The sequence below is a fragment of the Leucoraja erinacea genome, chromosome 6 (genome assembly GCF_028641065.1).
Source record: "Leucoraja erinacea ecotype New England chromosome 6, Leri_hhj_1, whole genome shotgun sequence".
In the NCBI taxonomy this organism is placed as follows: Eukaryota; Metazoa; Chordata; class Chondrichthyes; order Rajiformes; family Rajidae; genus Leucoraja; species Leucoraja erinaceus.
In genome coordinates this window covers 80,730,171-80,802,259 of record NC_073382.1, presented here as the reverse complement: position 1 = coordinate 80,802,259, position 72,089 = coordinate 80,730,171, and the positions used below count along the sequence as shown (strand labels likewise).

At 44.2% G+C, this 72,089-nt stretch overlaps 1 protein-coding gene across 1 annotated transcript; it reads left to right on the top strand.

Moving 5' to 3' along the window:
- Window positions 1-14,727: 14,727 nt before the first annotated feature.
- Window positions 14,728-58,324, top strand: irs2b (insulin receptor substrate 2b). The gene is made up of 2 exons (XM_055637410.1): window positions 14,728-18,180; window positions 56,587-58,324. Exons 1-2 carry the CDS (start codon window positions 14,772-14,774, stop codon window positions 56,589-56,591), a joined length of 3,414 nt encoding a protein of 1,137 aa, XP_055493385.1. The 5' UTR covers window positions 14,728-14,771; the 3' UTR covers window positions 56,592-58,324.
- The last annotated feature ends 13,765 nt before the right edge of the window (window positions 58,325-72,089 follow it).

The following is a 72,089-nucleotide window of genomic DNA, read 5'->3' as shown; positions in this document are numbered from 1 at the left end:
ATACTGATATTTGTTTTTTATTATTTCCCGAAACCAAATGCTTATTCACAATTGGTGACATATCACCTTACGCTATGAGAATTTGTATGACAAATCCATTGTTGACCAGCAAGGAAGTGAAAATATCAACAGTGTAGATAATAATTGTAATTTATCACCATGGAGAAGAGAATGAAACTATTTTCACAATGATTAGAATTGATAATTAATAAGCAATATAGGGCAGTTATGTTTATTTGGGTTGGACTATGCACCATGATGTAAGAGTTGGCAGGCTCTAACCTCAATAACATATATAGAACACTCAGAGTTTCAAAACAAGAGTGTATACTTTATTCTTGCGTAATAGCAAGAAATACCAATGCTTGATGCTTACATCATATACACAGATGGACAGTTAATGGGCAGCACAGTGGAGCAGCAGTAGAGTTGCTGCCTTAAGCCCCTGTCCCTCTCAGGAGACCTAAACAGCAACCTCTGGTGTCCTTTCCCACCACCCAAAAAAAAATCAAGGTTGAGGTGACCTGCAACCTCCTACCACCTCCCACGCATATGTTGAAAACCTTCCTCGACTATGAAGAAAACTGGCTTCGACTAGACCTGCGACTAAAAAATTATCGATTTTTAAAATGGCTACCTATTTTTAGTCGAGGCCGGTTTTAATCATGATGAAAAAATAGCAGCAACTTAGATGACGCCTCAACTACGCGGAAACCACTTTCGACCATTAGGGAGAGTGACCAAAACCTCCGGTAACCTCATGGAAACCTTGGGTGATGGGCAAGGTCACCAGAGGTTGCTGTTTAGGTCTCCTAAGTGGGACAGGAGCTTTACAGCGCTTGCAGTGCCGGAGACCCAGGTTCGATCCTGACTACGGGTGCTATCTGTATGGAGTTTGTATGTTCTCCCCGTGACCATGTGGGTTTTCTCCAAGATCTTCGGTTTTCTCCCACACTACAAAGACGTGCAGGTTTGTAGGTTAATTGGCTTTGTATAAGTGTAAATTGTCCCTAGTGTGTGTAGGACAGTGTTAATGTGCGGGGATCGCTGGTCGACATGGACTCAGTGGGCCATAGGGCCTGTTTCCACCCTGTATCTCTAAACTAAACTAAACTAAACTAAACTAAACTACATTTTGTATCAATCTATTGGACGCTGCATGTAAATACTGCAGAAATACCTCTCTTCCCTGGGTGACCCTGGAAAAGGAGCACACGGTGCCTACTGTTGTTCTGAGACTAATAGACACACAGGGGCTGGAATGTATAGGTCTATAGGGTGTGCCAGGGCTATAGGGTATGAGCTATAGGGAGAGGTTGAGTAGGCTGGGTCTCTATTCCTTGGAGCACAGGAGGATGAGGGGTGGTCTCATTGAGGTGTATAAAATCATGAGAGGAATAGATTGGGTAGATGCACAGAGTCTCTTGCCCAGAGTAGGTGAATCGAGGACCAGAGGACATCGGTTTAAGGTGAAGTGTAACTTTTTCACACAAAGGTGGGTGTGTGGAATAAGCTGCCTGAAGATGTGGTTGAGACTGGGACTATACCAACATTTAAGAAGCAGTAAGACCGGTATATGGATAGGCCAGGTTTGGAGGGATATGGACCAAACACGGGCAGGTAGGTCTAGTGTAGCTGGGCATGTTGGCCGGTGTGGGCAAGTTGGGCCGGAGGGCCTGTTTTCACGCTGTATCACTCCCTGACTATGACTCTAACATGGGTAAGAAGGTATCCCCTTTGATTTCCCTTGGTAGGCTACAACCTTTATTGAATTGCCAAACCTGCCTGTAGATTTTGTCACACCACCCACAGGCATAAAGTAACCTACAGTCAAAAGAGTCCCAAAGTTTGATCTAGTAACATACCGCATGTAGCGATACCGCACGTGGTATAAACCAGATTTGACAATTGTACTAGCAGTCATTCTCCTAATAATTGATATTTTAAAGAAACTAAACACTAATGCAGCTGGATGGATATGCAAGAGCTGCTTGTAATAAGGGAAGAGATGGTGTATTGTAATCAGGGAACATGGATGGTCAATTGGACAACTAATAGTGGTCCTACCAAAAGCACATAAGAGCAGGTTAGATAGCACAGCAACCACAAAGTGAACTTAAAATATACAGTGTTTAAGAAGGAACTGCAGAAAATTGAAGGTAGACAAAAGTCTACCTTCAAATATACAGTCGTCAATTAACAAAATACATTATCATCTTTCTTGCATTAATGTGCACAGTTGAAAGGATCCATGTTAATGTAACCCAGCAGAGAGAGAATCGTTTTCCCGTAAAAAGTTGTGAGGAGGGAATGTGTGCATTTTTACTACTGCTTCAGGGGACACAGGATTTAATTTGCACAGCATCTTTGCTACAAGCAACCACACTGAATAAGTACAGGACACTGAGACCACATTCCTGATGAGTGGCAAGCCATTCTTGAAACAGATTAGCACGGCTGTGCAAAATTTGAAAACTGACCTCCAAAATTGAAACCCAGTTGGAAGAAAATATTCTGATGCACCAAAGTTAAGTTAAAAGACATTGTTATCTAATTATGATGACATCTTTAAAGATGCCTGCACAGGAATCATCCGGGCCAAGACACAAATACTGATTAAACCAGGTGTTAAACCAGTCCATGAAGGGTCCTCACCCAAAATGTTGTCTGTCCATTCCCTCCGCAGATGCTAAAGATAGCCACAAAATGCTGGAGTAACTCAGGGGATCAGGCAGCATCTCCAGAGAAAAGGAATAGGTGAGGTTTTGGTCCGGGACCCTTCCTCAGACTGAAAGATGGGTGGGGTTGGTTGGGGTAGAAATTGGGGGTGACAAAAGGCCAGAGCAAAGCAGGGCTGGCAACAGATGACCTCGGGAAGGGTGGAGACCATAATGGCCCATTGGTGTACCTGAGGTCTTTGTTAGCCTCAACAATTTGTTTCCCAAGTTTCCACCCCCTGCCCCCCAATTCTATTTTCCAGTCTGAGGAAGCGTTCAAATGTCAAGAGTGTTTTATTGTCATGTCCCAGATAGAACAATTAAATTCTTACTTGCTGCAGCAAAACAGAATATGTAAACACAGTACATAAACGAGAGAAAAAAAAGTTCAGTGTGTGTATATACACACACACATACTCAAAAAAACAAACAATTATAGTACAATAATATTAATAGTCTGGTGTAGTTCAGACCTTATTTGGTGTCTGAAGGGGTGACTGAAGGGAAGAAGCTCTTCCTGAACCTGAACGTTACAGTTTTCAAGCTCCTGTACCTTCTTCCCAATGACAGTGGTTCCAGCCAGCATCTGCAGTTCCTTCCTCCACAGATGTTGGCTAACCCACTGAGTTCCCCCAGCACCTTTATTTTTGCCCATTGTTAATAAAGGCCAGTTTCTTCTCACTTCAAAAGCGATACGGAAGAAAAGTTTGGAAAAGGGTCAAGAAATTGAATTTTGGTCAAAGTAACTCATAGCAAATGAGCAACTTTATTGGTCCTACCAAAAGCATATCAAGTCAAGTCAAGTCAAGTCAAGTTCATTCATCACATACACATAGGAGATGTGCAGTGAAATGAAAAGTGGCAATGCTCGCGGACTTTGTGCAAAAAGACAAACAAACAAACAACCAAACAAACTACAAACAGAATGGAACAGAATCACATATTATTTTACATATTAAATATTGTGGGGGGAAGGAAAAAGGGAAAAAAAACAGCAATTTAAAAAAAAAGCAGTAGAGGTGTACAGTAAAAGTTAGTCCCTGGTGAGATAAGAGTTTACAGTTCTAATGGCCTCTGGGAAGAAACTCTTTCTCAACCTCTCCGTTCTCACAGCATGGCAACGGAGGCGTTTGCCTGACCGTAGCAGCTGGAACAGTCCGTTGCACGGGTGGAAGGGGTCTCCCATGATTTTATTGGCTCTGGAGTTGCACCTCCTGATGTAAAGTTCCTGCAGGGGGGCGAGTGAAGTTCCCATAGTGCGTTCGGCTGAACGCACTACTCTCTGCAGAGCCTTCTTGTCCTGGGCAGAGCAATTCCCAAACCAGATTTTAATATTTCCGGACATATAAAAGCATATATAAGTGAACTTAAAATATACAGTCGTCATTGAACAAAATACTTCATCATCTTTCTTGCATCAGTGTGCACAGTTGATAAGATTCATGTTTTGTTTACTGTCTATTGTCCATTGTTCCATTGTCTATTGTCTAAACCCGATTTGTCACATATTTACACGGATCATGGACAAGATGCCAAATCAGGGTCAAATGTACCTCTCTGTGGACAATACAAAAGATCACACTAAGATAGACACAAAATGCTGAATGAGAATCAAGGGAAATGCAGAATAGATCATTGTTAGCCAGGGGAAGTAGCCAACAAAGTATAGAGATAAAATGTAATCAATGGAACAGTCAGACTAGTCGGAGAACTAGGATGGGGGAGGGATGGAGAGATAGGGAAAGCATGGGTGTTCTACATTTTCCTTGATCCGCATCCCCCTTAATGTCTCGTTTTCACACTTTACCATTCCTTACCTCTGTCTCCATCTCCCCTGACTCTCAGTCTGAAGAAGGGTCTCAATCGTAAACATCATCAATTCCTTCTATCCAGAGATGCATCCTGTCCCGCTGAGTAACTCCAGCATTTTGTGTCTATTTTTTGTGTAAACCAGCAGCTGCAGTCCCTTGCAACACAAAAGATTGTCCCATATTGGCAGGCAGATTGGAAAGATGGAAAAATAACAAGGTTATTGTCGTGGGTGATTGAAAATTCCCTAAAATCGACTCGAGTGCTCGGGGCTAAGATGGGACAGAATTTAATATGTGCATCCAGGAGAATTTCTTGAAATAACATATACATAGTCCAACCAGGGTCCATACTTGACTATACGTTGGAGAATGAGCCTGGCTAGGTGATCAAAGTTTCAGTAGGAGAGTATTTTAGGAACAGTGACCATAATTCCATAAGTTTCAAGATAGTTATAGTTCAGGATAAGAACGTGCTTAACCCAGGGAAAGCTAATTACAACAGTATTAGTCAGGAAGTAGGGAAGTAGATTGAGGGCACCTGTTTGAGTTTAAATCTACATTTGACATGTGGGAGTCTTTTAAAACCGGTTGATTAGAATTCAGAACCAGCATATTCCTGTGAAAATAAAAGATAAGGAAACCTCTGGTGTCAAGAAATGTTGCAAGTTTGAGGTGTTGCACTTTGGGAGGTTGAAGGTAAGGAGAAAGTATACAGTTAATGGTAAGACCCTGAACAGCACTGATGTATGGAGAGATCTTTCAGTCCAACTCCACAGCTACTCGGGGCAACACAAGTAGATAGAGTGGTAAATATGGCATATGGTATGCTTGCCTTCATTGCTTGTGGCGTTGAGTATAAGTCAGGAAGTCATGTTTCAGATTTATTGGACCCTGGTTAGCCTGAATCTAGAGTATAGCATGCAGTCCTGGTCGCCCCATTACTGGAAGGGTGTGGAGGCTTTGGACAAGGTGTAGTTTGGACAAACTTGGATTGTTACCGCTGGAGTGTCGGAGACTGAGGGTAGACCTGATAGAAGTATGTAAAATGATGAGTGGCATAGGGAGGGTTAGACATTCCGAAGCCTTTTCCCAGGATGGAAATGCAAGACTAGATGGGATAGCTTTAATCTGAGAAAAAAATTAAAGGAAGGTGGAGTCCCTTCTTCAGACCAAAACAGCGCCCATTCCTTCTCTCCAGAGATGCTGCCTCACCCGCTGAGTTACTCCAGCATTTTGTGTCTACCTTCGATTTAAAGTCGCATCTGCAGTTCTTTCTTACATAAAAAATTAGAGGAGATGTGGGATTTAAAGGATATGTTCTTTTACAGAAGGCGTGGAACGTAGCTGGAATGTTCTACCACGGGTGTTGATGAGGTAGATGTGATAGTGGCATTTGGTACTATCATATCTTTGATGGCATTCAATGGCATTTTGGAGGATAGGTACATAGATATGCAGACAATAGAGGTATGTGGATCTTGTGAAGGCTGGGGAGATTAGTTTAACCTGGCATCATCTACAACGTGAAAATTTGGGCCAAACGGCCTGTTCCTCTGCTCTTCTATTTCCTATGTCCGAGAAAGGAAGAAGAAGGGGAAGTGTATTGTTTAAGAAGCTGAAATCAGATGAGGTCCGTGACCAAAATAAAACAAGCAGAAAATAACAAAAAAATTAAGAGTGTAGGAAGGAACTGCAGCTGCTGGTTTACGAAGATGGACACAAAAAACTGGAGTAACTCACCGGGACAGGCAGCATCTCTGGAGGAAAGGAATAGGTGATGTTTTGGGTCGAGACTCTTCTTCAGAATCTTCAAAAATTAAGAGGTCTAAAAAAATGCCTGGAAGTGACCTTGAGAAGTAGGATTAAGGATAGCCCCAAGGCAATTTAGCACAGCTGATAGAGCTGCTGCTTCACAACGCCAGAGACCCAGATTTGATCCTGACCTCGGGTGCTTTCTGTGCAGAGTTTGCACGTTGACTCTGACCGTGTGGGTTTGCTCCAGTGCTCTGTTTTGCTCCCAGATTCTAAAGACATGCGGGTTGGCCTCATTAAATTGCCCTAAGTGCATCTAGAGTGGATACTGAAATGGGATAAAATAAAAACAATTGTGAATGAGTGATCGATCGATGGTCATCGTGGACTCTGTGGGCCGAAGGGCCTGTTTCCATGCTTCATTGTTTCAATCAAACAATCCACATTAGGAAACAAGAGAGTGGTGAGGGAAAGTGTAGATCCACTCATAGGCAAATGAGTGAATTTGTCAATTCATCCAGATGAAGTGGGTGGGTTCCTCAATGACTACTTGGATATTGAGATTGATGAATCACAAAAGACCATCTGCATTTTGAAGGCCATTTTGTTCAGGAACTAGAAAAACACCTTGGAAATTGATAAGGAGGAAAAAAAAGCTGCCTTAGGAAAATCTTTCATATATGACATAGATTCATAAAGTGATACAGCATGGAAACTTGCCCATACTGACCACCATGCCCCATCTACGCCAGTCCTACCTGCCTGCGTTTGGCCCATATCCCTACATTTGACCCATAGTCCCAGCCTCAACTACCTCCTCCAGCATCCCATTCCATACACCCAAAAGTTTATGTGAAAACGTTTCCCCTGAGTTTCCTATTAAATCTTTCCACTCTCACCTTAAACCTATGTCCTCTGGTTCTCGATTCCCCTACTGTAGGCAAGAGTCTTTACCAAAGATTGTGTTTACCCAATCTATTCCTCTCAAGATTTTGTTTACCCAATCTATTCCTCTCAAGATTTTGTACACCTCCATAAAGATCACCCCTCACCCCTCATCCTCCTGCGCTCTAGAAAGTCTGGAAAAAAAATATTTGTTACCTTGCAGTAATTGATGCCATTGTCTCTTAGGAATAAGGGTGGCCATTGGAAATGACAAGTAATCACCTCTATTGTTACTTGTGTAATGAATCTCTATTAAACAATGTAACATACAGGTTTTTTATTTGTTTTTGTATGTCCTGTGGGAAGAAATATGTGGGTCAAAGGCCCTGTTCCTGTGCAATGCTGTTTTTTGTTCTATGATAAAACAGAAGATAGATCCGTTCAAAACTTGGGCAGAAAATGGCAATTGGAATGTAATCTGGGCGTGAGATATGTTATATTTGCCAAATGCAAGAGGAAAGTAAACAGTAAATGCTAGGATCTTTAGGAACACTGCTAAACAGAGGGATCTTAGGTTGCTCTGAAAGTAGCAATGGAAGTGGCCGCGGTGGTAAAGAAGGTAATGAATACAAAGATAGGGACCATCAGCGGGAAGATGGGATTAGATTATTGTCACATCATGATCAATGCAGATATGTACTTTTATTTGTCCAATTGCATTGATCTGCAGAGCTAAATTCTCTCCTAAGACCTTAAAGTCCAGTTGCATGTTCTCCCTGTGACCTGCCTGGGTTTTCCCTGGGTGCTCCCACTGTTCAAAGACGTACAGGTTTGTAGGTTAATTGGCTACAGTAAAATGGTAAAGTGTTCCTGGCATGTTGGATAGTGTTAGTGTGCGGGGATCGCTGATCAGTGTGGACTCGGTGGGCCGAAGGGCCTGTTTCCACGTTGTATCTCTAAACTAAACTACCTGCAAATGGTAAAAGACTATTAGTTGCAACTGGATGTGTTTTTATAGATCACAACCCATTATTGGCAACTCTGGAGCATAATGCAACCATTTTCAACAACATCATCTTCTTGAATGCAATGGTAGCAATATAATTGCTGATGCTCTAACCACATTGTCGCACAAATTGTATGATAATGGTGGTAAAAACATGATTTTCTCACAACAACTTGGAGACAACCACAAAATGCCGGAGTAACTCAGCAGGCCAGGCAGCATCTCTGGAGAGAAGGAATGGAATGCTGCCTGTTCCACTGAGTTACTCACGCATTTTGTGTCTATATTCCAGCAATAAACCAGCATCTGCAGTTCCTTCCTGAAAACTTGGAGACAATGTTGCCTTAACACAGTCAAGAATGTTTAGGCAGCTTAACAAATTTACTCCTGAAATAAGTCTGCAAATACATCCTAAGCAGGTTCACCAACCAGAACAAGCAACCAAATAAGTCTAACTACCAATCTGGTAAGGAAGGGAGTGCAGGGCGGTGGGAATGACTTAAGACCAAGCTAAATGAAAAAGTGAAAAGCCAACGAAACAGAAAGCAAAGATGAAACTCAGCATTAAGACCATGGTCTAAGTCTACAGACTAAAAAGGTATTACCTATTGGAAATATAACTTGCGATATTTGTATTAATCAAATGATAACAGCAAGAGAGATAGCTGAAGATATTAAGTTATTTGTTATGATGTATCCATTTCTGATATTCTCAGAGCTTGCAGAAGCACAAAATTTGGCAGTATTGTGTGCAGTGAGGAACATTGTCAAAGTACACAGTTTTATACCAGATGGAGTTTAATCTAGAGAAGGCTGAGGTCAAATGTATGGGAGGGAGAGAGTAAATGGCATGATCCTCCGGAAAACTGATGTACAGAGATATATTAACGTGTAGATGTGTAGCTTCTTGAATGTGGCAACAGTAGTAGATAAGTGTATTCACATATTTTTTCTTAGAAAGAGAAATATTATGGTGAACGTGTATAATAAATGATTAATAAAGCTTTCCTGTGTTTAAGTTTAGTTTAGATACAGCGCGGAAACAGGCCCTTCGGCCCATCGAGTCCTCGTCAAACAGCGATTCATGCACACTAACATTCTTGCTCGTGATCACTTTATGTTCCTGCCCCAACTTCCTTGTAAATCTCGGTACTCTTTCCAGCTTGCTCTGAGATTAAATCCTTGCACTCACTGACCTATCCACCATGATCTACAAACTCCCCAATGTTACAATGCCTTGATAAGATTTGCATGCAACATTTTCATCACTCACACTTTCTTCCAACTTTTTTTGATTGCTTGTGCCACATTTTTGTTTGTCTATTATCTGGAATGATTGTTGGTCGAGATATTCGTCTAACTTCTCCATTTCCACTGCAAACAGGTTAATTTTAGCTTTGTTATGACCAAGACACTACATCTAGAAAAAATAAGGCTTGTGTTGACTGACAAAGCAGATCAATTTTCAAAAATATGGTCTCCCTTTATTGAATTTCTTCAACAACATAATGGTTGAACACAAACTCAAAACTGACGCTAGGGTCGGGTGAGCAGGCGTATGGAAGGGCAGTGGGATATATCTCCTCTTCTTTCACTCTGTCGTTAGTACGGGGTTTTCCATTTTTCTTTTTTGTGTTTTTCTTGAAATTCTTTCTTTTCTTTCTCTTTTCTTCTTTCTTTCCCTTTTTTCCTTTTTCCTTTTTTTCGATCTAGTTATTAGTTCATAAAATGTTAAAACTGAAGCAGTACGAAAATTGTATAACTGTTATGCCGATCATTCTCTCTTTGTACAATTGCTTCTAATAAAAATAAATAATAAAAAAAAAACAGAAAAAACGAGCTTTCCTGTTTGCCTTTGGTTTCTATGACAGTTATCAGAAGAAGGTTCTCGACCCGAAATGTCCCCCATTTATTCAGAAGGGTCTCGACCAAAAACATCACCCATTCCTTCCCTCCAGACATGCTGCCTGTGCCGCTGAGTTACTCCAGCATTTTGTGTCTATCTTCAGTGTACACCAACATCTGCAGTTCCTTCCTACATATTGGGAGTGTAAGATATAAGAGATGATTTCTGTGAGTAAGATTATTTTTTTATTCCCTCACTTCAGCATTGAATCTTTCTGCATTCTCAGCCTTATCTTCAAGCACATGTATATTATTGACTATGAAAAGCATCTCTACATGTAAAATGTGAATGATTCACAGACCTTGTTATGCAGTCCAGGCTGCCTCCGGAGCCTGTCTGTGCCCCTCAAAATAGGGCTCAGTATCCAAGCCTCTGTCTATCCAAGCCTCAATATTTAAAAACATATAGACACCTACATGAATAGGAAAGGTTAGAGGGATGGAGCTTGTTTCCATGCTGTATGACTCTACAGCTCCATGTGTTTTCACTTATCACCAAATAGTCCCCTACACCAAGAATCTGCCTTTACATGGATGCACCAAGGTTAAGTTAAAATACATGATCTAATTATGATGACATCTTTAAAGATGCCTGCACCCGAATCATCCGGGCCAAGACACAAATACTGATTAAACCAGGTGTCAAACCAATCCATTGGGGTACAGACTAACATGATCTGTTCCGCTTTTTTAATTTTCAAATTGCATCTTCCAGCCTTAGCAGCAACTATTAGCATGCTAAAGTGTGTCGCTGTCCAACAACTTCAGAGACCCAGTTTCAAGCTTGACCTGGAATGCTGTCATTGTGGTGATTGAAAGCTGCTATGGTGGTGTTACATGTTATTCTGGGACTGTGTGGGTTCCTCCGGGTGCTCGAGTTTCATCCCACAATTTTCAGCCTATCTCAGATTCATCGTGGTTCAAAAAGCAGAGAAAGAGACCACTATGTCGGGACTGTCCATCAAGCACCCGTTTATGCTAATGCTGCACTCATCCGTCTTATTCTTCTCTGTTTTTCCATCAATTCACTAGACTCCGGCATTCTACATACAAAACAGTTAGTTCCCAACCACATAAAAACCTGTAGGAAACAGGGAGTCTCTAAAAATAAAAGATAAACACAGCAGCTGGAATAATTCAACGGGTCAGACAGCATCTCTGGAGAAGAAGAATAGGTGACGTTTCAGTCGAGGCCCTTCTTCAGACTGAGAGTCAGGGGAAAGGAAAAGAAGAGATATTGATGGTAATGTAGAGAGATATAGAAAACATTTATGAAAGATATGCAAAAAAGTAACAATGATAAACGAAACAGGCCATTGTTAGCTGTGGGCTTGGTGAAAACCAGTCACAGACAATGAGACTCAACAAGACGCCTTTGAAACTGGTACGACTTGGGTGGGGGAGGGATGGAGTGAGAGGGGATGTAAGGGTTACTTAAAGTTACAGAAATCAATATTCATACTATTGGGTTGTAAGCTGCCCAAGGTGATGTGCTGTTCCTCCAATTTGCCTTCCTCCCCAGCCTCTAAAATAATGTGATCTAATTGTAATGCACACTAATGCATTGTGCCTACGTCATAAAAACATTTGATAACCTTATTGTTTTTTAGCCACATTCCTAATCTATATGGTTATATAAACTGCAATGGAACACTTACGGACCTTCTCTTGCAATACCTTTTGTCAAAATCTGTTTTGCACTTTGTTTTTTGAACACACTCCAAAGGTTAATTGGCTTGGTATAAATGTGAAATTATCCCTAGTGCGTGAAGAGTAGTGTTAATGTGTGGGGATTGCTGGTCGGTGCGGACTTGGTGGGCTGAAGGGCCTGTTTCAGCGCTGTATATCTAAACTAAACCTTTTTCTTTTACTCTCTTGCAGAATGTGTGTAATTTCCATATCATTTGTGTGTTGGAGTGTTTACTGAGTCTTTGTGAATGTGATGCTGCTGCAAGCAAGATTTTCATTGTAGCTGTACCTCACGGTACTTGTGCATATAACAAACTCGACTTGACTTGAAAAGTTCACACTCTCCATGCAAACTCCACTGGGTTATAACCCTGTGGGATATTTACCCCTTCCAAATCCTGCCTCTTACTCATCCTTGGAATTAATCATTCCGCCCCACAAATCTATGCCTTAAACCTTTAAGCAATAAGGAGTAGGAGTAGAATTAGGCCATTCGGCCCATCAAGTCTACTCCACCATTCAATCATGGCTGATATATCTCTCCTTCCTATTCCAATTCTCCTGCCTCCTCCCCATAACCCCGACACCTGTACTAATCAAATCTCCTTGATTAATATTTTATTAATCAGACATTTATACTAATAAGTCCCCAGAGGTGTGCCCTATGTCTTCCTGAAAATGGTCTTTAAAACACATGACTTTAACCAAGATTTTAGTAATCCGATGTTATCATTTCCTATTTTGAAAATACTTTTCTGGGTTTCTCAGGGGGTTTTGAACATTGAAGCCACTATTTATAGCGCCACTGAGTCCTTTCGCAGATACAGTCTGAGCCGCTGAGTTACTCCAGCTTTTAGCATAGAAATGGGCCCTTCGGTCAACCAAGCCGACCTTCAAGTACCTTTCCAGACTAATCTAATGCACTAGCACTTGATCCGCAGCCGATTATGCTTTACCGATTCAAGTGCTTCTTACATTTTGTAATTTAGTGCGAGTTGTTTTTACTTTAATTGCATTCAGCGTGGGTTTACGCTCCGTCAACATTTAAAAACGAGTGACTCCGTGTTTGCTAACGTCAGGGGATATTAGCATTAACGTCACATCAAGTTTCAAGCGCAAACATTAACGTGGAATTCACGTGTAAACCAGGATAAGGGGAGTGTGTGTCGTCTATCTGCTTATTTCCATGTTTGAATTAAAATCTTTAGAGACTTTAGATTGCAAATTAACCCTGCTCTTTTGTAATCTATTTGGCCCGGAGATTATATTCATTGCTCCGTCTGCGACGGATCCTGCTTTGAACTGCCAGTTGGCAGATGGTAAACAACGTGCAGGGCTGCAGGTTCGCTCAGCAAACCACGTCAATAACTTCATGCCTTTCAGCCAAAAAGGATACCCGCCCTCTTTGCATGTTACAAAAAAAAAACCCCACACAAATCCCTTTGCGATAGTTACGGCGGCTTTATTTAACTTATATTTAGTTAGACCTAGATCGGTATTCGTTGCAAGCGGAGTACGTATGAAATGCACAATGAGACAGTGAGACGGCATATATGGAGCGAAGGACAGATGCTGTTTCATTTGCTGAGTTTCTCCAGCATTTTTGTCTACTTTCGATTTTCCAGCATCTGCAGTTCCTTCTTAAACATTCGGTTAGATTTAGCTCTGTGGGACTAAATGAATCAAGGGATATGGGGACAAAGCAGGAACGGGGTATGATTGTAGATGATCAGCCATAACCATGTTGAATGACGGTACTGGTTTCGAAGGGCCGAATGGCCTACTCCTGCACCTATTTTCTATGTTTCTAAACGGAGCCATGTTATTGCTGTAGATTCATGATCCCAGTGGCGCGGCAGGGAAAGGAGTTCAGCTCGGTGCAAGCTTATCCCAGCGCCAGACGCCGTGTAGAATAGGAAAGGTGACTGTTTTAGTCCTCTGAACACTGCGAAATATAACTTTGGTGCGAGTTTTCCCCGGCTCCTTTGAACGCGGTGGGTGTGCCCAGCCCGCGTCTAACTCTGTGCTTGCAACTATGGAAACACTGTTCATTTCCAATTCAACTTGACGCACTGGCGATAAACAAGGGGCTCCCTGTCTCACAATGGCCACCAACTTTCAACTGCTCTCTTCTACTTATTCCTAATGCAATACCTTGCGTGCTCAGAGAATCCCAACAACAACAACAAAAACCACAAGAGAGTAGCAATCTTGTGTCTGTGGAATGGTCCAGATATTTATCTGATACCGATAAAATGCGCCATTATTTTGTTTTGAATGTAAACGGGACAGTTTGTCAAGTGGGGCGGGAGCACTTCGCCGCAGCGCGCTGTGTTGGACTACCTTGAGCCCAGGCGGCTCTCCCTGTCTGACTGCGGCTGAGACCCTTGGCGGGGACTCACCTCCCCCTCTACCCTTCCCTCTCATCTCCTTCCCCTCCCTCTTTCCCCGCCTCTCCCCCCCCCCCTCTCTTACCCTCTCTCCCCCTCCTCTCTCCCCCCCTCTCTCTCCCCCCCCTCCTCTCCCCCCACCCTCTCTCTATCACTCCCCACCCTCTCTCTCCTTCCCTCTCTCTCCCCCCTCTCTCCCCCTTTCTCCCTCACCCCCCTCTCCCTCTTTTTCCCTCCCTCTCCCTCTCCCCACCCCCTCCCCCCCCCCCCCTCTCCTCCCCCCCTACCCCCCTCTCTGCTACTCTCCCCACCTACCCCCCCCCCCCTCCCCCCCTCTCTCTCCCTCCCCCCCCCCTCCCCCTCCCCTCCCCTCTCTCCCCTCCCTACCACCCCCTCTCTCTCTCCTCCCCCTACTCCCCATCTTTCTTCTCCCCTCCCCCCCTCCCCCTCTTTCTCCCCCTCTTTCTCCCCCTCTTCCCCCTCCCCCTCTCCCTCCCTCCCTCTCTCTCTCCTCCCCCCCTACCCCCTCTCTCTTCTCCCTCTCTTCTCGCCCTCCCCGCCCCGCCTCGCACCTTCTGTGTTTCACTGGAGAGCTGGCGTGTGTTAGGGACGTCACATGTTGTTTTGCTTTTTCGCCAGTCAATGTGTGTGTGTGATATTTACTGCTCGCCCTCCCACTTCGACAAGGAGAGAACGTAGAACAAGACGAAGAGCGTTGAGAGAGAGAGAGAGAGAGGGAGAGGAGGGAAGAAAAACACACACAAACCCACACTCACGGCGTTTCACATCTACATGTATATATGTGGAAGGACATTGTTTCAAAAGAATGGCGAGTCCGCCAACAGTGAAAGGCGGGTCGTCTGGTTCTCTGTGCCCGGCCAAGGTGAGGAAATGCGGTTACTTGAAGAAGCAGAAACACGGACACAAGAGGTTCTTCGTGCTGCGGGAGCGGGGCGGCGGATGCCCGGCCAGGCTGGAGTACTACGAGAACGAGAAAAAGTGGAGGAACAAGTCGTCGGCCAAGAGGGTGGTCTCCCTGGAGTGCTGCCTGAGCATCAACAAGCGAGCGGACGCCAAGCACAAGTACCTGATCGCGCTCTACACTAAGGACGAGTACCTGGCAGTGGCGGCGGACAGCGAGCCGGAGCAACACAGCTGGTTCACGGCGCTGAGCGACCTGCTGCCCCCGGGCTCTGGCTCCTCGTCGCCGCCGCTGCCGCCGCCGCCTCCCTACACCGATCACAGCGACTACGGCCCCCTGCCCACCGCCCTCTACAAGCAAGTGTGGCAGGTCAACCTGAAGCCTAAAGGCCTGGGCCAAGCCAGGAATCTCAGCGGCGTTTACATGCTGTGCCTTTCGAGCCAGAGCATGGGCTTGGTGAAACTCAACTGCGAGCTGCCCTCGGTCAGCCTGCAACTGATGAACATCAGGCGCTGCGGCCACTCGGAGAATTTCTTCTTCATCGAGGTGGGCAGGTCGGCGTCCACCGGGCCCGGCGAGCTGTGGATGCAGGTGGACGACTCGGTGGTGGCTCAGCACATCCACGAAACCATTCTGGAGGCGATGAAAGCCATGAAGGAGCTGTGTGAGTTCCGGCCGCGCAGCAAGAGCCAGTCGTCCGGCTCCCATCCCATCTCGGTGCCCGGCCGCCGGCACTTGGTCCACCTGCCCCCCAGCCAGGCTGGGTTACTACATAGGCGGTCGAGGACTGACAGCATCGCCACCCCACCTCATGCTGGTAAGATTGTGCCGAGTCGTACGAGGACAGCCAGCGAAGGAGACAGCTCCGTGTGTAGACTAGAGTCTATGACCGGTAGCCCCATCAGTCCGAGCTCGGCGAGAACACACTTCAGCCGGTTAAATACCATGTCGAAAAACCCCAGGGCGATGCAGCCCAATACTCTTCACCATAGCCAGTCGATGTCCATGCCCGTGTCTCATTCCCCCTTATCCGCCACCAGCCCAGTGAGCCTGTCCTCCAGCAGTGGCCATGGGTCTGCATCAGACACCATAGCTCGTCCATCCAGCGCTAATGCATCTGTCTCGGGATCTCCAAGTGACGGAGGGTTTATTTCCTTTGATGAATACGGTTCCAGTCCTGGAGATTTAAGGCAGTACATGGGGTATAGAAACAATACTCCAGAATCCCTCACCTACACCCCGCCTGTACGTGAATGCAATGAGTTGTATGGTTACATGTTAATGGAAAGGCATGCTAGTGGCCGGTGTGGGCCCGGCTGTTCTCACATTGAAAGGGATGAAAGTTCTGATAAAAGTTACCGGAAGAGAACCTATTCCCTGACAACACCTTGCCGCCAGAGTGCCATTTCACAGGTTTCTTCTGTTTCATTAGATGAATATACTTTAATGAAAGCTACTTGCATTGGCAATTCTGAACACCTGTCGTGTCCAGTCTCCCCCAACGTAGCCTACAATCCTTATCCCGAAGACTATTGTGACATTCAAGTAGGGTCCCAAAAGAATTCTGGGTGCAGTAACCTTGGTGATGATGGCTACATGCCGATGACCCACGGCATGGGGAATGTTCCTCACAAAAATGATGACTACATGCCAATGAGCCCCAAAAGTGTGTCTGCACCGAAACAAATAATTAATCCGCGATTACATTCACAAATGAATGTAAGTGGATACAAGAACATTTCTCCTACTGGGTGCTGCTTACCTGATACCAGCCAATACAAGAGAATGTGGTGCGGGTCAAAGCTTTCGGTAGAAAGTTCTGACGGGAAGTTCACCTCGGACGAATACATGAATATGTCTCCTGTTGATCACTGTGCATCAGTTACGCCTCCAGATTGCTTCTTCCCTGTTAGTGAAGAACTTCCCAGATCCAGTGACTCTTTTTACACATTCCCCCAGTCTCATAAGCCTCATTGCCAGAAGGATGGGGGAAATGATCACTATGTTCTGATGAGTTTGCCACATGGTGTGATTCTTGAAGAGCCAGCATTGAACGTAAAGTGTGGCGCTCCTTCTGTGGTAAACCAAGCTGCACATTCACCAGTTAGGCAAAGTCTGGTGGATGGTTTAGCCCGCCGAGAAAGAGTTATGAGACCCTCCCGACTGTCACTGGAGATGCTACGAGCCAACACACTATCGAGTCCAAATGAACCTGCTTCATTGCCTGAACCAAAAAGCCCAGGAGAATATGTCAGTATAGATTTCAGCAACAAATTTCCATACATTGCACCATCTGTGCCACGTAAAAGTTCCTTATCTTTTCCGGATTCTGCAAATGTCCAGAAAGGTTTGCCAGTATCTGATTACATGAATGTCGATCTCAACTCAAAGTCACCAAAGAATGGATTTGTTTCCATCAGTTCCTTTGATGCAATAACTGGGTCCACGGTGTCATGTCCCAGCAGAAATCTCCCCATCGATGTTTTCCTGAAAAGTCAAGTTGGAACCAACTGTCTCGCTCACCCCTCAGAAGATGAGACGGAATATACGGAAATGGCATTTATAATGGCGACAACACCCCCTCTGCCTGTCCCTCCAAAACAAGTGGACAGCCCCACAACCGGGATGGAAAGACTCTCCCTGATAGATCATATGCCTGGGGTAGATGTTTTCATTCTTCCAAGCTTGGCACCCGATCCGAACCGGGGTGCTAAAGTTATCCGCGCCAACCCTCAGGGACGCAGACGCCACAGCTCGGAGACGTTCTCTTCCACAACGACTGTCACGCCTGTTTCACCTTCATTTGCTCATGACCCCAAGAGACACAGCTCAGCTTCATTTGAAAACGTTTCCCTCAGAAAGAATGAAGAAGCCGAAGAGGTTCAAGGAAGCCCGATCAGCCGTAAAACCTCAGCTGGAATTCAAAGTGGCCTGAATTATGTCGCCTTGGGCTTAGGGGATGACAATTTCTTGAGCTATGAGAAAGTGGCACAATATCAACTGACACCTCAACGCAAAGGAAATATCAACTTCACTGATGATGGTGCATATACCACCATAGACTTTGTGTCAAAGAATTTTGACCAAACAGCTGCTGTTGAAGGTTTGTTAACTTTATACTTATTTATGATGATGTCAAAGAATTTTGTCTAGTATTGACTAGCTCTGAACATACTCCATGACCAGGAGGATCCATTTTGTATTTTGGCCCATTGTTGCCAAATGTTCCCAATTATTTATTAATTAGGAAAAGCAAGATGGGATTTAGGAACTGCAGATGCCTGTTTTACCACACAAACAAAGATACAAAGTGCTGGAGTGAGTTAGCGGGTCAGGCGGCACCTCACTCTGGAGGACATGGATAGATAATGTTTTGGGTCGGGACCCTACTTCAGATATGGTTTGGAATGGTTTAGTCATTGCTTTGACATTTTAATCTTGACATCTGTCTCACGCTTTGTTTTACGCTCAAAACAAAAGAAAACTATAACCTCAGTCGACAGAAAACCCAGACAATTATTTTCTCAACAGCGAAATGTGTTAATACACTTGGAATCGCTTCCAGTTCTTCCTTAATGTAAGTGCTACGAGCCTTGGTAAATATTGTAGTCTAGCGTAGAAATACGTTGAAAAGGACACCTGCTAGTTCACCTTTTGGTTTCAGTTTGACTGAGTAGTTCAAACAAAAACAAGTTTATTTCCACCATGGAAAACTAAACTGGCGTTACAGGCCCAGCATCTTCTAGAGATGAACACTAATTATGAACAAATTTTAATGTGAATATTTACAACACATTCTCCCAGTATGCAGGGTCATATTCCATGACTTTATGAACAATTTCAAGACAAAACTAATCACTTCAGACATTCTTCCTCCTCACTGATCCCTCATTCTACTAGCTGACAGTCACGCTTGTGTTTTACCTTTCATTTAAGATTGTGCTTAAATTTAAAATGGCCAAAGTATTTTGAGGATTATTTTGCCCACCGTAAATTGGAGGACGTTGCATCAAGATTAAACAATAATCCAACATCATATTTCGCTCAGTGGGCGGTTAACAACCCTCCCGTGGTATGAACCATCCCCCTGACCTGTCTAATCCATGGCCAGGTGAGGACCCCGTACTTTCTCATTTTCCCTTGGGCAGTTTGCACCCCAGCTCTCTCTCAGCCCTACTTTCTCCTCCCCTTCCTCAGCTCTCCCTCAGCCCACTTCCCGCCTCATCCTTTCATTTTCCCTCCCCCACCCTCACATCAGTCTGAAGAAGGGTCTCGACCCGAAACGTTGCCCATTTCCTTCGCTTCATAGTTGCTGCTTCACCCGTTGAGTTTCTCCAGCATTTTTGTCTACTTTCAGCCAAAGCATTTGGTTTCCACATTAAAAAAAAAGATTTATGCTCACAATACCACATAACCTTTTATTGTAAACAAAACTAAAACTGCTGAAACCTGAGCTATGGAAGGTCAGTGTTATTCAGAATTCTAAAGATTCTTCATGTCTAAGTTTTACAATAGTTCCCAAAAATGGCAGCTACTAATTATAGCCCTGTTATATAACAAGGAAGAGAGAAAACTGAGAACTGCAGACCAGTAAGCCTGACATCAGTAGCAGGGAAATGCGAGAATCATCTGACGAAGGAAGTGTTCACTTTGAAAATAATAACGTCCCTTTTGGACTTATGAAAGGGACATTTCATAAGTTTGAGTTTTGAGGTTGAAACGAACAGAATAGTCAAGGGGGAACTATAGGTTGGATTTAGAATATACAGGGTTGTCAATGTGTCAAATAGAGATTTTTAAAAGAGGATTTGATTGCGGTTTTACTAATATGCATAGAAGATTCGATAATGGACAGAAATTGGAGATGATGAGTATTTGGGTTAATTTCATGCTGGAACTGTGAACTGCTGCAAAGGCAGAGCGATGGTGCCTCAGCTGTTCGTTGTCTATAACAATGATCCGGATGAATATCTTTTATCCAAGTTTGCTGATGATATCAAGTTGAGTGGTGCAATGAGTGATGGGGACACAGTGAAGCTTCAGGTGGATATGGGCTGGCTCATTGAATGGATGAGAATAAGGCAGGCGGTATATAATGTGGAAGAGATACACTTTGGTTCATCGCGTTCATCGTTTGCTAGCTCTTGTCCACTCCTCCCTCAACCCCTTTACACTGGCTACTTCACCCCCCCCCCCCTCCCCCACCCCGCCCTCCCCCCCGTCCCCCACCCCCCCCACTCTCTCAGTCCATGGGTTTCAACCTAACATATTCACTGTCCATTTCCCACCCGGATGCAGATTTTCCCACTGAGTTCATCCAGCTACTCCTTTTATTTTGCTTATGTTCATCCACCTGAATTTCTACTGCTGAGGAGCAATACAATTGCTTAAACCTGTCAGGTTAGGCATCTTTTTTAATTTGTAGTGGGTGGGGGAGGGCACTGGTAAAGAGGCATGTAGTTGTTAGATATGGATGTACAATACATCCGGCAGATGTGGAGTTTAAATTGGCATCATGGTCGGCATATTCATCGGTCCGAAGAGCCTCGGCCCGAAACGTCACCCGTTCCTTTTCTCCAGAGATGCTGCCTCATGCTCCCGCTGAGTTACTCCAGCATTTTGTGTCTTTCATCGGGCTGAGGGACCTCTCCCGCTGCTGTACTGTTTTATGTTCTATGTTCAACTCTTAATTAAAATCCATAGGAATGACAAAAGACTTCTAAATGCTGCCTTTCAGGAACATAATCCATAAAGGAAAAACAAAAAGTATTGACAATGTTTGCCAAGTTTTTTCTCTTTTGCACTTTCAAAGCCATGGTGAGTTTCTGATGAATACGTGTTTTTTAAAGCATTTTCAGTTGATAGGTTGGTGGATTGTCTTATTATGGTTACAGGCCCATGAACACATCTGATCAGGTTGCTCACATCCACCCCTGTGGCACACAGATGACATTATTGCAACAAAAAAAAACCTAGTAAAATCTCTTTAGCTAGTGGACGAGCTGCAGCAGGTCTTAGATAAATTGAAAAAGGCTCTCAACAAGTTGAGTCTTGTTCGGCATGATGTCAGTATATTATGGTAGGATTCCCATAACACATTTAATCAGGAAGTTGTTTTATTTCAAATTGGCCTTGGTGTCTGATTAGTCACTGAAATACTCTGTTGAAAACTGGATCGGTACCAGCCAAACAAAGAGGCAGCACATTCTGTCCATTCATGTAAAATAGCATGCAGAGTTGCCAAAAGGCTTTGAGAAAGGCAGCTTATTTGTAATTGGTAGTCTAGCACTAACTGCCACCCTGTCTGTGATTTATTTATTTTAGTAAATGCTTTTGCTTGGGGCAATAGTCAGAAAGCTGCTCACTTCCATACATGGAACACGTTGACATATTTTCCACAGACCCTCTGAATTGTACATACTGAGAAACAGATTTATTTTTGTGGATAAATGTGAGAAAATAATTGTTACATCCGCGTTGATAAATTGTCTGAGGCATTTTATGCAGCTATGTTTTTGTTTTGTTGGATTGTTCATCTGGTAAGAACTAAATGTACAAAGTACAGGGTGTGTGTTTGCCAGTTCCAAGGCAGAATTCTTACTAATTTGTTTACCAAATGTTCCTGAGAGTGTAGGTGGAATACTGTAGTTAAAAGATGGTCGCTATCTTGTGGTCTGTGCTGTTTCTGTACAGATCTAACTTTGCCCCCCTTCTATTTCTCTTCCACATGCTGAGCTTCGAACACATCTGAAAGAATCATGAAGTCATGCAGGAAAGAAAGCAACCTTTCACCCTATCACCCCTGTGCTGCTTAGCGAGCACTCATTAACACTACTCTTACACTATTTCCATTTTATTCACACCGCATTCCTATTAACTCCAACCACCGCTCCCTGCAGATTACACCACTCATAGACATAGAGTCTTAAGGGCATGTCCCACTTGGGCGTGATTTGCGCGTCATTTATGCAACATTATTTACGCGTCGTGATGCGCACGTGACTAGCGCACGGTGCGCGTTGCGCGCACATGGTGCGTGGTGACATAGGCAGTGACGCGCGGTTGCACGTGGCGCCCCAGGATTTTGGGATTCACAAAATCTTCGTGCGCCACCTGCGTGACACGCAAATGACGCCCAAGTGGGACAGGCCCTTTACAGTGTGGAAACAGGCCCTGCGGCCCAACTTTGCCCACTCCAGCCCACATGTCCAATGACACTAGTCCCACTTGCCTGCATTTGGCACATATCCATCTAAACCTGTCCTATCCATGTACCTGTTTAAATGTTTCTTGAACGTTGCGATAGTACTTGCCTCAGCTACTTCCTCTGACAGCTCGTTCCGTGCACCCACTACCCTTTGTGTGAAAAAGGTTACTCCTCAGGTTCCTATAAAATCTTTCCTCCTTCTCCTATAACCTATGTCCTCTGGTTCTCGGTTTCCCTACTCTATACTAGAGATTCTTTGCGTCTACCCAATCTATTTTTCTCATGATTTTATACATCCCCATAAGATCACCCCTCATCCTCCTGCACTCCAAGGAATAGAGTCCTAGCCTGCTCAACCTCTCCCTATAGCTCAAGCCCTCGAGTCCTAGCAACATCCTCATCAATCCTCTCCGCACCATTTCCAGCTTGACAACATCTTTCCTATAACATTGTGCCCAAAACTGAACAAAATACTATAAATGCCTTCTCACCAATGTCTTATACAACTGCAACATGACCTCCCAACTTCAATATTCAATGCTCGGTCTGATGAGGGCCAATGTGCCAAAAACCTTCTTGACCACCCTATCTCCCTGTGATGCCACTTTCAACAAACTATGTACCTGTACTCCGAGATCCCTCTGCTCTACAACACACCCCAGAGCCCTGCCATTAACTTTGTAAACCCTGCCAGTCATTGTTCAACTACATTTTGTGGGAGTATTTACAGCAGCAGGCTAACCAACAAACCCACACGTACTGAGAAGATAGTGGAACGCCTGTAGAATGCCTAGTGGTCCGAGAGAGAACCATGCAAACTTTGCAAGGACAGCACTGGAGGTCAGAACTGACCAGGTTGTTGGAGCTATGAATGACTGTGTGCCGCGTAGTGGTGCAGCGGGTAGAGCTGCTGTCTAACAGTGCAAGAGACCTGGGTTCGATTCTGATCTTGGATGTTGTCTATGTGGAGTCTTCACGTTCAAATTGTGACCTCGTGGATTTCCTCCGGGTGCTTTGGTTTCCTCCAAAAACGCGCGGGTTTGCAGGTCAATTGGCCTCTGTAAATTGCCCCTGATGTGTAGGGAGTGGATGAGAAAGTGGTATGAAGTCGGCATGGACCACAGGGCCTGATTCCATCCTGTATCTCTAAACTAAACCAGTGGCCTAACTAACTGTGGGGTTGTTCAACCCTAATTCTTCTGCTCAAGATACCACCCAGCTCACCCTCATTACCATCTTTCTCAACACTTCATTCTCTAAATTGTTAGACTACTTGTCTGAAATCCAGTATTGAACAAAGACAAATTTTCTGCACAAATGGAAGGGCGGCTTAGGCCACTGTCCTGAGACCCAATCACAACCTTCATCCTTTAGCCACCAACACCATTCTTCTTCCTGGGAACAGTTGGATGCTAAACCGCAACATTTTGTCTGTTCGATCTCAAGTTGCATATTTAGGATATTTGATCAGTTGATTTTCTGACAAAACATCAGATCATCATTATGACAGCCTACACGTTTTGAGGGATATGGACCAAACGCAGACAGGTGGAACTAGTGTAGCTGGGACATGTTGGCCATTGTGGTCAAGTTGGGCCGAAGGGCCTGTTTCCACACTGTATCACTCTATGACTCTATTTCTGTCCTGGTTCAATTAATTTACTGATGTAACCCATACCCATATATTTACTAACACACAATCCACATTCTGCAACCTGAGGTTGGTCAAAATGCTTCCATTTAAGATCTTTAAGCAAATCAAGAGCATCCCTGTGCTCACTGTTACATTTTGGTTCATACTTTGGCAACATGTTAGTATTTGTTTAAATTGGGCTTCTCTGGATCTTCACTCATCTCATCCTCTATATCCACTAAACCTATGACTCTGGAGGTGGCTTTCACCACTCCAAATTGTAAACAGTCCTCCATGCACAGCCATGCCTTTTACTAGGCCACTAGGTTATTACCATTGTAAATGTCTTCATCTTTCATATATTTGCTTCTACCCATTCACAGCATCCCATTCCTTCCTCCCAGAAAAGGAATCTGTTCTTCATTTCATTTAAGTTAAAAAATAAAACTGTCTAAAATCTAACCATCATAAAAGTTGTTTTGGCTCAGTGTCCAACTTTGAGCAGACCTGTGCTTAACTCTTTGTGACTTTTTTCTACGTTAAAAATGTAATTCGAAGGCTAGTGGGCTTGACGAAAGAATCCATAATTGGCAACCCCTTCCAATTATTACATTTTTGATTAATACTTCCTGAAAAACATATTTCAGAAAGCATTAACCTGTCATCAATTTTAATTGAAGATGTAATAGGTTAAATAATCCAAAGAACCAAAATATTTATTTATTATTTAAGTAAAGAATGAGTTTCATCATCACAGTATAAATTTTACAAGCAATCTCACAGTTTTTGCTGAAGGAAATTTTGATAGGTCATAAGTGATGGGAGCAGAATTAGGCTATTCGGCCCATCAAGTCTACTCTGCCATTCAATCATGGCTGAGCTATCTTTCCCTCTTAACCCCATTCTCCTGCCTCTCCCCATAACCCCTGACACCCGTACTGATCAAGAATCTATCTCTACCTTAAAAGTATCAATTGACTTGACTTCCACAGCCTTCTGTGGCAATGAATTCCACAGATTCACCACCCTCAGACTAAAGAAATTCCACCTCATCTCCTTTCTAAAGGAACGTCTTTTAATTCTGAGCAGTATTCTGCAGGTTATGCAGTATTCTGGAATTGCAGTGGATATGCTTTGCAGTGCTCATTACTTTGATTTTGACCCCTTTCTGCCTTTTGCAGAGACCACTCTGTCTGCAAAACATTGGTTCGCTTGTCCCTTTCCACCCAAATTAATCTTTCCCCAGGTATTTTCCCTTGCAACTGCAGGAGATATAACACATATCACTATACCTCCTCCCTCACATCCATCCATGGATTCCAGCATTCCTTCCAGCTCAGATAGAGGTTCATGTGCACCTCCTCTAACCCCACATACTGTATTTTGTATTCCCGATGTGGCCCCCTTTACATTGGTAAGACATAATATAGATTATGCGACCAGCGGGCCGAACTTGTGCTAGGTCTGCCCACGCCTGTGGAATCTCCCAATTGTTAACCATTTTAACTTCCCTTCCTATACTAACCTTTCTATCCTGGACCTCACACAAAATGGAGGAACAGCACCTCATATTCAACTTTAGTAGCTCACCACCTAATCGTATGAGCATTGAATTCTCCAATTTCAGGTTAGTTACCTGAAATGAACTCGCCCCGACAACTCTCCCCGCTCCTTTCCTGTCCCCAACTTGGATTCACATCCATTTGTTGCCTCCCATCTCCCCCTGCCCCTTATATTCCTTCCTCTGGCTTCACAATTCTCATCTCTTCTATCCATATCCCACACAATTTGTCTCTTCCTCTCTGGTGTTTGTCCAGCCACTGATCCATCAACACCTCCCTTATCTGCATCCACCTTCCACTCATAGACAGACACAAAATGCCGGAGTAACTCAGCGGGACAGGCAGATCTTTGGATAGAGGGAATGGGTGATGTTTCGGGTCGAGAACGTTCCTTGGGGTCGTGACCCGAAACGTCACCCATTCCTTCTCTCCAGAGATGCTGCCTGTCCCACTGGGTTACTCCAGCATTTTGTGTCTACGGTGCAAACCAGCATCTGCAGTTCCTCCTGCAGCTACAATTTGCTAGACTTTGTTCTGTCCCCACCTCTATTCCAGGTTCCCTCCACAATCAATCTGAAGAAGGGCCCCGACCCAAAAAGTAACATCCATGTTTTCCAGACCTGCTGAGGGTCCAGCACTTTCTGTCTTTTTTTTCCAAAATCTTGCTAATTCATGATGTGCCAACGAATAATTGTAATCTCCCACATTTAAAAAAAAATACTGGCTTGTGAAACAGATCAAGAAAGGGTTGAAAATGATCATAGTTACAAGATCAAAGACAGAACATTCAAGGCCTGTACCTAGTGCAACAACGTTGAGTTTGATATATGTTACAATATTAGTGATTAAATAATTCAGCCTTTCTGTTTGAGGCTCAGTTCATTCACCCTGAGTGTTGGTTCCAGTCCTCCTGCTAGAGGCTCTCCCCCCTAAGTAGGCCCCAAGTATTAGATCATTCAACTGCACCCATTCACAAAGAAATCAATACTATCAATTCACTCTCTACAGCAGCCCAGTGAGTTAAAGCCATTGCAGTATTCCAATCCGGTCGGTAGGTTTCCTTTAATGGTGCTGCTTCTTTGTCTGTGTGTTTCTCCCCCTGCTGCTTCAGAAATGCTCAGCTTTGCTGAGTAGCTCAATAGGTATTTACCATGGGTGGTCTGCCTTCACAAAGGTCTGTGCAAAGATGTCAGGAGAAGCACTGCAGTTTATTGCACTGATGCAAGCTGAGAATGATTACCAAAGTCCCTGCTTCTGAGCATTCAGACGAGGACCGAACAAGGTTCAGTTATCTGGTATTCTCAAATAGTTTTCTCATTTGGGCACAGGAAGAATAGCCTTTTGGATGTGGGCCTAAGTGTAGGAATTGATGCCTCTTGGAACTGTCCTTCAGCAAAAGAAGAACAGAAAAAGTATGCGGCTGAAGCCATTAAATCAGTTCATGGCCAAAGACACAAAATGCTGGAGTAACTCAGTGGTACAGGCAGCATCTCTGGAGAGAAGGAATGGGTGACTTTCCAAGTCTTCAGATGGTCTAACAGCACTTTTAAAGCAGAAAAGAGAATAGAACATGATGAAAATGTGACTGGCAAATGTTCTTATCAAGAAAAAAGAACAAGTAATATAAAATCTATGACAACACATTTTCAAACAACCTGGGAAACCATTTTAAGGAAATGTTAGTATTGTTTTATTCATGCCATTTGTAATAAGTGACAGTGGAAAAACATTGTTTAATCTATTATTCAGGCATATCATACATACATGATTACAATAGGTAATGCAAAAAGAGAAAGGAAGGAATGCAGAATATAGTGTTATAATAACTACAGAGAATGTGCAGATGAGCAAAGTGCAAGAGGGCGCCACGGTGGAGCAGCGGTAGAGTTGCTGCCTTACAGCGAATGCAGCGCCGGAGACCCAGGTTCGATCCTGACTATGGGTGCAGTCTGCATGAAGTTTGTATGTTCTCCCCGTGGCCATGTGGGTTTTCTCCGAGATCTTCGGTTTCCCCCACAAAGACGTAAAGGTTTGTTGGTTAATTGGCTAAAAAAATTGTCCCTAGTGCGTGTAGGATGGTGTTAATATGTGGGGATCGGTGGGCATCGCGGTCCCGGTGGGCCGAAGGGCCTGGTTCCGCGCTATATCTCTAAACTAAACTAAAGCTGCAGCAAGTTAGATTGGGAATGCATGCATGGCATATGAGAGGTCTGCTCAAAAATCTAATAACAGAAGGGAAGCAGCCATTATTGAATATGTTCATAAGCGATAGCAGCAGAATTAGGCCATTCAGCCCATCGAGTGTACTCTGCTGTTCAATCATGGTTAATCTATCTTTCCCTCCTAACCCCATTCTCCTGCCTTCTCCCCATAACCCCTGACACCTGTACTAATCAAGAATCTATCTATCTCTGCCTTTAAAATATTTATTGACTAGGCCTCCACAGCCTTCTGTGGCAATGAATTCCACAGATTCGCCACCCTAACCACAGATTCTCCCCATAACCCTTGACATCCATGATATATAATGGACCATTCTTTCAAACTTTTGGATCTTCTGCCTGATTGTGCTCTATGGGCCAGGAAGTCCAGGATCCAAATGCAGAGCCTAGAATGTTACGACACTGGGATGTCGCCAAGAATTTCCGTACAAATTAATAACTTTGGTACAAGATTGTTAATCCATGATGTATCATTATTTTATTGTTTACAGTATTGTTTTCTTTTTGGGCCTATCCGTTATTTTATCCTCTTATTATAAGGTCATAAGGAATAGGAGTAGAATTAGACCACTCGGCCAATCAAGTCTAATGCGCCATTCAATCGTGGCTGACCTATCTCTCCCTCCTAACCCCATTCTCCTGCCTTCTCCCCATAACCTCTAACACCTGTAGTTATCTTTCAATGCCCTGTTTACACCTCCTTAAGGCAGATCATGGCTTCACCAACATTTCTCAATTGGCACCACCATCGTCTGTATCATTCAGTCTCCAACTTGTTTGATTTTGAAGTATCTAACGGAAGATTACCAACGTGAAATGTTAACTCTATTTCTCTCTCGCTCCAAATGCCATTCCTAGCATTCTTTGTTTTTTATTCCAGTGAGAGGTTGCTTGCAGTTACTCAGATCCTGCTAAAACAGGATGGTGTCAGAAAAAAAAACTTTGATTTATTCCTTTTGTTACGACGTGACCTGTACAAGAGGAATTAGTTACACCTGAACTGGAGGGAGACAAAATATCCTGGCAGGCTCGTTTGCTAGTGGTACTCGGATGGGTTTAAACTGGATTGGGGGGTGGGGTGGGGGGGGGGGGGGGGGGGGGGGGGGGGGACTAATGCAGGACTTGAAAGGTATGCTTGGCATATGAGGGTCTGCTCAAAAATCTGATAACAGATGGGAAGAAGCCAATGCAGGTCTGAGGCAGGTGAAAGGATGGAAGATAATATGGAAGGTGATGAAATGAAGATCAGTTAAACAGGATAGGCAGCAGCGGGGCAGAGAACAAGGAAGGACCGTGGGATTGCATTGCGTTTATTTTAATGCATGAGGCCTGACGGGTAAAGAGGATGAGCTCAGGGAGTGGAAATGTGACAGGAAAGTTGTAGCCATACCGTAGGGGGTGTAGGTGTATTGATTAAGGATAATGTCACGGCACTAGCCAACGATAGAGAATTGGTTTCATGGAAGAAAGCAGAGGGTGCTGGTGGAAGGTTGGTTTTTCCAGACTGGTGACCTATGACTAGTGGTGTGCCTCGGATTGGTGCTGGGCCCATTGCTGTTTGCCGTTTACAATGATTTGGATGAGAACGTACATGGCATGATTAATAAGTTTGCTGATGACATAAAAGTTGGTGGCATTGTAGATAGTGAAGATGGTTGTCAAAAATTACAGTTATATCTTGATTAGCTGGGAATGTGGGCTGAGAGATGGTTTATGTAGATAACCGTGAGGTGTTGTATTTAGGGAAGTCAACCAGGGCAGGACCTTCACAGTGGACACAAGACACTGTGGAGTCCTACAAAGTAGAGGACTTCAGGCTTATATTCACTGGAGTTTAGAAGGATGAGGGGGAATCTTATAGAAACATATAAAATTATAAAAGCCCTAGACAAGGTAAATGCAGGAAAAATGTTAGAGTCTTAGAATAAAGGGGAGACTGAGGTGAGAAAATACTTTTTCACCCAGAGAGTTGTGAATTTGTGGAATTCCCTGCCACAGAGGGCTGTGGAGGCCAAATCACTGGATGGATTTAAGAGAGAGTTGGATAGAGCTCTAGGGGCTAGTAGAATCAAGGGATATGGGGAGAAGGCAGGCACGGGTTATTGATTGGGGACAATCAGCCATGATCACAATGAATGGCGGTGCTAGCTTGAAGGGCTGAATAGCCTCCGTCTGCACTAATTTTCTATGTTTATAGTTCCCTGAAAGTGGTGTCACAGATAGATCAGGCAGTCGAGAAGGTCTTCAGTACATTGGCCTTCATCAGCCAAGGTATTGAGTACAGAAGTTGGGATGTTATGTTACAGTTGTATAACACATTGCTGAGGCTGTATTTGGAGTATTGTGTTTAGTTTTTGTGACCGTATTATAGGAGGAATGTTGTTAAGCTGGAAAGATTGCAAAGAAGATTTACGAGAATGTTGCTAGGACTTGAGGACCTGAGCTAAATGGGGAGGTTAGGCAGGCTAGGACTTTATTCCTTGGAGCACTGGAGGCTGGTAATCTTATAGAGGTTTATAAACACATGATGGTGTTAGATAGGATGAATGTACAGAGTCTTTTATCCAGAGTAAGAGAATGAAGAACCAGGGGACATAAGCTGAAGATGAGGGAGGAAAAATATAGTAGGAACCTGAGGGGTAACTTTTTTACACGGATATTTGATCGAGTTGCCAGAGAATGGAGTTAAGGCAAGTACTTTAATAACATTTAAAAGACATTTAGACAGGTACATGGATAGAAAAGGTTTAGAGGGATATGAGCCGAACACGGGCAGGTGAGGCAAACGTAAACAGGCAAGTTGTGGACAAGTTGGGCCGAAGGGTCTGTATCCATGCTGAATGATTCCAAAAATTCCATGATCTGGCTGAACATTTTTTATAACAAATACTTAAGTAAAACGATGTTTGCTTAAATCTATTATTTTCTTTGGCCACTAGTTCAATGAACTGTTTGGCGTTGCAGGGATTTGTGAGGACATATTTCATAGATAGTCTTGCAGGAATACAACACTCCAAGGCTGTCAAACCTATTTAAAATAGAAGTAAATGCAAATATATATATTCATGCTACTAAAACATTGAATCCTGTGGCATGTTTAAGAAATATTTATGCATCTGCTTTGTATTTCCTAATTGGTTAATTCAGTGGGTCATCATTAATTAGAACTCATTCTTTGAGAGAAGTACATGTTTTGCAGATGTATTTAAAGGTTGAGTTGGTTTCATGATTGTAACTCACTGGACAGTAATGATACTTTACAAAAACAACGGAGCCAATTGCCTGCCAGTTGTCAGGTAGTGGAATGCAGACAGCCCGACCAAAGGTTGAGCAGCTTCCTGTTTTGTGTTCTAAAGAGTTAGGCAATTTTTGTTTTTGAAATCAGAAGGTTATTTGTCTTGAGGGAAGGGAAAGGTATTGCTCAACTCTATCTCCCATTAAATGACGGTTGTTTGAACGTTTCAGTTACAGGTAAGCAAAATAGCCCTTTCAACATGCCGACTGCAACGCCTATCTATGCTAAACTCATTTGCCTTTACTAAACGCATGTCTCTCCATGCCTTTCCTATTTAAGTCGCTGCCCAAAAGCCTTTCAAACATTGTAATAGTACCTGCATCTACCACCTCATTTGGCAGCTGGTTCCAGATCACCACCATCCTTTATGTGGAATTACCGTTAACCTTCTTACACTTACACTTTATCATCACATGTACCGAGGGTACCTAGGTAGAGTGAGAAGCTTTGTTGTGCATGCAGCCCAGGCAGTACACAAATATCACCACGTATTGGCACCGACAAAGTTACTAAAGTACCGGACAGTCTTATCTGCTGCCTGCTGCCTGCAGCCGCACATGGCTGTAGATAGGACTTTTCGGTACTTTAGTAACGTTGTCAGTGCAAACACGTGAGAACATTTGTGTACTAGTTGTGTACTGGCATAACATGCTGTCCTTTCACAAGGTCTCGTATGTAATGCTAGTTTGGAAAGTTAGATTAGATTGAATCCAAGGTGGGGCAGGCAATTGGATTCAACATTAACTTGGAGGAAGGGGTCAAAGGATAGATGTCTAGGGTAGACAAAAATGCTGGAGAAACTCAGCGGGTGAGGCAGCATCTATAGAGCGAAGGAAATGGGCAACGTTTCGGGTCAAAACCCTTCTTCAGACTGATGTGAATGTGGGGGGTGGGGGGGGGGGGGGGGGGGCGGTGGTGGGAGGAAGAAAGGAAGAGGAGGAGCCAGAGGGCTGAGGGAGAGCTGAGAAGGGGAGGAGAAAGTAAGGACTACCTGAAATTAGAGGTCAATGTTCATACCGCTAGGGTGCAAACTGCCCAAGCGAAATATGAGGTGCTGCTCCTCCAGGACAGAAAGGTCGGATGGGAGGGGGAGTTGAAGGTTGTAGATGTCTAGGGTTGTTTATCTGATTAGAATCCAGTGGAGTGCCGCAGGGGTGGGTACTGTATCCACTGTTATTTGTCGTATACATTACCTATTTGGATGCCAGTATAGTATTTAACAGCGAAGTTTGCACATTACATCATAATTTGGGGACCTCATTGATACACACACAATAGTGAAAGGCTTGGATGGATTGGATGTGGAGAGAATGTTTGCACTTGTGGGAGAGTCTAGGACTATAGGTCATAGCCTCAGAATTAAAGGACGTTCTTTTATGAGATGAAAGAGATGAAGAGGAATTTCTTTAGTCAGAGGTTGGTGAATCTGTGAAATTCATCGCCACAGAAGGCTGTGGAGGCCGTCAGTGGATATTTTTAAGGCAGAGATAGGTAGATTCTTGATTAGTATGGGTGTTAGAGGTTATGGGGAGAAAGTAGGAGAAAGGGGTTAGGAGAGAGAGATAGATCAGCCATGATTGCATGGGGGAATATTGATAGGCCGAATGGCCTAATTCTACTCGATGGGCCGCTACGGCGACAAGTGCGAGTTCGCCCACGGCCTGGCCGAGATGCACTGTCTCATCCGCTACGCCAAGTACAAGCTGTACCTTGCACACCACCGGCTTCTTCCCCTACAGTACCTGCTGCCACTTCATCCACAGCCCCGAGGATGAGCGATGGCCCCTGCCTTGCCTGCGCCAGAGCGCCAGCCTGGGCTCAGCCTCCTCCAGCCTGGCGCTCGACTGGGCCACGCTGCAGGCGGCCTTCAACCCCCACCTGGAGTTGGAGCTGGCCCGGACTCTGGGCTTGGGGCTGGGCAAGGGAAGGGGAGGAGATTGCTGTTGCCGCCAGCACCACCATCACCGACAGCACCAGCGGGCGCGTGGCCTGCCTATGGCCAGCAGGAGTCCATCCCCAGACTCTCTCTCCGACTAGGACAACTCCAGCAGCAGCGGTTCCGAGTTGCCCGTCTTTGAGCAGGGCCAGTGGCTGCCCATCTTCAGCAGGATGTCGGTGTCGGTGTGAGGGGAGGGGGGTGGAGGTAGAGGGACAGGCAGAGCCAAGCTGGAGCCAGCGGCTGCATGTCTGGGGCCGCAGAGCCAGCCCAGGGCCACCCCGGCAACTCAGCAGCAACTCAACAGTGCCAGAGAGCCAGGCCCGGCCCCGACCATGGACGAAATGCAAACCTGCACACAACACAGCACCACCATTGCCGAGACTGGTTATAGCAAGTGTCCTATGGCCTGGGCATGCGCAGTCGGAATACCGAACTCACTTATTGCAAGTAATGTCAGAGTGGAGAGCCAGCTGTGTGAAGATGCATCTGCTGTGGATCTGGTGTTGCGGTAGGCGAATTGAAGAGGGACAGGTCATCAGTGAGGCAGCAGTCTACAAACATGATCTGATCCTGGTCGCCTTTGTAAGATATTACTGCTTTAGCATGAAGATAGAAACAAAGCACAGATTTTCAGTCCACGTTGTTGTCAGTGTGGGTCTTCTTTATTTGACAAAAGTACACTGCTCATACTCGCACATTCATAACACTGATAAGAAATTGAATGTTATCATGTGTAGGAAGGAACTGCAGATGCTGGTTTAAATCGAAGATAGACACAAAATGCAGGAGTAACTTAGCGAGATATGCAGTATCTCTGGAGAGAAGAAATGGATGAGGTTTGGGTCGAGACCCTTCTTCAGATTGATGTTTTGGGTCAGGGCAATTCATCAGAACCAAATGACCAATGTGCCAGACCTATGACACAAATCATACCATTCTAATACTCAGTTCTTAAATTTACAGTTACCTATGCACTATTATATATACTACATGCATCAAAACCAACCTCTTGAAACACACCATCGCAATAGACATGAGTGCCACTGGTTGGTAGTCATTAAGACAGTCACCAGATAGACACAAAATGCTGGAGTAACTCAGCGGGACAGGCAGCATCTCTGGAGAGAAGGAATGGGTGACGTTTTGGGTCAAGACTGTTTTGTTGAATTATTTTTAAAGTGAAGAAACAACATCTACATACATTGCTTCCATGCATGGTCTCACCAAGGTAGTATTACAGAAATATTGATCTTGTAGTCCAAACTGCTAATTTGTTTGCTGCATCTGCATATTTATTTTCTATATTTTATGAACTTGTATACCAACATCCTTCAATTACGCCAATATTTATTAGTTTCCTATTTTTAAAAAGTTAGTTGGGATTAAAAATTTGGTTGCCCAGTAATAATTAAAATAATTTTGGAGTAGTTTGATTTGGGCACTTCATATTGTGGGTCATATTTCCACAGCAGGCATTTCAATTCTTTAATTAATTTGAGCTGAGTGATTAGCAATGTTGACCACAAAATTAAGCCCCTGTCCCACGATGCAAGTTTACCCAAGAGCTCTCCCGAGTTTAAAAATAAATCAAACTCGTGGTAAGTTCATCATATTTTTTTTGTGGTAAGTTCAAGAGTATTTTTTTACTTTTGGACATTTTTCACAGTGTTGAAAAAACTTCACGAGTTACCTCGTTTCCCGAGGACCTGCTGTTAGCATTACGAGCCGCTACGAGATATGCATGAGCTCCTACGTACCCGCTATGTACATTCTCTGAGTTTGAATCAGGGGAAAACTCGGGAGAACTCTTGAATTACCTCGTACAGTGGGACAGGGCCTTTACCAGATTGTTGTTTAAAAGCCATATAGTTCAATAATGTTTTTCAAGGGAGGAAGTCTATTATCCTTGATAGACACAAAATTCTGGAGTAACTCAGTGGGACAGGCAGCATCTTTAGAGAGAAGGAATGGGTGACGTTTCAGGTCGAGACCCTTCTTCAGACTGGGAGGGGAAAGGGAAGCGAGAGATATAGATGATGATTCAGAACAAAGACAGGAAAGATATGCAAAAGAATAACAATAACCAAAGAAGCAGTCCATTGCAAGTTCTGTGGAGAGAAGGAATGGGTGACATGTCGAGACGAAGTGGTTCGACCAGAAACGTCACCCATTCCTTCTCTCCAGAGATGCTGCCTGTCCCGTTGAGTTACTCCAGCATGTTGTGTCTATCTTCGGTGTAAACCAGCATCTGCAGTTCCTTCCTACACAGGCTATCATCCTTACCACTTCAGGCCAACACATTGTTCTATGCTCATCAATATTGTTGCTGCATTAGTGATCAATTAAATGATCGAACAAACATAGCCTGAGGCCAAATCTGGAGAGCCAATAAATGAGACCTTGGTGGACGGAATCCCAAAAATGAAGAAATTAATTGCTTGCCTTCTGCCATCTCCCTGTCTACCCGCTCATCCTGTTTTGTCGCTTTCCACCATCCTCAAACTTATTGCAATAATTTTCAATAACACCAGGGAAATATTTATATGGAAACAGCATTGTGTTTATACTACAAGTACAATAACTGAAATATGAGTAAAGAGCAGCAAGCATTTAATTCTAACCATGTTCCAGCGAGTTCCTCCTCCCAAATTAATACCAAAAAGTGTCACAGTACACAAGGGGCAGCACGGTGGTGCAGCGGTAGAGTTGCTGCCTTATTGCCGCAGAGACCCAGGTTCAATCCTAACTGCGGGTGCAGTCAGTATGGAGTTTGTATGTTCTCCCTGTGACTGTGGGTTTTCTGCGGGTTCTCAGGTTTCCTCCTAATGTGTAAGATAGATTTACTGTAGTGCATAGGTATTTGCTGGTTGGCATGGACTCGGTGGGCCGAAGGGCCTTTTTCCAAGCTGTATCTCTAAACTCAACTAAAGGAAACAAAGCCATTGTGCATTTGCAAAACAGGCAGCCGTCTGGTGTCAGGATCCATAAGCACAGCTAATGCAGCTGCATTTGTGGAAAGGGAACAGCGTTAGAACAGTTTCTCTCCGTTTAAACCAGCATCTGCAGTTCATCCCTACACATCTCTCTCTGGTTCTATGTTTTGGCCCCCCACTTACCTTTCTTATCAAAATCCACGCTTTGCACATGTTGTCTTCTCCACTTCCCATAAGGTATAAGTGTTAGGAGTTTTGCAGTTTCCTCATCGACTATTTGTAATCTGCATTCTCGAATTGGCACAAGCTTTGAGGCTTTGCACTGGACAAATAATCCTCCTTAAGGGAGATGCAACAGATACTGGAGATATTAGGTAATATGAACTGATTGAAAGTGTGTCATTAAAGCACAAAGATTTGAACACCCAGAGAGTTGTGAATTTGTGGAATTCTCTGCCACAGAAGGCAGTGGAGGCCAATTCACTGGATGAATTTAAAAAGAGAGTTAGATAGAGCTCTAGGGGCTAGCGGAATCAAGTGGTATGGGGAGAAGGCAGGCATGGGTTACTGATTGTGGATGATCAGCCATGATCACAATGAATGGCGGTGCTGGCTCGAAGGGCCAAATCTCCTCCTGCATCTATTTTCTATGTTTCTACGAGCAGAATTAGCCCATTTAGTGCATCTGGTCAACTCTGCCATTCAATCATGGCTGATCTATCTCCCCCTCCAAACCCCATTCTCCTGCCTTCTCCCCAGAACCCCTGACACCCATACTAATAATATACACCATATACACCAGAGTGCAATGAAATTTCTAGTGTGCATGGAGCTCAGAGAGTAAACATTAAAAATAATAAGTACACAATAAATACAACAATGAATGCAAATACAGCAGAATGGTGCAGAATGTAGTGCAAACTGAACTAGAAAAAAATACTTAAGTGCAATAATGTAATAACTGAATGAGGTTTAGTTAAGAGTAAGATTACGTGCCATCAATGGGGAAGGGAGTATTTAAGAGGTGATTAGTTCATAAGTAGTGGGGAAGAGACTGTTCTTAAGTTTGGGTGTCTGGGCTTTCAAGCTCCTGTTTCCTCTCCCAGAAGGAACAAGAGAGAAAAAGGGAATGTCCAGCATGGCAGGCATCTTTGACGATACTCATAGCCTTCCTGATCCACCGTGAAATGATTATAATATGTAGCTGTTTTCAGGAATTACGTCGCTCCCATCATCCAGAAAAAGGCTGAAGGCTAATGGTTCAGAGGCTTTTCTTTTTTGTTGAGTCACAACCTCTTTAGCTGGTAAACACAGAATATTTATCTTCCAGCAGATGGCAGTCCTGGAGATTTGTGCACCTGCCATTACGAGTACAACACACTAGTGATCAACCCCACCCCCCCTTTGTTGACGGCAATTGTCTAATGACTTCAAATCATTTGTTTTCCATTTCAAATATAATATGTGTCCTTCAGCTGAGAAGAAACAGCACAGGAAGTTGTGGTAAAAAAATAACTGCGGAAGGCAAAGAAAGGAAAACCCCACTATTAAGCTGAACTTTCTGTATTTAATCCATCAATTGCCCTGTAATCTGATTGCTTGATGAAATTTCTTTCAGTTTAATTCAGTTCAAGATATGTGATCTGTTGTGAAATATGATAGAGTTATAGAGTGGTGCAGTGTGGAAACAGGCCCTTCGGCCCAACTTGCCCAGCTGCACTAGTCCTGCCTGCCCGCGTTTGGTCCATATCCTTCCAAACTTGTCCTATCCATGTACCTGTCTAAATGTTTCTTAAACCCTGCCTCAACTACCTCTTCTGGCAGCTTGTCCAAAACACCCACCACCCTTTACATTGTGGCCTTGACAGTGACATGATAATGACCTATACTTGGTCATTTTAAACAACTCCACAACATCATCCAGACAATGCCTGGCCTGGTTTGTACCTTTGAATTCAATTGCACAGGATAAAATAGAGTTCTGGAATCTTATGAGGGTACTTGGAGCAAGTTGTGCCAGGTTCAACCACTGATTACTCCCAGATCAACAATGTTTTACTAAATGTGTAGGTAGGAACTGTAGATGCTGGTTTAAACCAAAGATAGATACAAAATGCTGGAGTAACGGGGCAGGCAGCATCTCTGGAGAGAAGGAATGGGTGACGTTTCCCATTCATTCATTCCTTCTCTCCACAGATGCTGCCTGCCCTGCTGAGTTACTGCAGCATTCTGTGCCTATCTAAGGTTTTAATAACACAGCACTGAATTGGACCCACTAAACTGACTTCCAGATTTTGATCCGTTATGTCCCAGGTTTCTGGGCTCAGGATCCCATCCTACAAAGCCTTTGATGGAAGCCCCTATTCCAAGTTGCCTCATAACACCCTCACAGTCACCTACTTCAAGATAGACAACACAAGCAGACCCTTTGGACCAAATTGCCAATGCCGACCGAGAAGGCACTAAATCTTTCCTATCCATGTACCTGTTCGAATGTCTTTAAAAAAATTCTAATCGTACAGGCCTCTACTATTCCCTTTGGTAGCTCGATTAAAATACGTCAAATCGAGTTTATTGTCAAAATGTGTAGGGAAGAACTGCAGATGCTGGTTTACACTGAAGATCGACACATAATGCTGGAGTAACGCAGCAAGACATGCTACCTGACTCGCTTGAGTTTCTCGAGTACTGTGTCTTTGTTTGTAAACCAGCATCTGCGGTTCCTTGTGTCTACACAGAGAGGAAAGGCTGATGGTTTACACTGTGTTTATATCCATGCTAGAGGTTTAACAGGTAAGGCAGACAATCTCATTGTGTGGGTTGGCTCAGTGGTATTGGATATAATGGTCATGTTGAGAAACATGGCTGAGAGGACTGGACCTGTACCAATGTTCCAGGGTGCAGGTATTACAGGTGCGATTGGGATGCAGGTAAAAGAGGAGGTGTAGTTGTCATTTTGATCAGGGAACAAATGACGACAGTGTTTTGAGAGGAGATTCTTGGGGAAAGCATCCATAGGCTATATGAATCGAACTTAGAAACGGAAAAGAATGATCACTTTAATGGCAATCCATTGTAGACTGACTAATATTCAGTGGGAATTAGAGGGGCAGATGCGTGGAGAGATTGCAGATAATTCTAAGAATAATAGAGTAGTATTAGTGGGAGGTTTCAGCTTCCTTAATATTGTCTGGGTTAATATTGCCTTTGTGTAAAGGGCTTGGATGGGATGGAATTTATTAAGTGACTGGAAGCTGGACGTCAAGCTGGAAAGGATACTGAGAAGATTTGCAAGGATGTTGCCAGGGATAGAGGGTCTGAGCTGTAGGGAGGGGTTGAGTAGGATGGGACTCTATTCCTTGGAGCGCAGGAGGATGAGGGGTAATCTTATAGAAGTGTATAAAATCATGAGAGGAATACATCGGGAAGATGCACGGATTCTCTTGCCCAGAGTAGAAGAATTGAGGACCAGAGGACATAGGTTTAAGTGAAAGGGTCAGGATTTAATAGGGGTATTACTGAGGGGTAACTTGGACAGGTTTAGAGGCATATGGACGAAACGCGGGCAGGTGGGACCAGTGTAGCTGGGACATGTTGTCCGGTGTGGGCAAGTAGGGCCGAAGGGCCTGTTTTCATGCTGTATCACTCTATGACTCTATGATTGAAGTGCCAGTGGATGAGCACTTTGGGACCAGTGATCACACAGCACAGAAACTGGCCTTTAAGCAAAACTCGTCCATGCCGACCAAGATGCTCCATTTGCATGTATTGGACACATATTCCTCTAAACTTTATCTATCCATGTACCTGTCCCAGTGTCTTTTAAATCTTGTTATTGTACCTGCCTTAACTACCTCTTCTGGCAGCTTTTTCCATTTGCCCACCACCTCGGAGTGGAGAAGGTTGCTCAAGTTTGTATTAAGTCCTTCCCACTCACCTTAAACCTATGTCTTCTGGTTCTTCAATCCCCTTTCCTTGGTAAAAGTGTGCATTCACCTTATGATTTTATACACCTCCATAAGATCATCCCTTGGCCTCCTTCGCTCCCAGGTATAAAGTTCTAGCCTGTCCAATCTCTCCTTTTAACGCAGACCCTTGATTCTTGGCAACATTCGCTATTTTTCAAACTACTTATGGAGAAGGATAGGACTGGCCCCACAAGTTGGGCAAAGGTCAATTTTAGAGGCTTTAGGAGTGAGCTTGATTGAGCTGGCGCCGATTGTGTCTGCAGCCTCAGGTTGTGTACAGTAGGGAGACAGAAGGAAGAGAATGGAAGGTGCGGAGAAAACAAACCCTTGCCTGAAGGGTCCGTACAACCGTGAGAATTTTTCAGTAAACAATGTGGCAACATGGAAGACCAGGGGCATGCCACTATCTCACTCTACTAAATAGTAGGCTGCGATACGATACGATAGAACTTTATTTATCCGAGGAGGGAAATTGATCTGCCAACTCATAAAACACAAAATACATGAAACATGAAATTAAAGTGATGAGCGGAAAGGATTGGGGATGTGCAAAGATTGGGGAGGAGGGGAGGGGAGTCAGTCTCAGTCTGCCCCATGGCAGAAGGGGGAGGAGCTGTACAGTTTGATAGCCACAGGGAAGAAGTATCTCCTGTGGCGTTCTTAGAAACATTAAAAATAGGTGCAGGAGGAGGCTATTCGGCCCTTCGAGCCAGCACCGCCATTCATTGTGATCATGGTTAATCGTCCCCAATCAATAACCAGTGCCTGCCTTCTCCCTTGCCTGAACTGCATCTTGGTGGAACCAGTCTGTTGCTGATGGTGTTCCTCAGGTTTACCAATGTGTCAAGGATGAGATGAGCTGTATTGTCCCGGATGCTCCACAGTTTTAGGAGCATCGTCCTCTCCAAGCCCACCTCCCATGAATCCAACTCCACCCCCAGGATGGAGCCAGCCTTCCAGATGAGTTTGTTAGAAGCTAGTAGAGGGCGAATGAATACAAATATCCAAATCCAAGTCCAACTGTCTGAAGAAGGGTCTCGACCTGAAACGTCACCCATCCTTTTTCTCCAGAGATGTTGCCTGACCTGCTGAGTTACTCCAGCACTTCACGCCTATTTAAAAATAGACAGGAAATAGTTTCACTCACACATGTACTTTTTGGATGTTACCGAATTTATCAAGTGATGCAAGAGATATGATAGTGAAATGTCGGTAATTAATCTATCCACAAATTAACTCATTGCAGCACTCCAGTTTGGACAGACGGCTTGTTTTCTCTGAGATGTTGAAGGTTGAGGGAAGACTTGATAAAAGTAAAAAAAAGTATGAGACAAAGATTTTGAGTAAACATTTGGCATTAGCCAAATTGAAATGGATCCAAGTCATTTCTGAGGCAAGAATTGAAAATCATGCCAAAACCAACAACGAAGCACTTCATTTTGGTGGATGTTTGGTTTATTGTCACGTGTACCAAGGTACAGTGAAAAGCTTTTGTTGCGTGCTATCCAGTCAGCAGAAAGACAATACATGATTACAATTGACCCATTTACAGTGTATAGATGCATGATAAGGGAATAACGTTTACTGCAAGGTAAAGCCAAAGTCCGACCAAGGATAGTCCAAAGAGATAAATAGTCGTTCAGCACTGCTTTCTGGTTGTTGTAGGAAGTTCAGTTCCCTGGTAACAGTTGGTAGTCATTGAGGCAAGTTAAGGGCCTGTCCCACTTGGGCGTCATTTGCGCGTCACGCAGGTGGCGTGCGTGGATTTTGAGAATCCCCAAATCCTGGGGCGCTGCGTGCTACCGCGCGTCACTGCCTACACCACCACGTCTCACCACGCGCCATGTGCGTGTAATGCAGGTCGTGCATGTTGACGCGTAAATGACGTCGCATAAATGACGCGCAAATAACACCCACGTGGGAAAGGCCCTTTACTGTGCTCTTCCGGAGCACTGTTTCAATAGATCCCTTTTGAAATGTCAGAAGGAGTGGGAGAATATAAAAGGTAGCCTGTGAATTGGTCTGATCAATTGACTGAACAACTAATACGAAGCAAAGTGTAGCGGAGTGGCCGTGTTGGGAGAGAGGCTGCATTGAAGTGCAGTGCTGTGTGGAGGGTAAGTGTGAGTCTTTGGCTCAAGAGTCTTTGGTGAGGAGATTGAGGCAACGGGGTGAGCAGATGGGGACAGAAGGTAAATGTACAGTCTGCTGTTGTATGTGATTCTTGTGATTTTGCTTTCTTGGTTTAGTGCAGTGTTGCTGGCAGGCAAGTTGGTGCAATGCTCCTCCTGCAGGATGTGGGAAGTCAGGTAAACTGCTGGTGTCCCCGATGACCACACCTGCGGGAATTGTATCCGGGTGCAGCTGAAGAAGGGGTTCGGCCCGAAACGTTGCCTATTTCCTTCGCTCCATAGATGCTGCTGCACCTGCTGAGTTTCTCCAGCACTTTTGTCTACCTGCAATTCCTTTTATTAGTAGAGCTGTAGCTGGATGACCTCGGGATCATCCGGGAGAATAAGACCTTCTTGGACAAGACTTCTAGAGACCTGGTCACGCTGAAATTCCAGGAAGAGAATAGGTGGATGACCAATTGGAAGGCTTGGATAGAGTGGATGTGGAGAGGATGTTTCTACTGATGGGAGAGTCTAGGACTAGAGGTCATAGCCTCAGAATTAAAGGATGTTTTTTTAGGAAGGAGATGAGGAGAAATTTCTTTAGTCAGAGGGTGGTGAATCTGTGAAATTATTTTCCACAGAATGCTGTGGAGGCCAAGTCGATTAATATTTTTAAGGCAGAGATAGATAGGTTTGTGATTAGTACATGTCCAAATGTCTTTTAAATGCTGTTATAATTTCTGCCTCAACTACCTCCGCTGGCAGCTCATTCCATGTACCCTCCACCCTCTGTGTGAAAATGTTGCCTCTCAAATACTTATTACATCTTTCCCCTCTCATCTTAAACCTATGTTCCCTGGTTCTTGATTCTACCACTCTGGGTAAAAGACTCTGTCCATCTTTCTAATTCCCACGTTATACTATATCTCTTTCACAACACTCACCGCTCCAAGGAATAAAGACCTAGCCTGCTCAACCTCTCCCTGTAGCTCAGGCCCTCAAGTACTGTCAACATCCTCGTAAATTTTCTCTGCTCTCCTTCCAGCTTAATAACATCTTTCCTATAGCAGGGTGACCAATACTGAGCACAATACTCCAAATGTGGCATCACCAACGTCTTGTGTAACTGTAACATAACATCCCAACTTCTATACTCAATACCCTGACTAATGAAGGTTATGTGCCGAAAGCCTTCTTGACCACCCTATCCACCTGCGACGCCACTTTCAAGGAATTATGTACCTGCACTCCTAGGGTCCTCAGCTCTACACTCTCTCTCGAGCCCTGACATTCATTATGAAGCTGCTGCCCTTATTTGACTTTACAAAATACAACATCTCACACTTATTTGCATTAAACTCCATTAACCTGGATTTTCTGTATGATACTGGATCGCCAGTCTTAAACGCCACAGATCTAGCCTTCAGTGGTTACATGTCTCCTGGTTCGTCCAGGACCTCTGGTTGGGGAGGAGTATGGATGTTTTCGTACCTATTATGCCTAGATGTGTAGGAAGGAACCGCAAATGCTGATTTACACTGAAGATAGACACAAAAAGCTGGAGTAACTCAGCGGGGCAGGCAGCATCTCTGGAGAGAAGGAATGGGTGACCTTTTGGATCGAGACCCTTCTTCAGACTCTTCAGACCCAAAATGTCACCCATTCCTTCCCTCCAGAGATGCTGCCTGCCCAGCTGAGTTACTCCAGCATTTTGTGTCTATGTACAATGCCCAGATACCCCACATCCACAATAGCATGTTTTGGTCATTAACCGATATCTGTGGCAGCTAGTAAGTCAGGCATTTAATAATGATGACATGGGAACACTCTTTTGTGGTCATACAATAAGATGTAACTTGACTAGGGCAACCTTATGAAATATGCCACTAGGAAATAAGGAGGCTTGACTCTCTAACAGTCAGATTCAAATCAATAACATAGAAAAAGCATGTTTCTAATGTAAAAGTTGATGAGGTAGTTGAGGCTGGGACTCTCCCATCGTTTAAGAAACAGTTGGACAGGTACATGGATAGGACAGGTTTGGAGGGATATGGACCATGCGCAGACAAGTGATACAAGAGTAGCTGGGACATTGTTGGCCAGTGTACTGTTAGCGTCACTTGTCAGCGCATGGTCCATATCCCTCCAAACCTGTCCTATCCATGTACCTGTCCAACTGTTTCTTAAACGATGGGAGAGTCCCAGCCTCAACTACCTCATCTGGCAGCTTGTTCCATACACCCACCACCCTTTGTGTGAAAAAGTTACCCCTCGGATTCCTATTAAATCTTTTCCCCTTCACCTTGAACCTATGCCTTATGGTGTTCAATTCCCCTACTCTGGGCAAGATCTTCTCCTCTCATGATTTTGTACACCTCTTTAAGATACCTCCTCATCCTCCTGCGCTCCATGGAACAGAGACCCAGACTCAATTTAATTATTTTTTTTCTGGCCAGAACTGATGTGGAAAAGTATCCAGCTAGTTTTCATTTGCACAAGTCAAGATAGCACGGAACATCACCAGACAGTCATGTTTCCCAGTGAACATCTATCATTATTCAGTGCCAAGGAATTTTAATCGATGTAATGCAACTAGCCTTTGGCAATGCAGAATGGCAAGACAAAAGTAGTGCTGACAATGGACAACTATTTATATTCTATAAATAGACGTGCTGAAGGTGACCTAAAGCTTGATAAATAGATGGATTTAAAGGACAGACTCCAAACAAAATAGAGAGAAAGATGGGGAGGCTTGGAATTCTTTTCATAAGGAGATGAGGAGGAATTTATTTAGTCAGGGGATGGTGAATCTGTGGAATTCTTTACTACAGAAGGCTGTGGAGACCAAGTCAATGGATATTTTTAAGGCAGAGATAGAGAGATCATTGATTAGTACGGATGTCAGGGGTTAGGAGGAGAAGGCAGGAGAATATGGTTAGAGGGGAGAGATGGTGGCCGATTGGGAAAGGGGGAGATGCAGCGAGACCTGGGTGTCATGGTACACCAGTCATTGAAGGTAGGCATGCAGGTGCAGCAGGCAGTAAAGAAAGCGAATGGTATGTTAGCTTTCATTGCAAAAGGATTTGAGTATAGGAGCAGGGAGGTTCTACTGCAGTTGTACAGGATCTTGGTGAGACCACACCTGGAGTATTGCGTACAGTTTTGGTCTCCAAATCTGAGGAAGGACATTATTGCCATAGAGGGAGTGCAGAGACGGTTCACCAGACTGATTCCTGGGATGTCAGGACTGTCTTATGAAGAAAGACTGGATAGACCTGGTTTATACTCTCTAGAATTTAGAAGATTGAGAGGGGATCTTATAGAAACTTACAAAATCCTTAAGGGGTTGGACAGGCTAGATACAGGAAGATTGTTCCCGATGTTAGGGAAGTCCAGGACAAGGGGTCACAGCTTAAGGATAAGGGGGAAATCCTTTAAAACCGAGATGAGAAGAACTTTTTTCACACAGAGAGTGGTGAATCTCTGGAACTCTCTGCCACAGAGGGTAGTTGAGGCCAGTTCATTGGCTATATTTAAGTTAGATGTGGCCCTTGTGGCTAAGGGGATCAGGGGGTATGGAGAGAAGGCAGGTACGGGATACTGAGTTGGATGATCAGCCATGATCATATTGAATGGCGGTGCAGGCTCGAAGGGCCGAATGACCTACTCCTGCACCTAATTTCTATGTTTCTATGTTTCTATAGATCAGCCATGATTGAATGGTGGAGTAGACTTGATGGGCTGAATGGCTGAATTCTGCCCCTACTGACCTTACGAGCTGGACTCTGGATCTGACTCAGTCCGTCTTTACATGGCTCATCCTGTTCACACTGTGGACTTTCAAAGTGTTCTGCATTCTACATTGGAAAACTATTTTCACAGACATTGTGCACAGTTGCACGTACTTCTTTTTCAGATGCTCATGTTGCCATCCACAATACCAGCAACATACAGTATGAACAATCTTGCCAATAGCATCTCGATGTTGCATTTTACCACACCCTGGTCCCACTTGCCAGCTTAGGTGGCGGAAGCCGATACCGCAACAACATTTGAGAGAGCTTTAGAGATTACAGAGCCCTATTGAGATCACACCTGGAGTATTGTGTGCAGATTAGGTCCCCTAATATGAGGAAGGACATTCTTGCTAGTGAGGGAGTGCAGCGTAGGTTTACAAGGTTAATTCCTGGGATCGCGGGACTGTCATATGCTGAGAGAATGGAGCAGCTGGGCTTGTACAATCTGGAATTTAGAAGGATGAGCGGGAACGAGGGGGAGAGAGGGGATCTCATTGAAACATACAAGATTGTTAAGGGTTTGGATACGCTAGAGGCAGGAAACATGTTCCCGATGTTGGGGGAGTCCAGAACCAGGGGCCCCAGTTTAAGAATAAGGAGTAAGCCATTTAGAACGGAGACGAGGAAACACCTTTTCTCACAGAGAGTGGTGAGCCTGTGGAATTTTCTGTTAGAGGCAGGTTCTCTGGATGCTTTCAAGAGAGAGCTAGATAGGGCTCTTAAAAATAGCGGACTCAGGGGATATGGGGATAAGACAGGAACAGGGTACTGATTGGGGATGATCAGCCATGATCGCATTGAATGGCGGTGCTGGCTCAAAGGGCCAAAAGGCCTTTCCTGCACCTATTGTCTATTGTCTATTCGGACAGGGCAGGGAATGGAGGGATGTGAACCGTAAGCAGGCAGGTGGAATTCAAATATGCTGGCGTCATGATTGACACAGGCAAGATGGGCCGAATGGCCTGTACTGTTCCATGTTCAACATCTCACACCAATTTGAAGTTTAAGTTCAGGATAACCAAACTTTAATGCAAAGATAGGTCTCATCTACTACATCTGGTTTCCTGATGTGACCTCCTGTACATTGGCAAGAACAAGCATTGAATCAGTGACCATTTCACTGAATGCTTATGCTCGGTCCCCAAAGGGCCTGTTGTATCTCCTGGTTGATGACCATTTTAACTCCCCTTCCCATTCCCACAATGCCCTTTCTGTCTTGGTCCTCCTCCATTGCCAGAGTGAAGCCAAATGCAAATTGGCGGAACGGCACCTCATACTTTACTTGGGTGACTTACAACCCAATGGTGTGAAGGTCAAATTCTCCAATTTTATGTAACTTCTACTAATATTCCTCTCCCCCCTCCCCCCTCCCCTTGCTTGCCTCCATCCCCATCTTTCCCCCCCCCCCCTCACCCCCCCCCCCCCCCCCTTCACTAAACGCCTCCCAACGAGCCCCCGTGGGTCAGAGCCCACGGCTGACATAGCATGGGTCAGCGGAGCCTACAGCCAAGGTCGGAGTCCACGGGTCTATGAATCGATGGAGCCCGTGGCTGGGGCCTGGGTCGGTGCCATGCAGGTGTCTGGAGAGGAGCAGGCGGCGATGGTGGAGAGGTCGGTGCTGCGGTTGATGATGGCTCCGATGGACGGACGAGGACAGACACGTGGAGTGAGGACGTTGCTGTCGTGGGAAGGAGGAGGGCACGGCATGGGGGGGCACCGTGTGGGAGGGGGAAGAGCAATGCATCATGGAGGACCCGGCATGGGGGGAGGGGGAGACCAAAGGGAGACCTGGCACGGATACTTTGTCTACTTTGTAACTTTGTCAACGCTCTTTATGTGGCGAGTAATGGCATACCGTATGCAAGCAAATAATTTCACCGTAACTTGTCACATGTGACAATAAATTATTAATTCAAAAGTCGGTTAACCAGTTCCACAGTTTGCATTGTATCCCTATTGGGATCACACCCTCCCTCGCCAACAGGCAGACAGACTATCAGGAAATCATCTCAGATCATCTGTTGACGGCTTGTTTCCACCCGGTCTTTTCTTATTTCCAGTTCCCACCTCACAATCAGTCAGAAGAAGGGTCTCGACCCGAAACATCACCCATCCATTTTCTCCAGTGATGCTGCCTGACTTGCTGAGTTACTCCAACATTGTGTGAATATCTTCTTCTATCTATACAATTACTAAAACTCTCATCTTGACCACTTCCGGTCTGCGTTGTAATTAAATTTGAGCAAAAACGATCCCTCATAGCGCTACGATTTTCCGTCATCTTACTCGCCATTCTCCTCTGCTGCAAGTCAAATAAGTTTTGTTCCGATCGGTGAAATAGTACAAAAGTTATGAAGGTTTAAAAATCGTAAATACCACCCCTTCCGGAAACCCGCTGTTAATAACACGGCGAGGAGAATTAAAAGCTGAAGGGGTGGAGTGTGTTGAGCAGCCCGCGGGGTGTGTGCAACCTTCCCCACACTCCCCCTTCCCCACACTCCCCCCCCCCCCAACACCCCCCTTCCCCACAACCCCCCTTCCCCACACACCCCCCCTCCCCAACACCCCTCCCCCACAACCTCCCCTCCCCCAAACCAACCCCCCCCCCCAACCCCCGCCCCCCCCCCCATGTTCTTTAGGGATACTGCCTGAACCGCTAAGTTCCTCCAGACCTTTGCATCCTTTTGTGTATTAACCAGCATCTGCGGTTCCTTGTCTGTACAAAAAGGGGTCATTGTGTGTGTTCACTTGGATGGTTCATCAATATGAGGATGTTGCCAGGACTAGAGGGTCTGAGCCTTAGGGAGAGACTGGGTCGCTTGGCGTGCAGGAGGATAAGGGGTGACCTTATAGAGGTGTATAAATTCATGAGAGGAATAGATCGGGTAGATGCACAGAATCTTTATCCAGAGTAGGGGAATCGAGGACCAGAGGACACAGGTTTAAGGTGAAAGGGGAATGACTTAATAAGATCTGAGGGGTAACTTTTTCAAAGTGGGTGTATGGAATAAACTGCCAGAGGAGGTAGTTGAGCCTGGCCCATCCCAATATTTAAGAAACAGTTAGACAGGTACATGGATTGAGCATGTTTGGAGTGATATGGACCAAGCGCGGGCAGGTGGAACTAGTGTAACTGGAACAATTTGGCCGGTGTGGGCAAGTTGGGCCGAAGGACCTGTTTCCACACTGTATCACTCTATGACTCTATGACTCTAATAGTAATGCACAGATATTCTAGTGCATTGGTCTATTGTGCTGGAGCGGCATGGTAGTGCACCATTGTTGGTTGTTGCCCCTCATTAAGGGCCATACTAAAGATATATCTCGCTTTACGTGGTCACAAGGAGAATGTGCAAACTACACACAGATAGTTCCCTAGGTCAGAATCGAACCTGGTCTTTAGTGCTGTGAGGCAGAGGCTCGTCCAGTTTAGGTTCAGGTTTATTATTGTTCTCAGTTTTTTTTATAAACATTCTCAGATGACAAATACCACACCATAACAAGGATGTATTAAGCTAGAGAGGGCCCAGAAAAGATTCATTAGGCTGGTACAGGGACTGGAGGACGTGTTATTAGGAGAGATTTTTATCTGGAGTGAAGGAGGCTAGGGGGGATATTGTGAGTGGCACAGACATGAAGGATTTCAGCCTTTTGCCCAGGGCAGGGAAATCTAAAACTAGGGGCCTAGGATTAAGGTGAGCAGGGAAAGATTTCAATAAAACCAGGGGGCATGATTATAACATGGGGAGGTGGGTAAATGAAATGAGTTACTGAGGAAGTGGTAGAGGTGTGTACATTTGCAACAATTAATCAGCATTTGGCCGTATAGAGGGATAGGAAAAGTTTGGGGGGGATATTGTCCAAATTCAGTTCAGCTTAGTTTATAGTTACGTGTACCGAGGTACAGTAAAAAACATTTGTTGGGTGCTAACCAGCCAGCAGAAAGACAATACATGATTGGAACCGAGCCATTTACAGTTTATAGATACATGATGAGGGAATAACATTTAGTGGTAGGTAAAGCCAGTAAAGTCCGATCAAGGGTAGACTGAGTGTTCAACAAGGAACTGCAAATGCTGGAAAATCGAAGGTAGACAAAAATGCTGAAGAAATTCAGCGGGTGAGGCAGCATCTATGGAGTGAAGGAAATAGGCGATGTTTCTAGTCGAGACCCTTCTTCAAACTGATATGGGGGCTGGGAGGGGGGGTGGGGTGGGAAGAAGAAACGAAGAGGCAGAGACATTGGGCTGTGGGAGAGCTGGGAAGTGGAGGGAAAAGAAGGAGAAAGCAAGGACTACCTGAAACAGGACGTCAATGTTCATACCGCTTGGGTGTAAACTACCCAAACGAAATATGAGGTGCTACTCCTCACTCTGGCCATGGAGGAGGACCAGGACAGAATGGTCGGATTCGGAATGGGAAAGGGAGTTGAAGTGTTGAGCCACCTGGAGATCAGGTTGGTTATTGCAAACCGAGCGGAAGTGTTGGGCGAAGCGATCGCCAAGCCTACGCTTGGTCTCACCAACGTAGAGCAGCTGACACCTAGAGCAGCGGATGCAATAGATGAGGTTGGAGGAGGTGCAGATGAACCTCTGCTGCACCTGGAAAGACTGCTTGGGTCCTTGAATGGAGTCAAAGGGGGAGATATTTCTTGCGGTTGCAAGGGAAAGTACCAGGAGAGGGGGTGATTTGGGTGGGAAGGGACGAATTGACCAGGGAATTACGGAGGGAGCGGTCACTGTGGAAAGCCGAAATGGGAGGAGATGGGAAGATGTGGCCACTGGTGTAGGTGGCAAAAATATCGGAGGATTATTTGTTGTATGTGACGGTTGGTAGGGTGGAAGGTGAGGACATGAGGGACTCTGCCCTTGTTACGAGTGGGGGGATGGGGAGTGAGAGCAGAGTTACGGGGTATAGAAGAGACCCTGGTGAGAGCCTCATCTATAGTAGGCGAGGGGTACCCCCGTTTCCTATAGAATGAGGACATCTCCGATGCCCTGGTGTGGAACACCTCATCCTGGATGCAGATGCGGCACAGAATGAAGAATTGGAGTAGGGGATGAAGTCCTTATGGAAACACGGTGGGAAGAAGTGTAGTCCAGATAGCCATGGGAGTCAGTGGGTTTATAGTAGATGTTGGTCAGTAGTCTGTCACCTGCGATGGAGATAGTGAGGTCTAGAAACGGTAGGGAAATGTCAGAAAAGGTCCAAGTGAATTTGGGTGCCGGATGGAAGTTAGTGGTGAAATGGATGAAGTCAGTGAGTTCTGTATGGGTGCAGGAGGTAGCGCCAATGCAGTCATCAATGTAGAGGAGGTAGAGTTCGGGAACAAGGATTGTTCGACGTACCGTACAAAGAGGCAGACATAGCTAAGACCCATGCACGTACCCATAGCTACGCCTTGGATTTGGATAGACTGAGGGTCACCAAAGAGGTAGATAGTAGTTCAGCACTGCTCTCTGGTTGTGGTAGGATGATTTTGTTGCCTGATAACAGCTGGGAAGAAACTGTCCCTGAATCGGGAGGTGTGCGTTTTCACACTTCTATACCATTTGCCTGATGGGAGAGGGGAGAAGAGGGAGTGACCAGGGTGCCTCATCCTTGATTATGCTGCTGGCCTTGCCGAGGCAGTGTGAGGTATAAATGGAGTCAATAGAAGGGAGGTTGGTTTGCGTAATGGTCTGGGGTGCATCCACAATTCGCTGCAATTTCTTGCGGTCTTGGATGGAGCTGTCCCCAAACCGCTGTGATGCATCCTGATAAAAATGCTTTCTGTGGTGCAACTGTAGACATTTGTGAGAGTTATAGGGGACATGCTGAACTTTCTAAGCCTTCTAGGGAAGTAGAGTTGTAGTTGTGCTTTCTTGGTTGCTGCTTCAATATGGGTGATCCAGGAGAATTTGCTGGTGATAGACTAAAAATGCTGGAGTAACTCAGCGGGACAGGTTTCTCCTCTGGAGAGAAGGAATTCAGACTGACTCTCGACCCGAAACGTCACCCATTCCTTCTCTCCAGAGATGCTGCCTCTCCCACTGAGTTACTACAACATTTTGTGTCTACCTTCGATTTAAACCTGCAGTTCTGCAGTTCTTTCCCACAGAAGTTGTTGGTGATATTGACTCCTAAGAATTGGACATTTTCAACCATCTCTACTTTGGCACTATCAATGCAAACTGGGGTATTTGTACCACCACTTCTTGAAGTCGATCACTATCTCCCTTGTCTTGCTGACATTGAGAGAAAGGTTGTTGTCTCGATGCCAGGACACGAGGTTCTCAATCTCCTTCCTGTACTCCATCTCATCATTATTTGATATCTGGTCCACAATGGTGGTGTCGTCTGCGAATTTGAAAATTGAATTAGATTTGTACTTGGCTGCACAGTCGTAGGTGTACGAGGAGTAAAGGGTCAAGCAAATGGGATGAGCAAAGGCAGACTCCAAGGTTGGTCTAAATTCAATGCTGTATATATCAACCACTAAGACTCATGAGAAATGGATGAATTCTTAGAGTCACAGTGTGGAAACAGGTTGTTAGGCCCAACTCGTCCACACCGGCCAACAATGTCTCAGCTTCCCTAGTCCCACTTGCCTGCGCTTGGTCCATATCCCTCCAAACTTGTCCTATTCATGTACCTGTCCAACTGTTTCTTAAATGTTAGGATAGTCCCAGCCTCAACTACCTCGTCTGGCAGCTTGTTCCATGCACCCACCACCCTCTGTGTGGAAAAAGTTACCTCTCAGATTCCTATTAAATCTTTTCCCCTTCACCTTGAACCTATGTCCTCTGGTCCTAGATTTTCCTACTCTGGGTAAAAGACTCTGTGCATCTACCCGATCTATTCCTCTCATGATTCTTATCAAATGAAAGTTTAATTTAGTAGCAACCATTCTTGATTTTTTTTATTCTGAAAAGTTTGATAGAAGCTGTTTTCAGGGTTGTACATCAGTGGTGAGGCTGGATGTGAATGAGTAGGTTGGTGAGTGCAAGACAAACAGCCGTCGATCTGTAATGGAAGTGTGACAGAAGTGAATGATGACTTAGTAGATGAGTAACAGTTGCAAAAGCACTGCAGTTGTCAACAAAAATACATATGCTTGCTCTGGTGGCCCTTGCAATGGTTTGTGCATGAAATATTTGACAGGCTAGCAGGCGCTCTGGCCTTGAATCATATAGATAACAACACTATTTTTTCCCTTTTCAAGATCAGTGATCCATTTCCCTGTGATCTGTAATTATAGAATGTTCAAAGGTCACAACAGAATGTATAACCCTTTCAAATATCTAATGAAGGTCTATTATAAGCCTGCCTTCCCTATCTGATAGATACAAAATGCTGCAGTAACTCACCAGGACAGGCAGCATCTCTGGATAGAAGGAATGGGTGACGGTTCGGATCAAGACCCTTCTTCAGACTGAGCAGTCTGAAGAAGGGTCGAGACCAAAACATCACCCATCCCTTCTATCCAAAGACACTGCTTATCCTGCTGAGTTACTCCAGCATTTTGTGTCTTATCTTTGGTGTAAACCAGCATCTGCAGTTTCTTCCCACACAAGCTATGAAGTTTTGATTGCTGACTATATTAGACGCAGAGATCAATATATTCTTAGATATTAAGGGAATCTAGAGATTATTGCAGAAATGTGACTGAGGCAATGACCTTATTAAATGGTGGAGCAAGTATGAGAGGTCAAATGATCTATTCCTATTTCTATTTCTAATGTTCTTCCAAAAGTACAAAAATAGCAACTGGAGTACAAGTCAGGGGTTATCAATTGCCTTCAGTCCTCTGGTCATTGCGGTTTAAATGGTCTTGTCAGCGTTAGTTGGATGTGATGGAGGTTGGTCCAGAAATAACTGATAAATTGATTTGTTGAACCATTGTATGAGAAGATCCTGTCCAGACTATCTTCCTATTAACATTTAAAGTTTGTGAACAGGAGAAGATCTTTATAATGCATTAAATGGTATAAAGTATATCAAGCATTGTGATAGGATATAAAGCTAATACTGATGTGTCAACTTAAGACTGATAGCACAAATAACTTTCGTTACCTTGATAAAAACCAAATAGTCCTGAAGATAGAATCTTATATTTACTTGGGATCCCACTGGATGACTGTTAGTTAAGCTTTTTGAATTGTATTGCTCAATATTTAAGTGAAGTCAGTAGGAACGTCTTTTCTTGGATTTTAACAGACAGTTACGTAAATTGCCTCTCTTCCTCATAAATTAACGTGGACATGAATCCTTCGAGTCTGGGACTGAGAGTGTTGCAGCTATATAGTCATAGAGTGTCCCCGACCCGAAACGTCACCCATTCCATCCCTCCAGACATGCTGCCCGAGTTATTCCAGCATTTTGTGTATATCTTTGATTTAAACCAGCATCTGCAGTTCCTTCCTACACAATCAGAATGTAATATGAGGAAGAGAGGCAATTTACGTAACTGTCTGTTAAAATCCAAGAAAAGACGTTCCTGCTGACTTCACTTAAATATTGAGCAATACAATTCAAAAAGCTTAACTAACAGTCATCCAGTGGGATCCCAAGTAAATATAAGATTCTATCTTCAGGACTATTTGGTTTTTATCAATGTAAAGACAGTTCTTTGTGCTATCAGTCTTAAGTTGACAGATCAGTATTAGCTTTATATCCTATCACAATGCTTGATATACTTTATACCATTTAATGCGTTAAAAGATCTTCTCCTGTTCACATACTTTCAATGTTAATAGGAAGATAGTCTGGTAGGATCCCCTAAAACCTAATCTTACACAATGGTTCAACAAATCAATTTATCAGTTCTTTCGGGACTAACCTCTATCACATCCAAACCTAACGCTGACCAGACTATTTAAACTGTAATGACCAGAGGACTGAATGCAATTGATAACCCCTGACATGCTCCAGTTGCTATTTTTGTACTTTCGGAGGAACATTAGAAATAGAAATAAGAATAGATCATTTGACCTCTCATACTTGCTCCACCATTCAATAAGGTCATTGCTACAGTCACTTTTCTGCAATAATCCCTAGATTCCCTTAATATCCAAAAATATATTGATCTCTGTATCTAATATAGTCAGCAATCAAAACGTCATAGCTCGTGGAGGAAGGAACTGCAGATGCTGGTTTACACCAAAGATAAGACACAAAATGGTGGAGTAACTCATCGGGACAAGCAGCATCTCTGGAGAGATGGAATGGGTGAAGTTTTGGGTCGGTGACCCGACCCGAAATGCAACCTATTTATTTTCTCCAGAGATGTTGTCTGACCCGCTGAGTTACTCCAGCTTTTTACGATACGATAGAACTTGTGTCAATCTTTGGTTTAAACCAGCATCTGCAGTTCCTTCCTGCACATTAGGTAATGTGAGTGCTGCTTGCCACTTTTGACATTTTTACACAGCACTAGTTGGCGCACTATTGAAGAACGATCAATGGGCCTTTCTAAAATAGTGCACACCTGGCAAGTTACACTTATAAAATCACATTCTTATCATGGTGTTACTCCATGTTTTTGATATGTTTTTGACTTGATCATTATCTGCAAACTATTTAAATACCTCTGTTCATTTAAACTTGCTTAAATCATGAAATTTGAACTGCGGAGCATGCTTATACAAATGTTGTTTGCTTTCAAGATGCCACCCACTTGGAGAGCTCTGTACATTCCTGTTTCTAATCCTCACATTCCTTTTCACAGAAATACACATTACATTGAAAGAAACATTCCCCTTGCGTACGGATGCTATGCTTAGATGGCTAACCAAACAAGTTCTAGGAGAGGGTAAAAAGTTCCTAATTCCTGCATCAGAGTTAGTTGGAAATAGACACAAAATGCTGGAGTAACGCAGCATCTCTGGAGAGAAGGAATGGGTGATATTTCGGGATGAGACCCTTCTTCAGATTGAGGATGACTTCTTCAGGGGAGAATGAAATGAGATATGGAGGGGTACAAAGCACACATAAGGTGTGAAAAGAACAGATTACAGCAGCCGATGATTAAGGAAATGTTGGCTGAGGTGGAGGTGACAATGAGGCAGATACACAGTAAAATGAATCAGGAGGACAGTGAAACTAGTCGGAGAACTAATAGCCTTGTCCCATGGTACGAGTTCATTCCAAGAGCTCTCCCGAGTTTAAAAAAAATCAAACTCGTGGTAAGCACGGTGAATGAACGTAGCGGGTATGTCGGAGCTCGGGGACGTCTCTTAGCGGCTCGTAACGCTAACAGCAGGTACTCGGGAAGACTCGCTAATGGCAGGTAAGCACGGGAAAACTCATGAAGATTTTTCAACATGTTGAAAAATGTCCACGAGTGCCCCGAGTACCGACGAGTGGCCATTAAACCTCCGAGTTTGAATCAGAGCAAATTCGGGAGAGCTCTTGGAATGAACTCATACCGTGGGACAGGGCTATTAGGCTGGTTATCCAGGCCTTCCCTATAGATTATTTCAGAAACAAGCTGACCAATAATAATGCACAAATGTTTACATTAAATTGAATCTGTGGAATTCTTTGCCACAGAAGGCTGTGGAGGCGAAGTCAATGGATATTGCAGAGATAGATTGATTCTTGGTTAGTACGGGTCAGGGGTTATGGGGAGAAGGCAGGAGAATTGAGTTAGGAGGGAGAGATTGATCAGCCACAATTGATTGGCGAAGCGGACACGTTGGACCATTTCGCCGAATTCTGCTCCTATTACTTATGAACATATGACATTACCAAGTTTCCTATATAATGTTATTGTTTTCATGCAAGATTTTTCTTTTTGCTCAAGATTCCATCTTTTCCAAATTCTTGTGTCAACATTTTTCCTTTTCTTTTGTTCAGATTGACCCATCTGCACCATTGCTGGAACGTCGCATAAAGGATGCTGCTTAGTAGACACCTTTGTCGAATGCTGCTCAAGTTGACCTCTTTGCCTCATTGTGAATGTGTTGCTAACAATGCCTCGAGACCGTCACAACACTGCAATGCATAGCACACTTGAAAGGACAAGGAAGCTTTCTGCCTCATTAGATCCTGTTATGGATATTGATTATCCTCTTTCCTTTCCAGGAGCAGTGCCGTCAAGCAGTTCTTGTTCAGCATCACATTAACTGTTGCCTGTTTAGCCTTGTTCTAAGTTGAGATTTGGCCAACATCTAAGTTACACATGGGTTGCATTACCTTTCTCAGAATGGCCAGAAATCAACTGAATTGGAATGTTACTGACCTGGTACAAACACTACCTCGTTCAAAAACTAAAGCAGCCTTTTATGGGAGAAAAAGCCCAACAGCTTCAGCTGTGGACCGAACTCCCAAGACACCAAACCAAGTTGATAGTTCCCAATATACCAATGTGATAAGCCAGAATTGTGTCCTACAAAGATTCCACGTTGACTAGTTTTACGCCCCTATCTGAAAGTCAAAATGGCTGACAGAAGTGCAATTTCAAATTACTGGGCGAATCAGAGGGTCCAAGAAAGGTCTATTAAGATTCGTATGAGGATTTTCTCTGAGATCTGGGTGATGATTTTCACATTCCTTGGAGGGAAGGAAGGAATCTTTTCAAAAGTTAGGTGCCTAGAAAATTGTCTCCGATTGGTAATGCTAAATATACTTAGTATTTTCTCTCCAAAATGTTATCCATTGACCAAGGATACATTTCTAGGCAATGTAAAGTTCTTGATATTTCTTAATGGTGAACATTGTTTATGTTCAATACAGAAGTTAGACAGTTCAGGACTGCTTTGGGTGAAAGAGACTGCACAAGAACTTCCTGCTGACTTATTTATTAGCATTAGAACTGTTGACAAAAGTGTGCCAGAAAATTCTGAATGTAGATACTCTATTTTGCAAGTGATTGAAGTTTCACCACAGGCCTGTGTGAAGTTCTCTATATTTTGCCAGGGGGTCAATTCCCCTGTATTCATGCCTGGTTTTGTAAAATCTATATTGTGAACGATGCTCATTTTTACAAGATTAAAAGTAGCATGGATCTCGATACAGTGGCTGAATCTGCAATAAATCAACATATAACCATGGGACTGAAAGAATGCTGATTTTGAATTGAATTACCAGACACAATGGCAAAATATGGAATGAACTGAGACAATAGCAAAATATGGAATAAACTGTAATCAATGAACATTTTCTACTGAATGCAGTTTTCATAGCTTCACAACAATGCTGGAATGTATAATCCAGAAATTAAGTATAGAACACTTTACATTCTTAGTTTACAGTTTGGAACCTGTATATAACAGTTACTATTTTCTCTAGAATGTATAGCAAAGGTTGCTATTTGTATATTTTGCTATTTTCAGTTTAAGGCATGCAACGTTCCATATTGAACCTGTATAAACCTTAAACAGCATAAGAGCAGGGTTTTCATGTTACTTTTTAGCCTAGAGATGAAAGTGAATGTGTAATAATACTTCTAAGCAGACAAAAGATAATTGTAAACTTAACATATCTTGCTGTGTCTTCCGTTTTATGTATTTATAAATAATTCCAATGTAATGTTATCAGAAGATGAGAATCTGATTGAGAATTGCGTATCATACTTCACCTGAGTTGATCTTGAATTATCATCTGTCGGAGCTGCTTTTGAATTGAATACCAGACACAATGGCAAAATATGGAATGAACTGAGACAATAGCAAAATATGGAATAAACTGTAATCAATGAACATTTTCTACTGAATGCAGTTTTCATAGCTTCACAACAATGCTGGAATGTATAATCCAGAAATTAAGTATAGAACACTTTACATTCTTAGTTTACAGTTTGGAACCTGTATATAACAGTTACTATTTTCTCTAGAATGTATAGCAAAGGTTGCTATTTGTATATTTTGCTACTTTCAGTTTAAGGCATGCAACGTTCCATATTGAACCTGTATAAACCTTAAACAGCATAAGAGCAGGGTTTTCATGTTACTTTTTAGCCTAGAGATGAAAGTGAATGTGTAATAATACTTCTAAGCAGACAAGAGATAATTGTAAACTTAACATATCTTGCTGTGTCTTCCGTTTTATGTATTTATAAATAATTCCAATGTAATGTTATCAGAAGATGAGAATCTCATTGAGAATTGCGTATCATACTTCACCTGAGTTGATCTTGAATTATCCCTCGGTCATGATAAATTACAATATTTTTGAAACTCTTGTTTCCCAATTTGATTAAAAATGATTTTTGATTTGTTAGCAATCTATTAAGCTCCATCAACAAATCCCTACATTATTCCTCTTCTGTTTCCTTTATCAATTGGACTGAATTAAGAAGTCCTGAGGTACTCAGAATATTTTCTGTAGCTCATCTGTCGGAGCTGCTTTTACATGTCCAATGTATTAACGTAAATAAAATAGAAAGATATCCTTCATATGTGGTATTTGCTTTTGGATCATAGTACTAACTTACGACGTTTCGGTGTCCAAACCAATAGGCTGGGTAGGTTTAATGACAGTATATCCTTTAGGTTTAATGACCGTATATCCTTACACTCCTCATCAAAACATCACATAGAAATCCAAGACATTTGAAGTATTTTGCTGCTAGTGTGGGAGACAAGATCAGAATGTTACTGCTGCCCAAGGTTCAGTGCCTCATTTCTAAAATGATATAAGATGGACTTTAGGACTAACAAGCATGATATTTGACACCAAGAAAGGTAACTATAGGTTGCCAGAAGTGAGAGATGCATGAAGATGGTTTCTTGCCCCTCAATAAGTAGCCACCATCAGTAGGTGACCCCAGGGAATGTTATCACAATGGCACGCAGTGGACTATAGTTCAAAGCGCCCAATTTGCTGCTATGTGCACTCCGTGCAATAATAGAAATGCACAGTATAGAAACAGGTTTAGTTTAGTTCTAGAGATACAGCATGGAAGCAGGCCCTTCGGCTCACTGAGCCTGCACCGGCCAGCGATCTCCGCACACTAACACTATCCTACACACACTAAAGACAATTTACACTTATACCAAGCCAATTAACCTACAAACCTGCACGTCTTTGGAGTGTGGGAGGAAACCGAAGACCTCAGAGAAAATCCACACAGGTCATGGGGTGAACGTAAAAACTCCGTACGGACAGCACTCGTAGTCAGGAACGAACCTGGGTCTCTGGCGCTGCAAGCGGTGTAAGGCAACAACTCTACTGCTGCGCCACCATGCCGTGAAAGCCTATTGTGATGCTGAATCTCTTCTGTCAAATGTTACAGAACCGTACACAATATTACAATGTGGGGCTAAACAATGTTTTATACAACAGTGATATGATGTGCCAGCCCTTCAACTCGATATCAGCATAGCTTTTGGCAGGACAGGAGGGGGCGGGTCTTGTGTTTTATTCAACTCCAGTGCTTGGGGAGGCTCACGAGCTAAGATCATTCCTGAGGAGTGCTCAAACCTTACCTTGTCCAGTACATAACTAAAACTCTGATCTTGTTATCTTCCGGTTGTGTGGTTTTCTATTTACGCAAAATCGGTTTGCGATATCGATACGATTTTTCACCAGTTCACTGACCGTTCTCCTGTGCTGCGAGTCCACCGAGTTTCATTTCGATCGGTTGAATGTCGTAAAAGTTAGCGAGGTTTATAAACCTTTAAAACCGCGCGTGCGCAGATCGATCCCTTCTCCTGTCAGTCAGCGCCGCATGGATTAGTCTCTTCCCCTGTCACTCCCTGGGATGGTCCGCCCCTTCCTGCACCAACGCATCTTTACTGCTGAGGATGGCTGGTGGAGGTTTCCAACCGGACTTTCAGGGGGACCCGAAGCAGCCCCACCCCAAGCAGCTGCCCAGACCCATGCAGCAGCCCCGCCCCAAGCAGCAGCCTAGCCCCAAGCAGCATCCCAGTGTCGGAGACCCGACCCAGCCCAGCGTGGGAGACCCAGCCCAATCGGTGACCCAGCCCAGCCCGGAGTCGGAGATAAACGGAAAGCGGAGACTCTGATCCCAGTGGAGGATAACGAACAGTGACCAGCCCCCGCTGTGAGTCCCCGTCGCACCGCCAATTCCAGCCACTCCCACTCTGGTCCCCCTGGCTGGCTCCTCCCCCCCCCATGATGCCCCCCCGCCCACACACCCCTCTCCCCCCACACAACCCCTCCCGCCTCCCACACTTACCTCCCCCTGCCCACACACGCCTCTGCCCACACACACCCCGCTGCCCACACCCCCCCCCCCCCGCGCACACCCCACAATGGTAGGGTGGTGGTTATAGACCACATACAGTGCCCTTCATAATGTTTGGGACAAAGACCCATCATTTATTTATTTGCCTCTGTACTCCAAGATTTGTAATAGAAGAAAAATCACATGTGGTTAAAGTGCACATTGTCAGATTTTAATAAAGGCCATTTCTATACATTTTGGTTTCATCATGTAGAAATTGCAGCAGTGTTTATACATAGAGAAAGGACCAGAGGACATAGGTTTTAGGTGTGAGGGGGGAAATTTTAATAGGAACTTGAGGGGCAAGTTTATCACACATGGTGGTATATGGATGAGCTGCCAGGGGAAATAGTTGAAGCAGGTACCGTAACACCATGTAAAATACATTTGGACAGAGTTATGGATAGGAAATGTTTAGAGGGATATGGGCCAAACACAGGCAGTTGGGACTAGTACAGATGGGGCTTCTTGTTCAGCATGGGCTAGTTGGGCTGAAGGACCTGTGTCCGTGTTGTACAGCTCTATGCCTCTGGTGTGGTGAGGCAGCAGCTCTACCATCTATGTCACTATGCCGTCATGTTCATGGAGGGAAACGGACAGACTGATCTCAGTCTGAAGAAGGGTTCTGACCCAAAATGTCATCTGTCTGTTTTCCTCCATGGATGCTGCCTGACCGCCGAGTTACTCCAGCGGTTTGTCTCTTTGTTCAAAGATGCCAACTTCTGCAGTCCCTTGTGAACCCACCCAGTGATGTTCATTGGTGACAAAATTGTGGGGTGATTTTTAATCACTCATATTGCAGTCTTACTATGTTTATTGCAGCCAGATTGTTGGTTGATTGCCTTTGGAGTCTCTATAGATCTGTGATGGATAACATCAAGAAGCACCCATTTGTCATGGGTTCCCCCCAGATTGGCATTGACTGCCACGTGTGGGATGACTGACTGTAGGGCAAAGATGAGTTGTTCCTTGAGATGCCATAAAATGTTCTGACCTCTTGAACAAGTTTCAGCAATGTTTTGATTTTTCCACACCAGGGGATCAGGTAGACGATGCTGTCGGCAGGAACTGCAGATGCTGGTTTATACCGTAGACACAATTGCTGGAGTAACTCAGCGGGACAGGCAGCATCTCTGGATAGAAGGAATGGATGACATTTTGGGTCAGACTGAAGAAGGGTCTGAAGAAGGGTCTCGACCTGAAACGTCATCCATTTCTTCTATCCAAAGGTGCTGCCTGTCCCGCTGAGATAGGTAGACAATGCTACTCTGTTATGTTGCCACCTAGCTTGCCCTACCTTCACATTAACCTGAAAATCCATTGCAGAGGAAAATCCTGTTCAGAAAAGTTTATAAGAATATGCAAGACAATTGCAGCCCAGTCAGCTTGGTGTCAGTTACAACATTGCTATCAGAAGCAATGATCAGTAAAAGCATTAGAAACATAGAAACATAGGTGCAGGAATAGGCCATTCGGCCCTTCGAACCTGCACCGCCATTCAATACGATCATGGCTGATCACCCAACTCAGTATCCTGTACTTGCCTTCTCTCCATACCCCCTGATCCCTTTAGCCACAAGGGCCACATCTAACTCACTCTTAAATATAGCCAATGAACTGGCCTCAACTACCTTCCGTGGCAGAGAATTCCAGAGAAGATCTCGAAAAAGATTTTCCCCCTTAAGGGGGGATTGAGGGGGGATCTTAAGAAACTTAAGAATTTTTAAGTAAGTTTCTATAAGATCCCCCCTCAATCTTCTAGATTCTAGCGAGTACAAGCCAAGTCTATCCAGTCTTTCTTCAAATGAAAGTCCTGACATCCCAGGAATCAGTCTGGTGAACCTTCTCTGTACTCCCTCTATGGCAAGAATGTATTTCCTCAGATTAGGAGATAACATCTTTACACAATACTTCAGGTGTGGTCTCACCAAGACCCTGTACAACTGCAGTAGAACCTCCCTGCTCCTATACTCAAATTATTTTGCTATGAATGCTAACATACCATTCGCTTTCTTCACTGCCTGCTGCACCTGCATGCCTACTTTTAATGACTGGTGTACCATGACACCCAGGTCTCGTTGCATCTCCCCTTTTCCTAATCGGCCACCATTCAGATAATAGTCTACTTTCCTGTTTTTGCTTCCAAAGTGGATAACCTCACATGTATCCACATTATACTGCATCTGCCATGCATTTGCCCCCTCACCCAGCCTATCCAAGTCACCTTGCAGCCTCCTAGCATCCTCCTCACAGCTAACATTGCCCCCAGCTTTAACTCACATGTGGCAACATTTCAATTGATAGAGATCAAATGTGGATTTGTTGGGGGAAAAATCACATTTGACTAAATTGTTTAATGTGCCTATTAAGGTAATAAAGAAGACTGAAAGAAATACATTTGATTCTGGCCAAATGGATTTACGGTGACTGTTTATTTACTGTTTATTTAGGGCATCTTTGTGTAGCGCAGAGTTGCAGCCTTACAGGGCTTGGAGTACCGGAGGCCCGGGTTTGATCCCAACTACGGGTGCTGACTGTACGGAGTTTGCACATTTTCCCCGTGAACACGCGGGTTTTCTCCGAGATCTTCTGTTTCCTCCCACACTCCAAAGACATACAGGTTTGTAGGTTAATTGGCTTGGTATAAGTGTAAATTGTCCCTGGTGTGTGTAGGATAGTGTTAGTGTGCGGTGAACGCTAGTTGGTGCAGACTGGGTGGGCCGAAGGGCCTGTTTCCGCGCTGTATCTCTAAATAAAACTAAACTGAACTAAACTGGCCCTTGCTCCTTCCATTCTAACCCTCTGTTGACAAATACCGCAAGCCTCCAACCCAATTCTTCAATGGAAATCCCAATCTTTCCCACAAATTGCCGAACTTTCAATTATCACGTTGTGGACTCCAATTCTCCAATCTCCCTTTGGCCAGCCAAACAACCCTTCCTCCATTGACCTCAGACTGACCTTCCATTGCCTATCTTAGTCCCCGCTGTTCAACCCACCAAGCGTAGCCCGTGTCCTATTTCTTTCTGTAATGATATAACATTGATTTGGTAATGAATGTATCGAGTCAAGTTTATTGTCTCCAGCACAACTATGGTGAGATGCTGGTACAATGAAGAATCTTATTTCCAGCACCAGAGGCCCATAAACATACACAACACGGTAAAACAAATCATATAGAAATTAGAAATAAATGATAGGTAACATTTTTAAAAGAAAGACGCCTGCAAAAAAACATGACATTAGTGCAAACCATAATTAAAGATAAACAAGTCCATAGAGTATTGCAGTGATGATTTATAACCAAAACCAGCATTAAAACACCACACAAAAAACGAACAGTGCTCTTTTAATTACAAAGGTGATTTTTATAGGCCAGACAGTTTCATCAGTATATGCTTACAACTCTTTAAATATCTGGTGACGTGCTAATGTGAAGAAGGAACTGCAGATGCCGGTTTCAACTGAAAATGGACACAAAATGCTGGAGTAACTCAGCGGAACATGCAGCACCTTTGGAAACAAGGAATGGGTGACGTTTCGGGTCGAGATCCTGATCAGTCTGTAGAAGGTCTCAACCCGAAAACGTCACCCATTCCATCTTTCCAGAGATGCTGCCTGGCCCGCTGAGTTACTCCAGCATTTTGTGTCTATCTTTGGTGAAGTTCTACTCCTTGCTGACTATATTTACTACCTGACATTGCAAAGCTAAAGCATGCACATTTCAGACAATTGACAGTCAAATTGATATTAATTTGATATTCCTTTTCCACCTTTGCAGAAAACCCTTCCAACTGGATCTCTGGCACTGTAAGCATTGCAAGGTAGCAACTCTACTGCTGTGCCACCGTGCCGCCCCGCCGCCCCCTGGATAGTAATTGCAGAGTATTATTAAGTGTTCTTGTTTGTTATGCATTTTCATTTCTTAACTCTCTCTCTCTCTCTGTCTGATTTTTGGAGTATTCCTGTGACAGCAGGGCCAACATTCTCAGTCGGTTCCCAGCTGGGAGTTCTCTTTGAAGGTTGATGAGGCAGGGTTGTGTAGATCTTGATCAAGAAATTTGTATTTGTTTTAATTCAAGAGGCCTGGGGCAAAGTGGATGAACTCAGTGTGTGGATACGAATGGGAAGTTGTAGCCATTATGGAAAGCTGGCTGAGGGATTGGACTGGCAGCTTGATGATCCAGAGTACAGGTGCTGCAGGTGAGATAGACGTGGGGATAGACGTGGGGGGGGGGGGGGGGGGGGGGGGGGGGGGGGGGGGGGATACTTTACCGATTAAGGAGAAATGTCACTGCAATAGTCTGCGGGCAGCACGGTGGTGCAGCAAGAGAGCTGCCTTTACAGCACCAGAGACCAGAATTTGATCCTAACTACGGGTGCTGTCTGTACAGAGTTTGTACGTTCTCCCCATGACCGTGTGGGTTTTCTCTGAGATCTTCAGTTTCCTCCCATACTCTCAAGATGTACAGGTTTGTAGGTTAATTGGCTTGGTATAAGTGTAAACTGTCCCTAGTGTGTGTGGGATATTGTTAGTGTTTGGGGATCGCTGGTCGGTGTGGACTCGGTGTTGTATCTCTAAAACTAAATCTACTGATGGTGTGTCCAGTGAGGCAGTATGGGTGGAGCTGAGAAATAAAAAGGGAATGGTCACCTTGTTGGGAGTGTACTACAAGCCCCCAAATAGTCAATGGGAATTAGAGGACACTGAAAAATTGCAGGCAACCTCCAGACTCAAAGGGTTGGCACAGTGGGAGATTTTAACTTTCCCAATATAGAACGGGACTGCCATAATCCCAAGAACTTATGCGGGGTGGAATGTATCAAATGTAGTCAGGAAAGCTTCCTCAGGCAATATGCATAGGGTCCTACATGGGAATGGCAAAACTTGACCATGGAAATTGGGAAGGGAACGTGTCTGAGGTTTTGATGGGCAAGCAGTTTGGGATCAGCAGTCACAGCTCGATTAGCTTTAAAATAGTTAAAGGGAGGGAGGGCACAAGTTAAAGTTCTCAATGGGGGCAAGGCCAGCGTTGATGGTATTACTTGCTAAGGTTGATTAGAGTAGGCTGTTTCTGGGCAAAGTGGTGTCAAGAAAGTGGGATGCTTTTAAAAATGTGATGGTCAAGGCTTACATGATGGTGCAGGAGTGAAGGGCAAAATAAACAGCTCTGGTCGGGGAAAAGGAGGAGGCATGGGCCAGGTATAGGTAGCTGGGATCAAGTGAATCCCTAGAGGAGTTTGGAAGGAAATCAGAAGGGCAAAAAGGGGACAGGACATAGTTCCAGCAGATAAAATTAAGAAGAATCTAAAGAGATTTTATATTAGGGAAAGAGAGTAACGAGAGAAATCTACACCTGTACACCCTAGTCTTCTGACATAGACAAAGAAGACTGTTTTGCAGTGGAAATTTACTGAATGTTGGATCACAGAATGTTGAACAATTATAGATGACCAACGGTACACAAAATTGCTGGAGAAACTCAGCGGGTGCAGCAGCATCTATGGAGCGAAGGAAATAGACGACGGTTCGGGCCGAAACCCTTCTTCAGACTGATGGGGGGTGGGGGGGGGGGGAAGGAAGGAAATGGGGAGGAGGAGGAGCCCGAGGGCGGGCGGATGGGAGGGTGGGAGGAGACAGCTAGAGGGTTAAGAAAGATGACCAACCTTGCTTTTGTGGTATCAAAATAGTATAAAAATACTGCATGCTTTGAATCAGGAGAAGTCTCTTGCTTGACTGTTCACCTTGTCTGACAACTTATTACAGATAAAGTAGCGACAGTTCGATAGTCACTCACGTGTAAATTGTGCAAAATATTCTGACAAAAGTTTCTCAGAAACCAAAGTGGACATCCACGTGTGGAGCCCCAGGAGTTGGGCAAGGTCCTCTTTAGGTATTTCTCCTATGTTTATATTGTGGTGAAAGACATGAAAGTGAGGAAACTTGGAGACTGTTAATTGAGATGTCTTGTGGATGGTCCATGTTAGGGACTTCCTAAGCCGCATGAAAGTAAATAAATCTCCCGGGCCTGATCAGGCGTTTTCGATAAAACCGTGGAAGCCAGAGATGAAATTGCAGGAGCCCTAGCTGAGATGTATGAATCATAATCAGACACGGGTGAAGTTAAAGTCAAAGTCAAAGTCAATTTTATTCGCCAAATGCACCCGAAGGTGCAGTGAAATGAATTTGCCAGCAGCGATACACTTAAAAAATGAACACACAATACACAATAGAATTTAACACAAACAACCACCACAGCATTCTTCACTGTGGTGGAAGGCAACAAAGTTCAGTCAGTCCTCCTCCTTTGTTCATCTGTGGTCTGGGCCATAAACCCTCCATAGTCACCGCTATGGACGGCCCGATGTACAGGCCCTCTCGTCGGGATGATCAAAACTCGGACATCGGGACAGTCAAACACACGCCGCGGCTAGGAGTGCCCAAATCGGCACTTTCCTACTGGAGACCGCGGCTTCAAAATGTTATAGGCTGCAGGCTGGCGGTCGGAGCTCTTCTCCAGCAATCCCTGGCAAGGGATCCCAGACTCCAGATGGTAAGTCCACGTCCTGCACGTGGCCCCATGATGCCAAAGTCACCAGGTCACCGATCGGAGCACTCCTCTTTGGCGATCCCTGGCAAGGTTCCGTGATGGAAAAGTCCCGCTGCTGAAGCTCTGGGCCTAACTCCAGAAAAGGCCACTCCAATCCAAGCTGTTAGGCCACGAGGGAGGCGACATGGAAAAAGTTGCCTCTCCGTCTAGGAGGCGACTGAAAAGTGGTTTCCCCCTTTCCCCCCCACCACCCCTACACAGGACATACCGAGAGACATTAAAACAAACATTTAGACACACCAAAAAAAACAAAAAAAGTCAAAATAATGAACACGCTGCTGGCAGGGCAGCCGACTCGCAGCGCCCCCCCCAACTGTGAAGAATCGGTAGACTGGTGCATGGCTAATGTTGTGCCTCTATTTATGAAGGGCTGCAAGGAATAGGTCTGGGAACTATAGACCGGTGAGACTAACATCTGTAGTAGGCAAGTTACTGGAGAGGATTCTGAGGGATAAGGTATACATGCATTGGAATAGACAGGGCTGATTTGTGATTGTACATGGCTGATCATGTCTTAAGAATTTAATTTAGGTTTTCTTTGACGATGTAACCAAGAAGGTTGACGAGGGCAAGGCCATAGATGTTGTCTACATGGACATCAGCAAGGCCTTTGATAAGTTTCCACAAGGTAGGCTGTTCTGGACAATTAGATTACATGGGATTGGGGAGAGAATTGGCTAACTGGATACAGAATTGGTTTCATGGAAGAGAGCAGGGCATAGTTGTGGAAGGTTGCCTTTTGGACTGGAGGTCTGTGACTTGTGCTGTGTCTCAGGGATCAGTGGTAGACCCATTTCTTATGGTGGCTTATATCAACAATTTAGATGAGAATGCACAAGATATGGAAAGGAGATTTACAGTTGACATTCAAGTGGGTCGTATCGTAGATAGAAGAGATAATTATCAAAAATTGTAGCAGGATCTTGATCCTTGACGCAAGTGGGCTGAAAAACTTTAATGTAGATGCATGGTGCTACATTTTGGGATGTCGAGCCAGGCAGGACGTTTGCGGTGAATTTTATGGCACTGTGGATTGTTGTAGAGCAGAGATCCCGGAGTACTGGTACATTGTTCCCGAAAAGTAGACAGGGTTTAGCTTTTTAGTTTAGTTTAGAGGTCCAGCATGGAAACAGGCCCTTCAGCCCATCAAACCAATGCTGAGAATTGATCACCCATGTTATCCCACTCTCTATCCAGTCCTTACACATTAAAGGAAATTAACCTAAAAACCTGAACATCTTTGGGATGAGGGAGGAAACTGGAGCACATGGAGGAAGCCCATGCACCACCCATGGGGAAAATGTGCAAACTCCACACAGACAGCACCCCAAGTCAGTATTCAACCCGGGTCTCTGCCGCTGTGAGGCAACTGCTCTTCCAACTGCACCACCATGCTATCCTATAGAAGGCTTTGGGTATGTTGTCTTCATCAGTCTGGATATCGAGTTTAGAAGCTGGGATGTTATGTTACAACTGTATAAGATGTTGGTGAGGCTGCATTCGGAGAATGCATTTTGTTCAGTTTTGGTCTAACCTGTCAGGAAGACTTTGTTGTTTGGAGTGCCTGAGGCTGAGGAATGATCGTATAGAGTTGTATGAAATCATGAGAGGGATAGAAAGGATGAATGCAGAGTATTTTATCCATGGTATGGGGAAACAAGAACCAGAGGACATAGGATTAAGGTGAGAGGGGAGAGATTTAACAGGAACCTGACAGGCAACTTTTTCACTGGGGTTAGTTAATGGGGCGACGCCAGAGGAGGGAGATGAGGCAGGGACTATAACAGCATTCAAAAGACACTTGGACAGGTACATGGATTGGAAAGGTTTAATGGTGTGGGCCAAAGGCTTGCATGTTTCACTTGATCAGATGGGGCCTGTCTCTTTGCTGTATGACTAAATCCTCTATTCATGTAGAAGTTGTTTTTATTCCTTTGATGAAACATCATTAAATATACATAATTTGTAATGATACTTCATTAAATAATAAATTATTAAATGATGAGTATTTTGTTCTCTAATGTACAGATTGTCGAAATAAGAGAAAAGGCATAATGGGGCAATTATGATATTTTTTTATTCACAGTAGACAATCCTGAGATTGTTTACTGGAAACATAACTGTGTGTCCCTTACACTTTTTCACTATTTAAATATAAAACATTTACCCTGACTTTTAAAGTGAAGATACTCAATGTTTCAAGGTGTAATTTGTTGAAATATGGTTAAGTATTTCTAAACATTACTTTTAAACTAGATTTATACCACTCGTTAGCCCTGGCCACAGACAGTTGTGTACACCACTGTGTTCTGTTTGCAGATTAAGACCCATGCCATGGATTACTATTCTAAATGGGTTGATAATCAAAGCTTGTAGCCTTTTGATTCCCAAGATTAATGCCTGGTAGAATTATTCTCAGGGAATTATTAGGAATCAACTCTTAAAATACCAACTCCTGGTAAACGTTAACTGTTTCTTTTGTGATTTCTTCAGTTTTCTCTCCTTTACATTCTCTTCTATTACCTTAGAAAAATAGTTTGCTGATATATGCCAAGTAAATAAAGTGATTTGAATCGTTGATTAGTTCAAATCGGAGCTCTGCCATTCTTGCTTTGAAGAATGTAAACTCTCTGAGTACGTAAACTGGATTAACCAAAATACGTGCCCTGGATTACTTAGAGTAATGATATAGATTATTGATATTGACTTGACTTGATTTGACTTGATTCTGCATGGAAACGGGCCCTTCTTCCAGGTGATTCAGATGGCCCATTTAATGTAATCCCACTTGCTTAATTTGAGAAAGCATGAGATCTTGTTTAACGGCATTGGGCCTGCACTCGCTGGAGTTTAGAAGGATGAGGGGAAAACCTCATTGTAACTTACCGAATAGTGAAAGGCCAGAATAGAGTGAATGTGGAGAGAATGTTTCCACTAGTGGAGGACTAGAGGTTAGAGCCTCAGAATTAAAGGACGTCCCTTTAGGAAGGAGACAAGGAGGAATTTATTTAGTCAGAGGGTGGCAAATCTGTGGAATTCTTTGCCACAGAAGGCTGCGGAGGCCAAATCAATGGATATTTTTAAGGCAGGGATATATAGATTCTTGATTAGTACGGATGTCAGGGGTTATGGAGGGAAGGCAGGAGAATGGGGTTAGAGCCCCCTTTATTGCCACACTTTGCCTTCTAAAAGCAGACTATTATCTAAACGGTGGCCGACTAGGAAAAGGGGAGATGCAGCGAGACCTGGGTGTCATGGTACACCGGTCATTGAAAGTAGGCATGCAGGTGCAGCAGGCAGTGAAGAAAGCGAATGGTATGTTAGCTTTCATAGCAAAAGGATTTGAGTATAGGAGCAGGGAGGTTCTACTGCAGTTGTACAGGGTCTTGGTGAGACCACACCTGGAGTATTGCGTACAGTTTTGGTCTCCAAATCTGAGGAAGGACATTATTGCCATAGAGGGAGTGCAGAGAAGGTTCACCAGACTGATTCCTGGGATGTCAGGACTGTCTTATGAAGAAAGACTGGATAGACTTGGTTTATACTCTCTAGAATTTAGGAGATTGAGAGGGGATCTTATAGAAACTTACAAAATTCTTAAGGGGTTGGACAGGCTAGATGCAGGAAGATTGCTCCCGATGTTGGGGAAGTCCAGGGCAAGGGGTCACAGCTTAAGGATAAGGGGGAAATCCTTTAAAACCGAGATGAGAATAACTTTTTTCACACAGAGAGTGGTGAATTTCTGGAACTCTCTGCCGCAGAGGGTAGTCGAGGCCAGTTCATTGGCTATATTTAAGAGGGAGTTAGATGTGGCCCTTGTGGCTAAGGGGATCAGAGGGTATGGAGAGAAGGCAGGTACGGGATACTGAGTTGGATGATCAGCCATGATCATATTGAATGGCGGTGCAGGCTCGAAGGGCCGAATGGCCTACTCCTGCACCTAATTTCTATGTTTCTATGTTTCTATGTTTCTGCCATCCAGCCAATCTGCTATCCATGCTAGTATATGCCTTCTGATACCATGGGCTCTCATTTTCTTTGGCAGCCTCATGTGCAGCACCTTATCAAAGCCTTTGTGAAAATCTAGGCAAACCACATCCACTGCCTCTCCTTTGCCTATCCTCGTATTTACTTCCTCAAAGAATTCCATCAGGATTGTCAGGCAAGATCTCCCCATTACAAAACCATGCTGACTTCAGCCTATTTTATAAGTCACGGTGACACAGTTATAGAGTTGCCGCCTTGCAGCAAAATCGGAACATAATCTCTCTGTTGTATTCACTGCCCTGACTAATGTAAGTTGATTCCCCACATGCCTTACTAACTATGCTACCTCCCTTTGTTGTCAGCTTTAAGGATATGTAGACCTGTACACCAAGATCCTCTATACTCTCTAAAACATTACCATTCATGCCGTAGCCTCATTAGGGTGCCCAAAATGTGTCACCTCAAACAGGTTAAAATTAAAATTCTTCTGTTATTTTTCAGTCCATTTCACCAACACACCCATACTTCTCTGCAGCCTAAGGCTACCTATCACACCATCAATAACTCTGTCA

Coding starts and splice junctions, on each gene's coding strand:
- irs2b (XM_055637410.1), top strand. CDS start 14,772: ATGTTGTTTTGCTTTTTCGCCAGTCAATGTGTGTGTGTGATATTTACT.